The 71,582-nt window shown below is 50.0% G+C and overlaps 1 protein-coding gene across 1 annotated transcript; it reads left to right on the top strand.

Annotated features, from left to right (window-relative positions):
• Positions 1-28,591: 28,591 nt before the first annotated feature.
• LOC133344250 (uncharacterized) lies at positions 28,592-67,416 on the top strand. Its single transcript, XM_061554325.1, has 7 exons — positions 28,592-29,201; positions 38,488-38,612; positions 54,233-54,336; positions 56,751-57,520; positions 58,899-59,036; positions 60,415-60,546; positions 64,921-67,416. The coding sequence occupies exons 1-7, from the start codon at positions 29,162-29,164 to the stop codon at positions 65,055-65,057; spliced, it is 1,446 nt and encodes a 481-aa protein (XP_061410309.1). The 5' UTR covers positions 28,592-29,161; the 3' UTR covers positions 65,058-67,416.
• Positions 67,417-71,582: the final 4,166 nt, after the last annotated feature.

The following is a 71,582-nucleotide window of genomic DNA, read 5'->3' as shown; positions in this document are numbered from 1 at the left end:
AGTGTGTGTGTGTAGTTCACTACCAGTGTGTGTGTGTAGTTCACTATCAGTGTGTGTGTAGTTCACTACCAGTGTGTGTGTGTAGTTCACTACCATTGTGTGTGTAGTGTCACTATCCAGTGTGTGTGTAGTTCACTACCAGTGTGTGTGTGTAGTTCACTACCAGTGGTGGTGTAGTTCACTACTCAGGTGTGTAGGTTCACTATCATGTGTGTGTAGTTCACTACCAGTGTGTGTGTGTAGTTCACTATCCAGTGTGTGTGTGTAGTTCACTACAGTGTGTGTGTGTAGTTCACTACCAGTGTGTGTGTGTAGTTCACTACCAGTGTGTGTGTGTAGTTCACTATCCAGTGTGTGTGTGTAGTTCACTATCAGTGTGTGTGTGTAGTTCACTACCAGTGTGTGTGTGTAGTTCACTACCAGTGTGTGTGTGTAGTTCACTATCAGTGTGTGGTGTGTAGTTCACTACCAGTGTGTGTGTGTAGTTCACTATCAGTGTGTGTGTGTAGTTCACTATCAGTGTGTGTGTATAGTTCACTACCAGTGTGTGTGTGTAGTTCACTACCAGTGTGTGTGTGTAGTTCACTATCAGTGTGTGTGTGTAGTTCACTACCAGTGTGTGTGTGTAGTTCACTATCAGTGTGTGTGTGTAGTTCACTACCAGTGTGTGTGTGTAGTTCACTACCAGTGTGTGTGTGTAGTTCACTACCAGTGTGTGTGTGTAGTTCACTATCACTATCAGTGTGTGTGTAGTTCACTATCAGTGTTGTGTATAGTTCACTACCAGTGTGTGTGTGTAGTTCACTACCAGTGTGTGTGTGTAGTTCACTACCAGTGTGTGTGTGTAGTTCACTATCAGTGTGTGTGTGTAGTTCACTATCAGTGTGTGTGTGTAGTTCACTACCAGTGTGTGTGTAGTTCACTACCAGTGTGTGTGTGTAGTTCACTACCAGTGTGTGTGTGTAGTTCACTACCAGTGTGTGTGTGTAGTTCACTATCAGTGTGTGTGTAGTTCACTACCAGTGTGTGTGTGTAGTTCACTATCAGTGTGTGTGTGTAGTTCACTATCAGTGTGTGTGTGTAGTTCACTACCAGTGTGTGTGTAGTTCACTATCAGTGTGTGTGTAGTTCACTACCAGTGTGTGTGTGTAGTTCACTACCAGTGTGTGTGTGTAGTTCACTACCAGTGTGTGTGTGTAGTTCACTATCAGTGTGTGTGTAGTTCACTACCAGTGTGTGTGTGTAGTTCACTACCAGTGTGTGTGTGTAGTTCACTATCAGTGTGTGTGTGTAGTTCACTACCAGTGTGTGTGTGTAGTTCACTACCAGTGTGTGTGTGTAGTTCACTACCAGTGTGTGTGTAGTTCACTATCAGTGTGTGTGTAGTTCACTACCAGTGTGTGTGTATAGTTCACTATCAGTGTGTGTGTGTAGTTCACTATCAGTGTGTGTGTGTAGTTCACTACCAGTGTGTGTGTGTAGTTCACTACCAGTGTGTGTGTGTAGTTCACTACCAGTGTGTGTAGTTCACTATCAGTGTGTGTGTGTAGTTCACTACCAGTGTGTGTGTGTAGTTCACTACCAGTGTGTGTGTGTAGTTCACTATCAGTGTGTGTGTGTAGTTCACTACCAGTGTGTGTGTGTAGTTCACTATCAGTGTGTGTGTGTAGTTCACTACCAGTGTGTGTGTGTAGTTCACTATCAGTGTGTGTGTATAGTTCACTACCAGTGTGTGTGTGTAGTTCACTACCAGTGTGTGTGTGTGTAGTTCACTATCAGTGTGTGTGTATAGTTCACTACCAGTGTGTGTGTGTAGTTCACTACCAGTGTGTGTGTGTAGTTCACTATCAGTGTGTGTGTATAGTTCACTACCAGTGTGTGTGTGTAGTTCACTACCAGTGTGTGTGTGTAGTTCACTATCAGTGTGTGTGTGTAGTTCACTACCAGTGTGTGTGTGTAGTTCACTACCAGTGTGTGTGTGTAGTTCACTATCAGTGTGTGTGTGTAGTTCACTATCAGTGTGTGTGTGTAGTTCACTATCAGTGTGTGTGTGTAGTTCACTACCAGTGTGTGTGTGTAGTTCACTACCAGTGTGTGTGTGTGTAGTTCACTATCAGTGTGTGTGTGTTCACTACCAGTGTGTGTGTGTGTTCACTATCAGTGTGTGTGTGTGTTCACTACCAGTGTGTGTGTGTGTTCACTACCAGTGTGTGTGTGTAGTTCACTACCAGTGTGTGTGTGTAGTTCACTATCAGTGTGTGTGTATAGTTCACTATCAGTGTGTGTGTGTAGTTCACTATCAGTGTGTGTGTATAGTTCACTACCAGTGTGTGTGTGTAGTTCACTATCAGTGTGTGTGTGTAGTTCACTATCAGTGTGTGTGTGTAGTTCACTACCAGTGTGTGTGTGTAGTTCACTATCAGTGTGTGTGTATAGTTCACTACCAGTGTGTGTGTGTAGTTCACTATCAGTGTGTGTGTATAGTTCACTACCAGTGTGTGTGTATAGTTCACTACCAGTGTGTGTGTGTAGTTCACTACCAGTGTGTGTGTGTAGTTCACTACCAGTGTGTGTGTGTCGTTCACTATCAGTGTGTGTGTATAGTTCACTATCAGTGTGTGTGTGTAGTTCACTATCAGTGTGTGTGTATAGTTCACTATCAGTGTGTGTGTGTAGTTCACTATCAGTGTGTGTGTATAGTTCACTACCAGTGTGTGTGTATAGTTCACTACCAGTGTGTGTGTGTAGTTCACTACCAGTGTGTGTGTGTAGTTCACTACCAGTGTGTGTGTGTAGTTCACTATCAGTGTGTGTGTATAGTTCACTACCAGTGTGTGTGTGTAGTTCACTATCAGTGTGTGTGTATAGTTCACTACCAGTGTGTGTGTATAGTTCACTACCAGTGTGTGTGTGTAGTTCACTATCAGTGTGTGTGTATAGTTCACTACCAGTGTGTGTGTATAGTTCACTACCAGTGTGTGTGTGTAGTTCACTACCAGTGTGTGTGTGTAGTTCACTACCAGTGTGTGTGTGTAGTTCACTACCAGTGTGTGTGTGTAGTTCACTATCAGTGTGTGTGTGTAGTTCACTACCAGTGTGTGTGTGTAGTTCACTACCAGTGTGTTTGTGTAGTTCACTATCAGTGTGTGTGTGTAGTTCACTACCAGTGTGTGTGTGTAGTTCACTACCAGTGTGTGTGTGTAGTTCACTACCAGTGTGTGTGTGTAGTTCACTATCAGTGTGTGTGTGTAGTTCACTACCAGTGTGTTTGTGTAGTTCACTACCAGTGTGTGTGTGTAGTTCACTATCAGTGTGTGTGTGTAGTTCACTACCAGTGTGTGTGTGTAGTTCACTACCAGTGTGTTTGTGTAGTTTACTACCAGTGTGTGTGTATAGTTCACTACCAGTGTGTGTGTGTAGTTCACTACCAGTGTGTGTGTGTAGTTCACTATCAGTGTGTGTGTAGTTCACTATCAGTGTGTGTGTAGTTCACTATCAGTGTGTGTGTGTAGTTCACTACCAGTGTGTGTGTGTAGTTCACTATCAGTGTGTGTGTATAGTTCACTACCAGTGTTTGTGTGTGTTCACTACCAGTGTGTGTGTGTAGTTCACTATCAGTGTGTGTGTAGTTCACTATCAGTGTGTGTGTAGTTTACTATCAGTGTGTGTGTGTAGTTCACTATCAGTGTGTGTGTGTAGTTCACTACCAGTGTGTGTGTATAGTTCACTACCAGTGTGTGTGTAGTTCACTATCAGTGTGTGTGTAGTTCACTATCAGTGTGTGTGTAGTTCACTACCAGTGTGTGTGTGTAGTTCACTACCAGTGTGTGTGTGTAGTTCACTATCAGTGTGTGTGTATAGTTCACTACCAGTGTTTGTGTGTGTTCACTACCAGTGTGTGTGTGTAGTTCACTATCAGTGTGTGTGTAGTTCACTATCAGTGTGTGTGTAGTTCACTATCAGTGTGTGTGTGTAGTTCACTACCAGTGTGTGTGTGTAGTTCACTATCAGTGTGTGTGTATAGTTCACTATCAGTGTGTGTGTGTAGTTCACTACCAGTGTGTGTGTATAGTTCACTACCAGTGTGTGTGTAGTTCACTATCAGTGTGTGTGTGTAGTTCACTACCAGTGTGTGTGTAGTTCACTATCAGTGTGTGTGTGTAGTTCACTATCAGTGTGTGTGTGTGTTCACTATCAGTGTGTGTGTGTGTTCACTATCAGTGTGTGTGTATAGTTCACTACCAGTGTGTGTGTGTAGTTCACTACCAGTGTGTGTGTATAGTTCACTACCAGTGTGTGTGTAGTTCACTATCAGTGTGTGTGTGTAGTTCACTATCAGTGTGTGTGTGTGTTCACTATCAGTGTGTGTGTGTGTTCACTATCAGTGTGTGTGTATAGTTCACTACCAGTGTGTGTGTGTAGTTCACTACCAGTGTGTGTGTATAGTTCACTACCAGTGTGTGTGTAGTTCACTATCAGTGTGTGTGTGTAGTTCACTATCAGTGTGTGTGTGTGTTCACTATCAGTGTGTGTGTTCACTACCAGTGTGTGTGTAGTTCACTATCAGTGTGTGTGTGTAGTTCACTACCAGTGTGTGTGTAGTTCACTATCAGTGTGTGTGTATAGTTCACTACCAGTGTGTGTGTGTAGTTCACTATCAGTGTGTGTGTGTAGTACACTATCAGTGTGTGTGTATAGTTCACTACCAGTGTGTGTGTAGTTCACTATCAGTGTGTGTGTGTAGTTCACTATCAGTGTGTGTGTGTGTTCACTATCAGTGTGTGTGTGTGTTCACTATCAGTGTGTGTGTATAGTTCACTACCAGTGTGTGTGTGTGTTCACTACCAGTGTGTGTGTATAGTTCACTACCAGTGTGTGTGTGTAGTTCACTATCAGTGTGTGTGTAGTTCACTACCAGTGTGTGTGTAGTTCACTACCAGTGTGTGTGTATAGTTCACTACCAGTGTGTGTGTAGTTCACTACCAGTGTGTGTGTGTAGTTCACTACCAGTGTGTGTGTGTGTTCACTACCAGTGTGTGTGTAGTTCACTACCAGTGTGTGTGTATAGTTCACTACCAGTGTGTGTGTGTAGTTCACTACCAGTGTGTGTGTGTAGTTCACTACCAGTGTGTGTGTGTAGTTCACTATCAGTGTGTATGTGTGTTCACTACCAGTGTGTGTGTAGTTCACTACCAGTGTGTGTGTGTAGTTCACTACCAGTGTGTGTGTGTAGTTCACTATCAGTGTGTGTGTGTAGTTCACTATCAGTGTGTGTGTATAGTTCACTACCAGTGTGTGTGTGTAGTTCACTACCAGTGTGTGTGTGTAGTTCACTATCAGTGTGTGTGTATAGTTCACTATCAGTGTGTGTGTGTAGTTCACTACCAGTGTGTGTGTATAGTTCACTACCAGTGTGTGTGTATAGTTCACTACCAGTGTGTGTGTATAGTTCACTACCAGTGTGTGTGTGTAGTTCACTATCAGTGTGTGTGTGTCGTTCACTATCAGTGTGTGTGTGTAGTTCACTATCAGTGTGTGTGTATAGTTCACTATCAGTGTGTGTGTGTAGTTCACTACCAGTGTGTGTGTATAGTTCACTATCAGTGTGTGTGTGTCGTTCACTATCAGTGTGTGTGTGTAGTTCACTATCAGTGTGTGTGTATAGTTCACTATCAGTGTGTGTGTGTAGTTCACTATCAGTGTGTGTGTGTCGTTCACTATCAGTGTGTGTGTGTAGTTCACTATCAGTGTGTGTGTATAGTTCACTATCAGTGTGTGTGTATAGTTCACTACCAGTGTGTGTGTATAGTTCACTACCAGTGTGTGTGTATAGTTCACTACCAGTGTGTGTGTGTCGTTCACTATCAGTGTGTGTGTGTAGTTCACTATCAGTGTGTGTGTATAGTTCACTATCAGTGTGTGTGTGTAGTTCACTACCAGTGTGTGTGTATAGTTCACTATCAGTGTGTGTGTATAGTTCACTACCAGTGTGTGTGTATAGTTCACTACCAGTGTGTGTGTGTAGTTCACTACCAGTGTGTGTGTGTAGTTCACTACCAGTGTGTGTGTGTAGTTCACTATCAGTGTGTGTGTGTAGTTCACTACCAGTGTGTGTGTATAGTTCACTACCAGTGTGTGTGTATAGTTCACTACCAGTGTGTGTGTGTAGTTCACTACCAGTGTGTGTGTGTTCACTACCAGTGTGTGTGTGTAGTTCACTATCAGTGTGTGTGTATAGTTCACTACCAGTGTGTGTGTATAGTTCACTATCAGTGTGTGTATAGTTCACTACCAGTGTGTGTGTGTAGTTCACTACCAGTGTGTGTGTGTAGTTCACTACCAGTGTGTGTGTGTAGTTCACTATCAGTGTGTGTGTGTAGTTCACTACCAGTGTGTGTGTGTAGTTCACTACCAGTGTGTGTGTGTAGTTCACTACCAGTGTGTGTGTAGTTCACTACCAGTGTGTGTGTGTAGTTCACTACAAGTGTGTGTGTGTAGTTCACTACCAGTGTGTGTGTGTAGTTCACTATCAGTGTGTGTGTATAGTTCACTATCAGTGTGTGTGTGTAGTTCACTATCAGTGTGTGTGTGTAGTTCACTACCAGTGTGTGTGTGTAGTTCACTACCAGTGTGTGTGTGTAGTTCACTATCAGTGTGTGTGTATAGTTCACTATCAGTGTGTGTGTGTAGTTCACTATCAGTGTGTGTGTGTAGTTCACTACCAGTGTGTGTGTGTAGTTCACTACCAGTGTGTGTGTAGTTCACTACCAGTGTGTGTGTGTAGTTCACTACCAGTGTTTGTGTGTAGTTCACTATCAGTGTGTGTGTATAGTTCACTATCAGTGTGTGTGTGTAGTTCACTACCAGTGTGTGTGTGTAGTTCACTACCAGTGTGTGTGTGTAGTTCACTACCAGTGTGTGTGTGTAGTTCACTATCAGTGTGTGTGTGTAGTTCACTATCAGTGTGTGTGTATAGTTCACTACCAGTGTGTGTGTGTAGTTCACTATCAGTGTGTGTGTGTAGTTCACTACCAGTGTGTGTGTGTAGTTCACTACCAGTGTGTGTGTGTAGTTCACTACCAGTGTGTGTGTGTAGTTCACTACCAGTGTGTGTGTGTAGTTCACTACCAGTGTGTGTGTGTAGTTCACTACCAGTGTGTGTGTGTAGTTCACTACCAGTGTGTGTGTGTAGTTCACTACCAGTGTGTGTGTGTAGTTCACTATCAGTGTGTGTGTATAGTTCACTACCAGTGTGTGTGTGTAGTTCACTATCAGTGTGTGTGTGTAGTTCACTATCAGTGTGTGTGTATAGTTCACTACCAGTGTGTGTGTGTAGTTCACTACCAGTGTGTGTGTGTAGTTCACTATCAGTGTGTGTGTGTAGTTCACTATCAGTGTGTGTATAGTTCACTACCAGTGTGTGTGTGTAGTTCACTACCAGTGTGTGTGTGTAGTTCACTATCAGTGTGTGTGTGTAGTTCACTACCAGTGTGTGTGTGTAGTTCACTACCAGTGTGTGTGTGTAGTTCACTACCAGTGTGTGTGTGTAGTTCACTACCAGTGTGTGTGTGTAGTTCACTACCAGTGTGTGTGTGTAGTTCACTACCAGTGTGTGTGTGTAGTTCACTATCAGTGTGTGTGTGTAGTTCACTACCAGTGTGTTTGTGTAGTTCACTACCAGTGTGTGTGTGTGTTCACTACCAGTGTGTGTGTGTAGTTCACTATCAGTGTGTGTGTGTAGTTCACTATCAGTGTGTGTGTGTAGTTCACTACCAGTGTGTGTGTGTAGTTCACTACCAGTGTGTGTGTGTAGTTCACTATCAGTGTGTGTGTATAGTTCACTATCAGTGTGTGTGTGTAGTTCACTATCAGTGTGTGTGTGTAGTTCACTACCAGTGTGTGTGTGTAGTTCACTACCAGTGTGTGTGTAGTTCACTACCAGTGTGTGTGTGTAGTTCACTATCAGTGTGTGTGTATAGTTCACTACCAGTGTGTGTGTATAGTTCACTATCAGTGTGTGTATAGTTCACTACCAGTGTGTGTGTGTAGTTCACTACCAGTGTGTGTGTGTAGTTCACTATCAGTGTGTGTGTGTAGTTCACTACCAGTGTGTGTGTGTAGTTCACTACCAGTGTGTGTGTGTAGTTCACTACCAGTGTGTGTGTGTAGTTCACTACCAGTGTGTGTGTGTAGTTCACTACCAGTGTGTGTGTGTAGTTCACTATCAGTGTGTGTGTGTAGTTCACTATCAGTGTGTGTGTGTAGTTCACTACCAGTGTGTGTGTGTAGTTCACTACCAGTGTGTGTGTGTAGTTCACTATCAGTGTGTGTGTATAGTTCACTATCAGTGTGTGTGTGTAGTTCACTATCAGTGTGTGTGTGTAGTTCACTACCAGTGTGTGTGTGTAGTTCACTACCAGTGTGTGTGTAGTTCACTACCAGTGTGTGTGTGTAGTTCACTACCAGTGTTTGTGTGTAGTTCACTATCAGTGTGTGTGTATAGTTCACTATCAGTGTGTGTGTGTAGTTTACTATCAGTGTGTGTGTGTAGTTCACTACCAGTGTGTGTGTGTAGTTCACTATCAGTGTGTGTGTGTAGTTCACTATCAGTGTGTGTGTGTAGTTCACTATCAGTGTGTGTGTGTAGTTCACTATCAGTGTGTGTGTGTAGTTCACTACCAGTGTGTGTGTGTAGTTCACTACCAGTGTGTAGTTCACTATCAGTGTGTGTGTGTAGTTCACTATCAGTGTGTGTGTGTAGTTCACTATCAGTGTGTGTGTGTAGTTCACTATCAGTGTGTGTGTGTAGTTCACTATCAGTGTGTGTGTATAGTTCACTATCAGTGTGTGTGTGTAGTTCACTACCAGTGTGTGTGTGTAGTTAACTACCAGTGTGTGTGTGTGTTCACTACCAGTGTGTGTGTGTAGTTCACTACCAGTGTGTGTGTATAGTTCACTACCAGTGTGTGTGTGTAGTTCACTACCAGTGTGTGTGTGTGTTCACTACCAGTGTGTGTGTGTAGTTCACTATCAGTGTGTGTGTGTGTTCACTATCAGTGTGTGTGTGTGTTCACTACCAGTGTGTGTGTTCACTATCAGTGTGTGTGTGTTCACTACCAGTGTGTGTGTTCACTATCAGTGTGTGTGTGTTCACTACCAGTGTGTGTGTGTGTTCACTACCAGTGTGTGTGTGTGTAGTTCACTATCAGTGTGTGTGTGTTCACTATCAGTGTGTGTGTGTAGTTCAATATCAGTGTGTGTGTGTGTTCACTACCAGTGTGTGTGTGTAGTTCACTACCAGTGTGTGTGTGTGTTCACTACCAGTGTGTGTGTGTAGTTCACTATCAGTGTGTGTGTGTGTTCACTACCAGTGTGTGTGTGTGTTCACTACCAGTGTGTGTGTGTAGTTCACTATCAGTGTGTGTGTGTGTGTTCTCTATCAGTGTGTGTGTGTGTGTTCACTACCAGTGTGTGTGTTCACTATCAGTGTGTGTGTGTTCACTACCAGTGTGTGTGTGTGTAGTTCACTATCAGTGTGTGTGTGTGTGTGTTCACTATCAGTGTGTGTGTGTTCACTACCAGTGTGTGTGTTCACTATCAGTGTGTGTGTGTTCACTACCAGTGTGTGTGTTCACTATCAGTGTGTGTGTGTGTTCACTATCAGTGTGTGTGTGTAGTTCACTACCAGTGTGTGTGTGTTCACTATCAGTGTGTGTGTGTTCACTACCAGTGTGTGTGTGTGTGTTCACTATCAGTGTGTGTGTGTAGTTCACTACCAGTGTGTGAGTGTGTTCACTATCAGTGTGTGTGTGTGTTCACTACCAGTGTGTGTGTGTGTGTTCACTATCAGTGTGTGTGTGTTCACTACCAGTGTGTGTGTGTGTTCACTACCAGTGTGTGTTCACTATCAGTGTGTGTGTGTTCACTATCAGTGTGTGTGTGTTAACTACCAGTGTGTGTGTGTGTTCACTACCAGTGTGTGTGTGTGTTTACTATCAGTGTGTGTGTGTGTGTTTACTATCAGTGTGTGTGTGTGTGTTCACTATCAGTGTGTGTTCACTATCAGTGTGTGTGAGTAGTTCACTACCAGTGTGTGTGTGTTCACTATCAGTGTGTGTGTGTTCACTACCAGTGTGTGTGTGTTCACTACCAGTGTGTGTGTGTGTTGTTCCTGTCAGTGTGTGTTGTCACAAGACAGTGTGTGTGTGTGTATGGTGCGTAATCGCGTGCGTGTGTCCATGCGTGTGTGTGGTCACGAGTTCGCACTAAGTGTATTTGAGCACGGGTTGTGTGTGTGTGTGTATTTTTACCCCGTGTGTGTTATTGCGTGCCAGTGTTTGGGTAGGTCCATGGGCACACACGCGTGTCTGTGTGCGTGTGTGTATGTGTGTCTGTGTGTGTGTCTGTGTGCGTGTGTGTCTGTGTGTGTGTCATAGTGGGGGAGCGGTGGTGTAGCGGTCAGCGCTGTGCTGCGCTATGAACCCGGCGACCCGGGTTCGATTCCCGCTCACGGCCAACACCAGTGACGATCATCTGAACCGGTCCCGGGCATCGCCTAGGTTGACTCAGCCTCAAATGAGGAAGTGGTGCGGTGTGTAAACATCGCCACTGGGGAGACAAAGGCGGTCGGGCATGGGGCTGGCCACCCACCCCCTCGTGTACCGTTCCGGCCTTCATAGGTGCTCGCTAACAGCACTTGCCCCAAGTGTCTGCTAAGGCTATACGTGCCATCTCTGTCTTTGTGTGTGTGTGTTTTTAATGTATATGTGTGTGTGTAATGTGTGTGTGTTGCCAATACAGTAGTGAGTGATTCGGTAAGGGTGTGTAAATTGTGTGTGTGCGCGTGTGTGCGCGTGTGTGCGTGGCAGTGTTTGTACGTAACGCATCCGTGCGCTTCGCTGTGTTCATAGGTGCTCGCTAACAGCACTTTGCCCCGACATCCTGTCACGTCTTTGTTGTGCCGGGGGCTTCATTTCTCACTCAATATTCTCCGGCTCGCTGGGAGACTGGGAGCTGGGGTGGGGGGGACGTGATTCTTGTTCGTAGCCATAGCGAGAGGTCGGGGGGGGGGGTCAGGTCGACTGGATGTGGTGTGCCGGGTGCGTAATTTATTTTTCAAGTCTTCAATCCGGTGGGGGAAAATATACACGCGCAAATTTAAAAAAAAATCCTGGGTTACTGTATGTGTGCGTGTGCTTTTTGGTGTCTCAGCGGGTCCTGTAACCTCCCCCCATGGGTCGACATCGCGTTAAATGATTACCTGGGGGTGGAGGCTTTTGTACATCAGCACTGGGGAGACAAAGGCGGCTGAGCGGTGGCGGCTAACAGCGCCTTGCCCCAACAGTCGTGTGCTTGTGGCTACACGGGTCAACCCCGAGTCGCCTGTCACGAGAGTAGTATGCACAAGCGCGTGTTTTGTTAGGTGTGTGTTGTTGAGTGTGTATGTCGGTGAGTGTGTGTTGGAGTGTGTGTGTTGTAGAGTGTGTATGTCGGTGAGTGTGTATGTCTGTGAGTGTGTGTGTGTCGGTGAGTGTGTTGGTGTGTATGTGTTGGTGTGTGTGTTGTGTTGTAGAGTGTGTATGTCGGTGAGTGTGTTGTAGAGTGTGTATGTCGGTGAGTGTGTGTGTTGGTGTGTGTGTGTGTTGGTGTGTGTGTATATCGGTGAGGGTGTGTATGTCGGTGAGTGTGTGTGTTGTAGAGTGTGTATGTCGGTGTGTGTGTTGTAGAGTGTGTATGTCGGTGAGTGTGTTGTAGAGTGTGTATGTCGGTGTGTGTGTGTTGGTGTGTGTATGTGTTGTAGAGTGTGTGTGTCGGTGTGTGTGTTGTAGAGTGTGTATGTTGGTGAGTGTGTGTGTTGGTGTGTGTGTTGGTGTGTATGTGTTGGTGTGTGTGTATGTCGGTGAGTGTGTATGCATGTGAGTGTGTGTTGTGTCGGTGAGTGTGTTGGTGTGTGTGTGTTGTAGAGTGTGTATGTCGGTGAGTGTGTGTGTTGGTGTGTGTTGGTGTGTGTGTGTTGTAGAGTGTATATGTCGGTGGGTGAGAGTGTGTCGGTGAGTGTGTGTGTGTCGGTGAGTGTGTGTTGGTGTGTGTGTTGTAGTGTGTGTATGTCGGTGAGTGTGTGTGAGTCGGTGAGTGTGTGTGTGTCGGTGAGTGTGTGTTGTAGTGTGTGTATGTCGGTGAGTGTGTGTGAGTCGGTGAGTGTGTGTGTGTCGGTGAGTGTGTGTTGGTGTGTGTGTTGTAGTGTGTGTATGTCGATGAGTGTGTGTGTGCGTCGCGAGCGGTGGTGTAGTGGTTAGCGCGCTGCGCAACGAACCTGGCAACCCGGGTTCGATTCCCGCTCACGGCTAACTCCCAGTAACGATTTTTTGAACCGGTCCTGGGCCTCCCCTAGGTCGACTCAGCCTCAAATGAGTACTTGGTGCGATGTGTAAACATTGCCACTGGGGAGACAAAGGCGGCCGGGCGTGGTGCTGCCCCCTCCCCCCCACCGTGTGCCGTGTCGACCTTCATAGGTGCTCGCTAACAGCACTTGCCCCAGCAGTCTGTTGAGGCTACACGGGGGGGTAGCGTCTTTGTCTTGTTGTGTGTTCTACCCAGACAGCGTGTGTTTGGATAGGTGTGTGTGTGTGTAGTGTGTGTGTGTGTAGTGTGTGTGTGTGTAGTATGTGTGTGTGTGGTGTGTGTGGTGTGTAGTGTGTGTGTGTAGTGTGTGTGTGTAGTACTAGTGTGTGTGTGGTGTGTGTGTGTGTAGTGTGTGTGTGTAGTATGTGTGTGTGTGTAGTATGTGTGTGTGTGTAGTATGTGTGTGTGTGTAGTATGTGTGTGTGTAGTATTAGTGTGTGTGTAGTGTGTGTGTAGTGTGTGTAGGTGTAGTGTGTGTGTGGTGTGTGTGTGACGAGGGCGCGCTTTGTGCGTGTAACGTCAACGTGGGTGTGAAAAAAACCCCATAAGAACTGGGGAGACAAAGGCGGCCGGGTGTGGTGCTGGTCACCCACCCCTAGGCGCTCGCTAACAGCACTCGCCCCAACAGTCTATTAAAGGCGATACTGGGGGGTAGGGGAAGAGGGGGGGGGGATCTTTATCTTGTGTGTGTGAAGTGTGTGTGCACGTGTGTGCGCACAGGGTGTTTGGGGCAGCAGTGTGCGTGCGTGCGTGGCTGCGCGTGGGCGTTCGCACGCACGCGCGCGTGTGTGTGCGTGCGTGTCAGCGCGCGCGTGTGTGTGTCCGCGTGTGTATGTGTGTGTGTCCGCGCGTGTGTGTATGTGTGTGTGTGTCCGCGTGTGTGTGTATGTATGTGTCCGCGTGTGTGTGTATGTGTGTGTGTCCGCGTGTGTGTATGTGTCCGTGTGTGTGTGTGTCCGCGTGTGTGTCCGTGTGTGTGTGTGTTCGCGTGTGTGTCCGCGTGTGTGTGTCTGCGTGTGTGTCTGTGTATGTGTCCGCGTGTGTGTGTATGTGTGTACATGTATGTGTGTCCGCGTGTGTCCACGTGTGTCCGCGTGTGTGTCAGCGCTACGCGCGTGCGTGCGCGTGCGTCCGCGCGTGCGTATGTGCGTGTCCGCGTGTGTGTCCGCGTGCGTGCGCGTGCGTCCGCGCGTGCGTGTTTCCGCGCGTCCGCGCGTGCGTGATGTCTACGTGCGTGCGAGCGCGTCCGTGACTTCGCGTTGCACTTGTGCGGCACGTACTTAGTTCGTGTTACAAAGACAAAGAGACCGCCCCCACCGCCCCGCCCTGCAGACTGGGCACAGCGACGTTTCAGCAGCCACTGCACGCGAGGCCCGGGGTTGGTAGCCGACAACCACGCCCGGCCGCCTTTGTCTTTCTCTACCCATTTGGCGTTTTTGTTTTTTTACCGCACCGCGCAAAGTGCTCATTTAAGGCTGTGTCGACCTAGGGGAGGCCCAGGACCGGCTTACATTGTCGCTAGTTATTGTTCGTGACAAAGACCCCCCCCCCCCCCCCATAGCCTTATCGTACAAGTGTTGTTGTTAGCATGCACCTATGACGGCTGGCATGGCACACACGAGGGGGTCGGTGTGGCCAGAACCACCCCCCGACCGCCTTTGTCTCACCCTTGTACTCGCTTGAGGCTGAGTTGACCTAGGAGAGGCGTAGGACCGGTTCATCAGATAATTATGCGTACACACCAATTGTGTCCGTGCATTCACGATTACGGCAGTAGCAATTGTTTACAACTTGTGGCGCGTGTGAGCTCCGAGTTAAACAACAACAACAACACACCCATCTCGATGTGATCTCACGTGGTTAAATAAAGGATAATGGCCAACACGTGTTCACAGTGTGTTTGTGTTGACGCTTTTCCACGAGGTGCACTCGCCATTAGTCGATCGCCCTGTGCAGCGTGCAAAGAGAGACAAAGGCGGCCGGACGTGGGGGGGTACCCCCCCCCCCCACGCCCATTCATGCGCTGCTCCAGCCTTCATAGGTGGCTCGGTGCCATAGCACTTGTCCCAGGAGTGTGCTGTAGGCTACACGGGGGATCTTTGTCTTTGTTCACGCTTTACGAATGCGTAAATTCACGCAGACACACACGCGTGTGTGCGCGCACATCTGTCCGCATGGGTGGACGTGCAATGCACAGCGATCATCATTGCGTGCGTGTACACAGAAAACAAAGACCCCTCCGCCTCCCATATAGTATTTAACAGACTGTTGGGGCAAGTGCTGTTAGCGAGCTCCTACGAAGGCACACGCCAGGGTGGGTGGGTGGCCAGCACCACGCCCGACCGCCTTTGTCTCGCCGGTGCCGATGTTTTACACACCGCACCAGGTACTCATTTGAGAGGCTGAGTCGACCTAGGGGAGGCCCAGAACCGGTTCGAATAATCGTCCGGGAACGGTTCGGATTCGAAGCGCGCCGCTCTAACCGCTACGCTACCGCTCCCCCACACGTGTGCACACACACACACGCACATTCGTGTGTGTGTGTGTGTGTGCACACGCGTCAGTTTAAATGCATTGTTTGCACAACGTGTATGTGTGTGTGTGTTGACGGCTGGGTTGCTCATGCGTGCGTGTGAGCCGCATGCATGTGCCCGCGCGTGTGCGCACTATTGACCACACTGGGGGTGTGCGTGCATGCGTGCCTCAATAACTCAGCCACACAGTGGAAGGCCGATCGCCCCCCCCACACACACACCATCCCCTCCCATTTCCCTTCCCCGGTATAACCCACACACACTGCTCCCTCTCTCAGCCACCACCACCACCACCTCCTCCTCCCACTCTCACCCCCTTCCACCCCCCACCGCTCTCTCTCTCTCCATCCCTCTCGCTAAACCCCGCCACTCGAACCCCTTCCCCCCCATCACGCGCTGACGCACGCACACACGCCTCGACACACACACGCCTCGACACACACACGTAGACACACACACGTAGACACACAACAACAACCGCCGTTCACCACTTAAGAGGTGGTGACGTCACCACGGCGCTTGTGCCATGCTAGGTGCACTTTGAGGCTACGTGAAGTGTCGAAGGCCCGCTGGCAGGAGGCTACGGAACAAACCCAGGTTGACTGACTGAGATGACAGGCAGATGCACCAACTGTGCTCCCCACTGCCAACTTTCTGCGTTTTATCCGCCCGGCGCTCTACTCGTTGTTGTGAGCGTCGCTCCTCTGCCCACCGTAGTTGCTGGAGGGCGACTGCCTTCCAACTGCCCAGCAGCGTCCTTCACGAACCTCCACCACAGAGACCAATCTTGACAACTGCTGGTACCAGTTCATCGACAAGTCCACTCAGCTCCACATACTTCTGTACCACATCAGTCCAATTCTTCTCTAGCCCGTGCCGCGCCCATTTAGCCCCATCTATCCGACCAAACGGAAGCTGATTGGGCATGCGGTGGCTTGACATTCAGGCTACATAACCCAGCCAACGCAACCTCGCTTGTCGGAAGGAGCTCTCTGATGGTACTGGGTCAAGATCTTTTAAGGATCTGTGAACTCCTCACACAATCCAGTCTGGGTATACCCCGGATGGATCGTGGGCAGGCTTGCCTGAATGTTTCAAACCGGCTTAGATGTTCATTCAGAGAGTATCCACGTTTCGCAAGCATCGAAAGGGGAGGGCCTAACTGTGGCCTAGAAGACTTGGAGCTTTGTATGGAGGGACAGGCCAGGTAGCTTCCACAGAGGGTCACGCAGCTGATGAAAAGATAATGCCGCTCGACTGAATCAGAGTGAGACTTCGGCTGCCAAATTGAAGCTGGTCATAAACAGACTGCCCAGATACAGAAACTTCTCCATGTCGATGGTCAGTAGGAAAATCAGCTCCACGGTAGGTCCTGGTGTCAAGAACGTGGGCCCTATTTTCTGTTCCGTAAATATGTAGTCCATCAGATATTCTTGCTTGGACCCGGCGTGCATCCACGATGTTGTATGAATGTGCCAATGTCGGAACAGCATGCTGGTGATTACACGCCCATGGGCTGCTCAGAAATCTCGTAGCCTTCTATCTTTGTTATTGAGCTGATCGGGCCCATGCCTTCTAATCTATGACCGACTCGGGCATTAAGGTCACCCAAGCATATGCTATCTCGAGGGGCCACTTCGGCCAGCACCTGGAACATGAGGTCATGGAAAGCATCTGACTAATCAGCCATGCCTGCATCCCTCCACTGATGTTCATCTCCTGTGGGAGCATAAACCACCACCATCATGGTGATGGAGGCCCACAATAGTCTTGGACACACAGCTTCCCACACCTCACCTCCACGCTCCCATAGCCCCCTTCGTTCTGTTGTCCGAACGAAGTGCCACTCCCTGTTGTTTGCCAGTTTCTTGCCCCGAGTGGAGAACTGTCATGGTAACTGGAGAGAGAACCCGTCCACCGGACCTCCTGTATACCACAGAGGTTCACGTGGTACGGGTCCAGCTCCCGACAAAGGAGCGGAAGCCTCTCCTCCACAGTGAGTGTTCGGACATTCCACGTGGCCAACCTCAGTGGGCGGTAGAGTCTGGCTCCGCCCAAATGGGGTTTTGCCATGAGGCGTCTATGACGCCTCCCCACGGTAGCGTAGTGACCAATCACCGGTGACAATGATTTAAATCGATCCTGCACCTCCCCCTAGGGCGACTCAGCCTCAAATGAGTACCTGCTGCAGTGTGTTAAAATCGGTAGACAGAGGCGACCGGGCGTGGCGCTTGCCCACAAACTGCCTTCGTGTACCGTGCCGGCCTTCATAGGTGCTCGCTTACAGCACGTGCCCCAACAGTATGTTAATGCTCTACGGGGATCTGTGTCTTTGTACTGAGCGTGTGTGCTATGTGTGACACTTTTAGCAAGCATATGATTATGGTGACAAACCCGGTCAGCGGTCTTGTTGCGGTCGTGTTCAATCGTACTAATGGAGAGACAAAAGCGGCCGTATGTGGTGCTGGTCACACCACATATCCGTCGTAATAGGTGCTTGCTAACAGCACTTGCCCAAAAAGGTCTGTTGAGCCTACACTGGGACTCGTATCTTTGTTCACCATCTGCGTGTGTGTAGATGTGGACGTGCATTTGTATGCGTCAGTGCCTCGGAGGTTGAACGCGTGAGTGCAGTGTGAGTACAGAATTTGAGTAGGTATATGTACGAGTGTGTGTCTGTGTAATTGTGAGTTCACAATTGTAACTACCAGTTATGAGGAGGTCACGGTGGCGATATGTTAACTACCTCGCCTGGTATACAGGAGGTCGCGATGGGTTCGATCCCGACCCTGAAGCCTGCTGTATATTTGCTGTATATTTGGAGTTTGCGTGTCTCTCTCTTCCCGTGGTCGCGTGGATTTTTCTCCGGGTCCTCCGGGTTTTTCCATACATATTTGTAAACGTGCGTTTAGAGTATTTTACTATAAATTTTCACACGTGACAAGCCACTTCGTTGAGCTATCATTTGTGAGGCCAGGTCGCTTCTGAAAGAGAGTTACATAACTCAGTGGGCATTACCTGGTAAAATAAAAGTGTTTTTCTTCATTATATGTTAATACCCTGCTTGTGTGCTGTGTCTCAGTTACGAACAAACAGATCTCGATATGACCTCACATGGTTAAATAAAGGATAGTCTAATCGGTGTGTTGTGGTGGGCTGTAGTAACGCTTTCCCCTAGGGTCGACTCAGCCTTAGGGGCCGTCCATAAATGACGTCAGGCACCTGGGGGGGGGGGGGGTCAGACATTTGTGACGATGTGTGACGAGGGGGGGGGGGGGTGAGAAATGTGACCTCACATCAAAATGCGCAACTTTAAATAAACAATTAAAATTATTAAATAGACTTTTTAATAAATGTGTTGTCCTACAACATCAGAGTGCAGCGGCACATTAAATACGCACTACAATGACAATAATTTAAAGCGATTTGAAGCATATTTTATATTTTTTTTGGGGGGGGGGGGCAGAGCTTTGTGACGTCATATTTGAGGGGGTGGGTCTGAGGTGTGACGAGGAGGGGGGGGGGTAAAAAATCGTCCAAAATCGCGTGACGTCATTTATGGACGGCCCCTTAAACGCGTACCTCGTGTGGGGTGTATAAGGCGGATGGACAATGGAGCCGTCCGCCCTTACCACCACCACCACCACCATCATCACCACCACCCCGTGCTGTTGTATCGTTCTTAATAGATGCTCGCTAAAAGCACTTGCCCCCCCCGCCCCCCAACAGCCTGTTAAAGATTATACAGAAGATCTTTGTCTTGTGCACGTGTCTCATTAGAGTGTGTGTGCATGCGTCACGGGGTGAGTGTGAGCGAGCGAGAGAGGGTGTATGTTAGCGGAGCGGTGGCGCAGTGGTTAGCGGATGGCCTACGAACCTGGTGAACTCGAGTTCGATTCCCGCTCACGAACATTGCCAGTGGCGAATATTTGAACCGATCTTGGGCTTCCCCTAGGTTGACTCAACCTTGAATGACCATGTTTGTTTTTTGTAGTACGGAGTTAGACTGATGGCCTTAATCGAAGTTGTCGTGTGGTTGTTGTTGTTGTTACTCTTAGGTTTTTTTTCCGGTAAAGTCACGTAGGTAAAAAAGAAAAAGAAATAATAAAATTATATTAATATTAATAGAAATAATAAATAATCGATTATTTATATTATTTTTATTTATTTTTACCTACGTGACTTTACCGGACAAAAAACCTAAGCGTATGAATCTTTGCAGTCACAAAAGCTTCAAATTTAGAAGTTATTGTTGTTGTTTGACTTGCATCCCACTGGGATTTTTGCGCACAGCGTTGGTGTACGGTGCTTTTTCTGCAATATGTTGCTGTCTTTTCCTGGATTTTCTGTTTGAACTTAGTCACATAGTCACTTTAAGATGTTTTCTTGTTCATGTTTTTGTCTTTTGTTTGTTGCGGTTGCACCCGATTCAAGAGCCGAATGGCTCACAGGGCTACACCTAGTAAATGAAACTGAAAAACTGAAAACTGGCTACCGAGTGCGGTGTGTGCATATCAGCACTGATATGACAAAGGCGACCGAGGGTGGCGTTGGCCGTGCCCAACCTTAATAGGTGCTCGACAACAGCACTTGCTCCAACAGTCTGTTATGGGGCCGTCCATAAATGACGTCACGCACCTGGGGGGGGGGGGGTTAGACATTTGTGACGATGTGTGACGAGGGGAGGGGCGAGTCAAAAATCGTCCAAAATCGCGTGACGTCATTTATGGTCGACCCCTATGATCTGTACGTTTGTTTGTGTGTCAGGAGCGGTGGTGCAGTGGTTAGCGCTGTGCTGCTGCGCTACGAACCTGGAGTCCCGAGTTCGAATCCCGCTCACGTCCAACACCACGGTGACGATTATCTGAACCGGTCCTGGGCCTCCCCTAGGTCGACTTAGCCTCAAATAAGTACCTGGTTCGGGGTGTAAACATCGCCACTTAGGGAGACAAAGGCGGCCGGTCGTGGCGCTGGCCACTCCACCCCCTCGTGTACCGTGCCGACCTTCATAGGTGCTCGCGAACAGCACTTGCCCCAAAGAGTATGTTAAGGCTATAAGGGGCATCTTTGTCTTGGTGTACGTATGCGTGCGAGATGGAGTGCGTGTCTGTGGGTGTACGCGTGATAGACGATTTATCTGAGAACGATGCTGGGCCTCCCTTAGGTCAACTCAGATAAATGAGTACCAGGTGCGGTGTGTAAACATCGCCACTTGGGGAGACAAAGGTGGTCGGGCGTGGCGCTGGCCACCCACCCCCTCGCGTACCGCGCCGGCCTTCATAGGTGCTCGCTAACAGCACTTGCCCCAGCAGTCTGCTAAGGCTATGACGAGGGATATTTGTCTTTGTGTGCGATCGAGTGTGTCTGCGTTTATGTTCGAGAGGGTTGTGTTTGTGCGCATTAAACTGCATGCCAGTATTAAAGCGTACCTGAGAGATGGCGTCTATATGTTGTAAGTGTCCGTATGGATGAGTGATTAGCGCATACGTGTTCCTACCTGAGTATGCATGCGTGGAGTGTACGATCGTGTGCACTTGCAAACCTGAGTTCGATTCCAGGCCAGGGCTAGCATAGGTGGCGAGTAGTATCAGAATGTGTGCAGGGCCCTCCTCTAGGTTTACTCAGCCCGATGTCGTGCGTAAAAAAAAAGTTGGCACAGAGGAGGAAAAGTTGGCCGGGCGTGGTGCTGGCCACAGCATTTCGTGGCGCCGTGCCAGATTTAATATGTGCTCGCTAACAGCACTTGCCCCTTCTGTTAAGGCTATACGGGGGGTCTTTGTCTCTGTGTCTGTGTGCGCGCATGAGAGTTTGCGGATGATGAAGTATGCGTGTGTGCGTAAGAGTGTGTGCGTCTGTGTGCTGCGTGCGTGCTGGAATGTATGCGCATGTGTGTATGTATGTATGTGAAAGAGTGTGTATGTATGTATGTGAAAGAGTGTGTGTGTGTATGTATGTGGGGAGTGGTGGTGTCGCGGTTAGCACGCTGCGCTATGAACCCGGTGACCCGGGTTCGTGACGATTATCTGAACCGGTCCCCGGCCTCCCCTAGGTCGACTCAGCCTCAAATGAGTACCTGGTGCGGTGTGTGCATATCAGCACTGATATGACAAAGGCGACCGAGGGTGGCGTTGGCCACCCACCCCTTCGTGTGCCGTTCCGGCCTTCATAGGTGCTCGCTAACAGCACTTGCCCCTACAGTCTGTTAGGGCTACACGAGGGATCTTTGTCTTTGTTTATGTGTGCGTGGGCTTGCATCTGTGCGGGGAGCCGTGGTGCTCCGACCCCCGACCACCCGAGTTCGATTCCCGCTCACGGCCAACAGCAGTGAGGGGCCCCACCTAGATCTACTCAGCCTCAAACGAGTACCTGGGTGCGCTGTTTAAACATCGCCACTGGGGAGACAAAGGCGGCCGGGCGTGGTTGTGGCCACCCACCCGTGTGCCGTTCCAGCCTTCATATGTTCTCGCAACAGCACTTGCCCCAACCGCATGTTAAGCCTCGATAGGAATTTGTCTACTTTGGCCTTCAAATGAGTTCGATAGTCCGGCGTTAATATTATTCATCCTTGATCGTTTCTGCGTGAATTAAATATCGGCCGTTCTATAGGACGTACGCAGGAGTGGGGGGGGGGGGGTGTAAAACGTCCATACAGGGAGGGCGGGCGGGGTCAAGTTTTGACAGATTTTTGCGTACCTACTAAATGGATGGCCCCGCTTATGGGTTTGATCCTGACCCTGACGTCTGTATTGTTCCGTCGATTTTTCTCCGGTTCCTCCGGGGTTTCTCTCCACATGTAGAAACGTGCGTTTAGAGTATTTGGTTGCGATGCATGTCCACATGATGGGCCACTTTGTAGAGCTGTCATGTGTGGCCAAGTGGATTCTGAAAAAAAAAAGCTCAGTGGGCCTGACTTAGTAAAATAAAAACTAGTTTATGTATTGTGTGGATCGGTAGTGTGTCGATGTGTGTGTCTCTCTCTGTGTGTCTCTGTGTGTCTCTGTGTTGTCTCTCTCTCTGCCTGTGTGTCTGTCTGTGTATCTCCGTGTCTGCGTTTGGTCTCTTTCTCAAATTTAGCAATCTTTGGAAGAACGTAATCAACCAGGTAGGGTGTTGACTGTTGTGTTAGCCGACTCTGTGTTGTATTGCATTGTATTTCTAAGTTTACTAGGTTTAATTTAACACATAGGCTCGAATCACTGCACCAGATTGAAATAAATGATGACGTCACCCTGATGCTGCTCTATTTAAGACCGGAAGCAACAGGAGAGCTTCACCATTCTTGCCCGAGGAAGCTGATTGTAATTATCAGCGAAACGTCGTACTCAAATTTTTAAATGCTGTTGATTCTCTTTTCAACACACCTGTGGGCTAAATAAGTGAATTATTTTGTCCTTTGAAAAACGTGACACATGTTTTACTGTTTGGCCGTGTCGGGTGGTGGAGGGTTACGACACATTTATAAATAACGCGATCTGACCCAAAAACCTATATTATGAATTTACTAGGTTTGTTTTCTACCTGATGACTATTGATTCTGTTGCAATCGAAACGTCGTATTCTATTATTTAATTTATTTTCATTCTACGTGACTTTACCGAAAGAACCAAAGAGCGGTAGTGTAATGGTTAGCACGCTGTGCTATAAACTAGGCTAGCCGAGTTCGATTCTTGCTCTCAACCAATAACAGGGACACATTTTGAAATGGTTCTGGGTCTCTCCTAGGTCGGCTCAACCTCAACGGTGTAGTTTGCCGCTGCAGTGTGTGAACCTCAGCATTGACGAGACAAAGGCGGCTGGGCGTGGTATTGGTCACCCACCCCCTCGTGCCCTTTTCGCACCTTAGTAGGTGCTTACTAACCGCATCTGCCCCAAAGTTTGTTAAACAGCTTTAAGGGGCTATCTCTGTATGTACGTGTGTTGATGGTGTATGAATACATGTGTATGCATATACGTGTGCGTGTGTACAAGGTTGGACGAAGTAGCCACCCCTCCCCCAGTGAGTGGGCTGTCTGAAGTGGCATCTGCTGCAGAGGCGCGACAATTGAATCAGAACTTGAAAAACAGATCAAGTACAAGGCAAGGATGACCTCCCAAACAAGTTTCAGAGGTCGCAAGAGTATGCCGACTTACACCGCTTGGCCCACTGGATGGGCCCTTGCGTGATTGGAAAGATGCCCCAATGGTCCCCATTTTAAGAAGGGGGACCCGCAGTGATTGTGACAGCTACCAAGGCGTCTCCCTCCTCAACACTCCCAGAAAGGTCTTGCCAGCCACACGGAGAAGCTTGCAAAGCTGCAATTAGATGTAGACCAAGGGGCGTCTTGCACAAAATTTTGTCTGCTGCAACAGAGGTGTGTAGGCAATTTCAAGCCCACGTTTAATGCCCGAGTGAAGACTAAGATGCATAGGTTTGCATTGCTTTTTATGCTTTCTAGGTCCCTCACCCTAACTGCCCATTGATCACAAAAGGACCTTTATGATGGTGTCAGGCCTGGGTAAAGCTTCATTGCCAGTAGCCGGGGTCATTTCTTGCTCACCTTGGCGTGCGACGGGGATGTCTTATGGCCCCGACACTCTCGACCATATTTTTGAACGCGTACTTTAAGGGGGTCCTCTCCGAATGTACCAGTGTAATTTCCATTTGGTACAGATACGATGAGAGGCTGATTGAGGACCATGTGTGGTCCAGGGATTGCTCCCTACTAGTTAAGCATTGTATGTATGCTGATCACTTGCTGATTTCTGCTCACTCTGAGAAGTAGTTGGAGATATCTCTATGGAACCTGGAGTTATTCTGCTAAGATGTGAGGCCTATCAGCCACACCAGAACAAATCAGGGGACAGGTAGAGCCTTTCCATACAATGACGATGCGCTCGTGGCCTGTTGTTGTTTGACAGAGGAGGTCTCATACCTAATCCGCTGTGCAGCATTATCCATGCATCAGTTGTGTAACGATGTTGGGAAACTGCTTGGCCTGCCACTCCACATCACGCTCTGTGGCTTCTCACCATAATCATGTCCTCTCTTATCTGTGCTTGTGAAACGCGGACTCTTGGACAGGAAAATATGCACCAGCTTGAAATATTCACGCTTTCTCTGCCGACAATCCTATCTGGAAGGCTTAACAACATTTGAGTTGAGTGATGGGCTTATAGATTAATTGAAAGATCTGAACATAGTGCCATCAAATTTCGATTTAAAGCTTTCGAGACTGCAGGGAATCATCTTCTTGGTTCTTTCGTTGCGTTGTGGCCGAAACGTCGTGAGAATTATTTTATTATGTTTTATTTTTATTATTTTATTATTCCCCTTCTACGTGACTTTACCGAAAGAACCAAGAAGATAGTGCCATCAGTGAACTCCTCCATCAGCCAAGGCTGCAGCATGCCCAAACAGCTTCTTCTTAGGCCAGATAGATGGAGCTACGCAGGCATGGCATGGGCTCGAGCACAGATGACCCGTTGTGGCACAGGAGGACATGAAGCTGATTGCACTTGGCAATGAAGACGGAGGAGAAATGCTCAAAATAACGAACAGAGAACTGGGTGGCCATAACACACACAGCGAGTTCGCACAGTGGGAAGCGTTAGCAATGCATCTGCCAGTCATCTCGAGCAGTCGACGCATAACATCTGGATCTGTTCCACGACCCGCTGCCAGTGAGCCATCAACATTTCACGTGGCCTCTTCGTGCACCTAGCCTGGCACGAGCATCGTGGCGATATCACCACCACTTAGTGGCGCATGGCTTTGGATGAATAAGAGTGCGTCTGTGTATATACGAGTGTAGGTGTGTATGAGCTTATGTATGAATATGCATGGATACGTAGAAGTGTGTGTATGGGCGAGATTGTGTTTGTGTGCATGCATGAATGTGTCTATATGTATGAGCGTTTACAACTATGCATATGCATGAGTGTGTGTGTTTTTTTTTATCACGAACGTGTGTGTACACGTGAGCCTGTCCGTACGTGTATGGATAAGTCTGCGTATGTTGAGCGGTAGCACAGTGGTTACGAACCCGGCGACCCGAGTTCAACCGCGACTCACGATCAACATTCAGTGGCGAACAACTGATCCACAGTTCCAGGCCTTTCCCCCATGTCGACTCAAGAGTTGACTGTGCCTGGTGCGGAGTGTAAACATCGGCACAGGGGAGACAAAGGCGGCCGGGCGTGGTGTTGGCCACCCACCCCCTCGCAAGTATGTTTAGGCTATGGGGGGGGGATCTTTGTTTTTGTCTTTTGTATGCCTGTGTTCACGAGTCTACGTACGCATGCGTGATGGAATATGCATGATAGTGTGTATGTCTGTATGTATGTCTGTGCGTATGTATGAAAATATTGTGTTCGTATGCGTGAATGTGTATATGTACGGGTGCGTAAATGAATTGGTAATAATGACGTTGTGTGTGTACGTGTGCTTGTATGTATGTTTATATGTGCGTGTCTGTACATGCATGCATGAGCGTGTGCGTTTGAGCGATGTGCATTCATGAGTGTGTGTGTGCGCGTGTGTACTGTGCATATGCATGAGTGTGCGTACTATGCGTGATAGAGTGTGCTCTTCTTCTTTTCCCTCGAGGCCAGAGGTCGCAACCGGGTACCCGATACCCGTATCCTACCCGATACCCGGCTACCCGTACCCGGCCGGGTACGGGTAGCCGTTTGCGACCCTGGTGCGGCCGGGTACGGGTACGGGTAAGGAATCAAAACCCGTTTGCGACCTCTGCTCGAGGCACATGTGTGTGTGTGTGTGCCACCAACTCCGGCCTCTCACCCCTCTCTCACGATCACGCTGTCCCAGACACGAGACCGTCCCAGGCACGACCCTGTCCGTGATGAACCGTCGACTGAGACGAGTCCACTCCCAGAACCGTCATCCCGGAGCTCTCCGCCGCTTCTATTCCCCTCGGCCTCCCTTCTCGAAACTCACCACGGGGTTCCAGGGGGCCCTCCCCACGAGGTCTACCGGGGGCATTGCCCCAGTTCCTCCGCCCTGCCGGCACACACACACACGCAGCGCATGTGCGTGTTTGTGTGTGCCCAGCGGCGTGTGCGCTTCGTGTCCAGTGCAGTTGCTGCTGCTGTACAGCAGTCGGCGCTGTGTCACTACACATGCATCATACTCTTAGGGTTTTTTTCCGGTAAAGTCACGTAGGTAAAAAATAAAAAATAATAATAATAGAAATAATAATAGAAATAAAATAATAAAAATCACGACGTTTCGGAGGCAACACAAGTCTCCGTCATCAGGTGGGACCGTCAAGTGAGGCAAAATTCCAAGAGACAAGCTCTTAAATACAAGTTAAGGGGGAGGGGGGGAGGGGCTTGTCTGAATGTGGTAGCCAGTGAATGGAACGTGTTGGGGGGTGGGCGGGGCTAAAAAAGAACAATCGGTGTATCTCGACTTCGGGTTGTAACCGGTGTTGGCTGACAATCCAAATACAAATAAGTATAACCCGTAAAAACAAAGTTTTTCACTATAAATCCTTTATATGCGTGGCGGCTAGAGTCCTCTCGTCCTCTGGCTTGAGATGGCTGCCACCTATGGGTCAGATGATTGTCTGCCAGTATTAAGCAATTGGTAATTAAATATTTAATTTGTTTTCCCTAAACAGTGTAAAATTTTTGAAAAAATTTTTCACGAACATTAATTGTCATACACAACGAGTCTGTGTGGAAAATGTCAGCTCGATTGGATCACGGGAAGTGGGTTAAAAAACTAGCGAAAGATTTGCACGGTCGTAAGCAAGCAAGCAAGCACGCAAGCACGCAAGCAAGCAAGCGAACTTAATAAAGGATTTAAAAAGGCAGTACACATGCATCAGTTATGCGACTTTGCGTGTGCGGTAGTGTCGCGGTCAGCGCTGTGCTGCGCTATGAACCCGGCTACCCGAGTTAGATTCCCGGCCAACATCAGTGGCGATGATCTGAACCGGTCCTGGGCCTCCCCTAGGTCAACTCAGCCGCAAATGAGTACCTGGTACGATGTGTAAACATCGCCACTGGGGAGACAAAGGCGGCCGGGCGTGGTGTTGGCCACCCACCCCCCTCGTGTGCAGTACCGGCCTTCATAGGTGATCGCTAACAGCACTTGCCCCTACAGTCTGTTAAGGCTATACGGGGGATCTTTATCTTTGTGTGTACTATATTTGTGCACGAGATAGTGCACGTGCGTGCTGGAGTGCTTATTCATGAGTTGTGTGTGTGTGAGCCTCTCTATGTGTGTGTGAGCCTGTGTGTGTGTGTGAGCCTGTGTGTGTCTGTGTGTGAGCCTGTGTGTGAGCCTGTGTGTGTGTGCCTGTGTGTGTGAGCCTCTCTGTGTGTGTGTGTGAGCCTGTGTGTGTGTGAGCCTGTGTGTGTGTGAGCCTGTGTGTGTGGGCGTGTGTGTGAGTCTGTGTGTGTGTAAGCCTGTGTGTGAGTCTATGTGTGTGTGTGAGCCTGTGTGTGTGTGTGAGCGTGTGTGTGTGAGCGTGTGTATGTGTATGTGTGTGTATAGTGGGGAGCGGTAGTGTAGCAGTTAGCAGCGCTACGAACCCGGCTACCCGAGTTCGATTCCCGGCCCAACACCAGTGGCGATTATCTGAACCGGTCCTGGGCCTTCCCTAGGTCGACTCGGCCTCAAATGGATACCTGGTGCGGAGCGTAAACATCGCCACTGGGGAGACAAACGTGGTCGGGCGTGGCGTTGGCAACCCACCCCCTCGTGTGCCGTGCCGGCCTTCATAGGTGCTCGCTAACAGCACTTGCCCCTACAGTCTGTTAAAGGTTATACGGGGGATCTTAGTCTTTGTGTGTGTACGTGATGGAGCGTGTGTGTGTGTTCATGAGTTTGTGTGCGTGTGCGTGGGAGTGTGCGCGTGCACATGCGTGAGAGGGTGTACGTGCGTGATGGAGTGTGTGTTCATGAGTTTGTGTGCGTGTGGGTATGTAGGTGTGTGAGAGGGTGTACATGCGTGATGGAGCGTGTGTGTGTTCATGAGTTTGTGTACATGTGCGTGTGTGTGGGAGTGTGCGTGTGCACATGCGTGAGAGGGTGTACGTGCGTGATGGAGTGTGTGTGTGCTCATGAATTTGTGTATGTGTGCGTGTGTGTGGGAGTGTGCGTGTGTACATGCGTGAGAGGGTGTACGTGCGTGATGGAGTGTGTGTGCTCATGAGTTTGTGTATGTGTGCGTGTGTGTGGGAGTGTGCGTGTGCACATGCGTGAGAGGGTGTACGTGCGTGATGGAGTGTGTGTGCTCATGAGTTTGTGTATGTGTGCGTGTGTGTGGGAGTGTGCGTGTGTACATGCGTGAGAGGGTGTACGTGCGTGATGGAGTGTGTGTGTGCTCATGAGTTTTTGTGTGTGGGAGTGTGCGTGTGCACATGCGTGAGACGGTGTACGTGCGTGATGGAGTGTGTGCGTGCGTGTGTGTGCGTGTGTGTTCATGCGTGCGCGTGCGTGCTGGCACGCCACTCCAAGCCACGCTTGGCCGCATGCCCAGACCCGCAGTCCGCTCACACCGCCCCACTCCTCCCCCTCCTCCTCCACCTCCCTCTCTCCCCCCCGCTCTCTCCTCCCTCTCCCCTTGCCTCTCGTCCATCTCCCCTTGCCTCTCCCTCCCCTCTCCTCCTCCCCTCTCTCTTCTCCCGTCCCCAGTTGTCTCGAGGCTCCGCGTGCAATTGCGGGGAAGGGAAGGCGCGCGGCTGTCTTGAGAGAGATCACTCATCTCAGCCTCCAACATCTCCCCTCTTCCCGTGTGTGTGTGCGTGCGTGTGTGTGCGCGTGTGGGGTGCGTGAGTGCCGTGGGTCTCCGTGTCAGCCCAGACTGCCTCCGCCCCCGTCTGCGTGCGCGTGTTTGTAGGAGGGGAGTGCGTGCGTGCGTGCGAAGCTCATAGCAGCAGCGGTGGCGACGGAGGTAGCTACCCGTTCAGAGTGTTGTCGTTGTTATTGTTCCTGTTTTTGTTGTTGTTGTTCCAAAGCTCACTTGGATAGACATACTTTGCTGGCCTTTATGGAGCGGTGCGAGAGATCTTTTAAGGCTGTGATGAAACTGGTTTCTTTGTGAGTGCGGTTCGTCCGTCCGTCTATACGTGCGTGTGTGTGCGTATACACTTGCACACACACACTTGTGTGTGTGCGTATACACTCGCACGCACACGTACCCACGTGTACACTTGCACACGCACGCACGTGTGTGCGTTGTTTCTTTCCTGGCACGCGCTGTGCCCATCCATCGATGGAGTGCCACGTGAAAAAGACCAAAGACACGACGACTGGTGAGTTTCAAAGCACACACACACACCACATCACATCCCACGCTCGCAATCTGTCACAATGCCGTGTGTGTATACTCACAACGGGAGAGACAAAGGCGGTCGAGCGTGATGCTGGCCACCAAACCAACCTCATGTACCCCGCCGGTCTTCACATGTGCAATGCTCGCTTACAGCACTTGCCCCGAAAGTATGTCATTAAGACTACATATGATAGGGGGGTGAATGATTAATCTTTGTGTTCAAGCCACGTTGTTGGCACACTAAGACAAGCAGCAGCGGCTGGACCTTCTTTGCTGCTGGAGTCGTTCGCCGATGTCGACGGAGGTTGTTTTTGTGTGTGTTTCTGTCCCGGATCTCGTCTGGTTCGCGATGTTGATGATTCACATCGCGACCGTGTGTCCGTGCCGTGTAAGGGGGCCCCGTGGCGTGACAGGGATGCGAATGTGATGGATGGTGCGCGCGTGTGTGTGTGCGCTGCTTTTTTTTGTTTGTTTATTATGATGGCCGCATCATCAAAGGCAGAGAGATCATCCCCCCTCCGTTGTAGCCTTCAGACTGTTGGGGCGAGTGCTGTTAGCGGGCAGCACCTATGAAGGCCGGCCACGACACGGCCGCCTTTGTCTCCCCCGGTGGTGGAAGTTTACACGCCGCGCCAGGTACTCAGTTCAGGCTGAGTCGACCTAGGGGAGGCCCAGGACCGGTTCAGATAATATCATCGCCACTGGTGTTGGCCGTGAGCGTGAATCGAACTCGGGTAAGCGCAGTGCGCTGAACCGCTACGCTACCGCTCCCCCGCTTTTGATGGGCACGGCATCAAAGGCAAAGATCCCCCGTGTAGCCTCAACAGACTGCCGGGGCAAGTGCTGTTAGCGAGCACCTACGATGGGCGCAAGCATCTCACACACACAACGCACACGGAGCGTTCCACTTACACAGGGCCATCTGTGTACATGCCACAGTCCTTTGTGAATCCGACCCCTTGGATTAAAACCTCTTCGCCTCCGTCTGGGGGTTGTTTGACCATACTTCACCACGCTGGTCAGTGTGGCGTGATGAAGTGGGGTGGAAAGTATAGAGGGAGGGCCAAGGCCGGTTCAAATACTCGCCACTCACGCATGTCAGACGGAGGCAGTGTAGATTACTCAGGTCGTAAGGTTCACAGTGCAGTGCGCTAACCACTGCGCCACCGCTCCCCACAACATTGCCTTTTCCACATTGCTATGGCAGGGGGCACGTATTTCCACAAGACAACTGCCGTTATCTGACAGCCCTGCTTGTATTGACTGTTCGACCGAGTTGTGTACTGTAACGTACACAGTATTACTGTACGTATACAGTACCAGTAGCCGGAAGCAGACTTTGCCCGTTTTCTATCGGCTTTAGCGTCACACTTCACGGGAGGCGAATTACTCGGTCCACTGATCGTGGGGTTCTTCATTGCAAGGCCCGCGGGCCACTGACGGCCCCCTGGTGGCCTTTAATGGGGCCCTCGACAATAAATAAAATGTGAAAACAACCCCCATCATCATCATCGTGCTGCTGTTAAACCCCCCCATGGTTTCAAATGTGCGGCGGCCCCTCACACTGATGATGTCTTATCGGCGAAAATGCCCCCCGCCCCCTGAAGATGAGTGAAGAACACTGGTCTACAGACTCACCTGCTCTAGACTCACCTGGTCTACAGTGAAGATGAGTGAAGAACACTGGTCAACATACTCACCTGGGGCCCATAGACTCACCTGGTCTACAGTGAAAATGAGTGAAGAGCACTGGTCTACAGACTCACCTGGGGCCCATAGACTCACCTGGTCTACAGTGAAGATGAGTGAAGAGCACTGGTCTACAGACTCACCTGGGGCCCATAGACTCACCTGGTCTACAGTGAAGATGAGTGAAGAGCACTGGTCTACAGACTCACCTGGAGCCCATAGACTCACCTGATCTACAGTGAAGATGAGTGAAGAACACTGGTCTACAGACTCACCTGGGGCCCATAGACTGACCTGGTCTACTGTGAAGATGAGTGAAGAACACTGGTCTACAGACTCACCTGGGGCCCATAGACTCACCTGGTCTACAGTGAAGATGAGTGAAGAACACTGGTCTACATACTCACCTGGGGCCCATAGACTCACCTGGGCTACAGTGAAGATGAGTGAAGAACACTGGTCTACAGACTCACCTGGAGCCCATAGACTCACCTGATCTACAGTGAAGATGAGTGAAGAGCACTGGTCTACAGACTCACCTGGAGCCCATAGACTCACCTGATCTACAGTGAAGATGAGTGAAGACCACTGGTCTACAGACTCACCTGGAGCCCATAGACTCACCTGATCTACAGTGAAGATGAGTGAAGAGCACTGGTCTACAGACTCACTTGGTGCCCATTGACTCACCTAGGCTACAGTGAAGATGAGTGAAGAGCACTGGTCTACAGACTCACCTGGGGCCCATTGACTCACCTGGGCTACAGTGAAGATGAGTGAAGAGCACTGGTCTACAGACTCACCTGGGGCCCATAGACTCACCTGGTCTACAGACTCACCTGGTGCCTATTGACTCACCTGGTCTACAGTGAACATGAGTGAAGAACACTGGTCTACAGACTCACCTGGGGCTCATAGACTCACCTGGTCTGCAGTGAAGATGAGTGAAGAACACTGGTCTACAGACTCACCTGGGGCCCATAGACTCACCTGGTCTACAGTGAAGATGAGTGAAGAACACTGGTCTACAGACTCACCTGGGGCCCATAGACTCACCTGGTTTACAGTGAAGATGTAAGAACACTGGTCTGTCTATATGATGTTGCAAGTCTTTATCGCCAGACTGAAAGCATTGGAGAACCTTGTAGGCTTGACCCAGCTGCTCTCCGAGTGAAAACGAAGCAACAAGCCCAAATTGAACCATCGTTGATTTTCAGATTTCCCCCAGTTATGTCCACACGGCGCTCGGAATCTGGCCAACTGAGTTCGATTCCTGGCCAAGGCTAAAATCAGCGGTGAGTGATACCTGAACCGGTCATGCCACCCACCGCGTATAAAAAGTGGCCTTATAAATCATGACCGTCACCGTCATGCATACGCCTTTGGCGACATTTGTGCCAAGTTTCAGCTTTATAGCCCTTCAAGAACCATAATTGGAATTGACATTAGTCGGTCGCGGTCGTCTGTGATGGACGTGCCATGCTAAGTCAATCGAGTTTCTTGTTGTTGTTGTTGAGATCGGGATAATGAAGCCCATTGCATTGCCCATCATAGAGGTTTTTTTGTGTGGTTAGTTCGCGTACATCTATAAATGTGTCGTTAAAACCCGTCACCACCCGACACAGCCAACTAGTAAGGGTTGTCACGTAAACAGAACGTGGCCAATTCGTCACGAGCACAGCACACCGGTGTGTTGGAGAGCCATTGCGTTGCGTTAACACATCACGATGGTGGGTGACCGTCGTTCACCACGGGATATTGACTCACGTTAATTGGCTCAGAGGGCTCATTCGTTCGCGTGACCTGAATGAATGTCGCGGGTTCATGTCTCGTCTCTCCTTCAACACAGAAACGGCTCAAAAGGGGGAAATTGGCCATACATCTGAAGCAGCATCTCCTCCTGAGATCACGCATTGAGATTCAGCGATGGAAGCTTTCCTGCATAGGTTAACACAAAAAGCATCGCTTTCTGTATCACAATCGCACATTGCGGTGTTGATGGTACGTGTTTAAAGCAATGCATATGAGGCCTGTCCATGATAAGTCACTTGGTTGCGCCGTGCAACCCAAACTATTGACCATATAGTCTTATGCGAACCCAGAGACCTGAGTTCGACCCCCCCCCCCCAACAACAAGTGATATTTGAACCAATCCTGAGCCTCCCTCCTAGGTCAACTCGGCCTAAAATGAGTACGTGGAGCAGTGTGTAGACACCACCACTGGGCAAGCCAAAGGCGGCTGGACGTAGTCCTGGCCACCCACCCCCTCGTGTGCCATGCTGGCCGACTAGGTGCTTGCTATCAGTGCTTGCCCTCAACACTCTGCTAAGGCTACACGGGGGGTCTTTGCGCATGATTGAACGCTTGAATGATGTGCGTTCGTTTGAGCACATCTGTGTGGCACAGTGGGGAGCACCTGGTGGTGCATCTGCCAGTCAACTCTGTCACTTAAGCCATAGCACCTGGGCCTGTCCCGTGAACGCCTGCTCGCAGCCAGCTTCTCACACTTGGCTGAAAGTGCACCTAGCCCGGCACAAGCCCTGTGGTGACGTCACCGCCACTTCGTGTGCGAATAGCGGCTGCTGTTTTTACACCTTTGTTCGTGCACGTGTTTGTTGTTGTTGTTGTGTGTGTATGTCAGTGTGTGAGCGAGAGCGTGCGTGTACGTGTGCGTGTATAGAAGTATTAACGTGTTATTCAGTTGAGTGTACGTGTTTGTTTATGTACGTGTGCAAGTCTTTATTTATTGTGCTGAATGTGCATGTGTGTGTGCATGTGTGTGTGTGTGCGGTAGTGTGTATGTGTTTGAGAGTGGATGGTGTGAGTGTGTGCGTAAGTGTATATTTTGTGTGTGTTTGTGCGTACGTGTGTATGTCTTTGAGAGTGGATGGTGTGAGGGTGTGTGTGTATATATTGTGTGTGTGTGATTGTGCATGTGAGTGTGCATGTGTGTGTGTGCGTACGTGTGTATGTTTTTGAGAGTGAATGGTGTGAGGGTGTGTGTGTATATTTTGTGTGTGTGTGATTGTGCATGTGTGTCTTTCACAGGCAGAGTGCTACGCGAGGCGTTTGTGTGCACACGTGTGTGGGCGTGTGTTGGCTGAGTCCGTGTGTTGGCTGAGTGTGTGTGTGAGGCTGAGGGAGTGTGTGAGGCTGTGTGTGTGTGAGTCTGAGTGCGTGTGTAAGGCTGTGTGTGTGAGGCTGAGTGTGTGTGTGGCTGAGTGTGTGTGTGAGGCTGAGTGTGTGTGAGGCTGTGTGTGTGAGGCTGTGTGTGTGTGTGAGGCTGAGTGTGTGTGTGTGAGGCTTTGTGTGTGTGTGAGGCTGAGTGTGTGTGTGTGAGGCTGTGTGTGTGTGAGGCTGAGTGTGTGTGCGTGAGGCTGTGTGTGTGTGAGGCTGAGTGTGTGTGTGTGAGGTTGTGTGTGTGTGTGAGGCTGAGTGTGTGTGTGTGAGGCTGAGTGTGTGTGTGAGGCTGTGTGTGTGAGGCTCAGTGTGTGTGTGTGGTAATGGTGTGGGGGTGGGTACGAACCCGGCGACCCGAGTTCTATTTCCGCTCACGGCCAACACCATCAGTAACAATGAATCTGAACCGGTCATGGGCCTCCCCTAGGTCGACTCAGCCTCAAACGGGTACCTGGTTGCAGCATGTACACATCGCCACTAGGGAGACAAAGGCGGCCGGGCGTGGTGCTGGCCACACACTCCCTTCGTGTGCCGTTCCTGCCTTCATAGGTGCTACTCGCTAAGAACACTTGCCTCAATAGTTTGTGAAGGCTACACGATGGATCTTTGTCTTTGTGTGTGGTAATGGTATGTGCCTGTGCGTTCTGCGCGGTAAGGCGCTGTGTGTCCCACGTGTTCATTGTGTGCGTGTGTGTTGGGGTGCCGATGTTGTGTCCCCTAAAGTGGACTCAGCCTAAAAGGAGTACCTTTCCAGCTCATAACAAGTACTCATTGCAAGCACATTGCTGGGATTGTGGTTGGTATGATTGCAACATTTTATTTTAATCTTTGCAGCAGTGCGGTTTGCAGAGCGAAAGCATCCACAAGTAAACACATTCATGTGCGCCTGTGTGTGTGTGTGCTATATCTATCCACTGCTGGATGAGGACCTCTCCATGCTGTCCGTGTTATGGGAGTATTTGACCATACTTCACCAAGCTGGTCATTACGGGTTGGTGAAGGCAGGCAGCATAGCAGTGGGAGCGTAGAGAATGCAGTGCTTTGCAGCAATTGATTTTGGCCGTACTGCCCTCTGCTGCCCAACAAGTAGCCTCCAGTGACTATAACAGATAATTGTATATAATGTATGCACGGTGGTCGCCCATCCAAGGACTTTCCTGGCCCAAGCCCTGCTTAGCCTCCGAGATCCAACCACAGAACCCGCAGGGGCGAGTTCTTATCTCCCTCGGCTGGTATGCAGGAGGTCGTGGGTTTGATCCCGACCATGACTCTTGTATATGTGGAGTTTCCGTGCTCTCCCCGTGGTCGCGTGGATTTTTCTCCAGATTATTTTTGTTTTTCCCTCCACAATTTAGAAGCATCGTGCGTTTAGGGTATTTGTCTGCTCATGAATCCCCACGTGGTGAGCCACTTTGTTGAGCTATCATTTGTGGCCAGGTCGCTTCTGAAAACGAGCCATGCAGCTCAGTGAGCCTCAACTGGTAAATTAAAAATAGTTTTCGTTTTTTTAGTTGAGACGCATTCCGGATGATTTTCTCATAGGCCAACCACACGTACAGCCCCACTGCACACTAAATGTAACTAGGCTTACGTCTCAAAAGTTGGACCCTGCTGAAAAGAGACTATTGAGACTCAGGTTTCATGGATGGATAATCATACCAATAATAATGTAATGCCCTTTGTCAATCCACCATTCGATAAAGGGCCCCCTACATCGCGTTGATGATATGGGGGTTGTTTGACCATTGGACCGGTTCAAAAGTCACTTGCCACAGATGTTACGCGTGGGAAGGAATTGAACCCAGGGTGCTCGGCTTCATAGCGCCAGTGCGTTAACGGCTGCGCCAACACTCTTAAACATGCCATACGGTGCTGTGGTGATAAATGACACGCGCGTTATAATGCAATGTGAACAAGTTTTTAATCCACGTGTAAAAAAATTGGTCTTGTCCGATAGCATGCCAACGATTTTCTGTTGTCGCGTGAACCAAATGGTGAAATTCAAAGCAGTTAACTTTTATTTCACGTAGCTTTCCAAATCGCGGGGGATTATTTAATCCTTTAAACAGTTTGCTGGGAGCCTTGTCATGCAGAAAAGCAAATCCCCACCATCACTTAAGTGACTTTATTTATTTGGAGATAACGACGATGTTGCTGATTGACGTCTTCAGTCGTTATCTCTGTACATCTCCGTATCTGTGATCACGTTTGCCTGCCTCCAACATCGCGTGATTGCACTGCTACCGTTGTAACGTGCTCACGATGACCACCGCGACGTTTTCACACATCATAATTGTGAGCAGCGTGTGAGAGAGGCACATTTTCTTGAGATTATATAGTTGTGGATTATGTAGTTGTAGATTTTTGCAGTTGTGAGATAATTTAGTTGTAGATTATGTAGTTAAATTATCTAGTTGTGGGATTGTGTAGTTGTAGATTTGTGCAGGTGTGAGATGATTTAGTTGTAGATTATGTAGTTAAATTAAAAAGTTGTGAGACTATGTAGTCGTAGATTGTGTAGTTGTGAGATTATGTAGTGGTGAGATTATGCAGTTGTGAGATTATGTAGTAGTGAGATTAGGCAGTTGTAGAAGGCAAGCTGATATTTTAACCCATTTTAACGTAACCAACACATCACGTATTGATCACAAACACGATGGCGTTATCTCTGAATGATCCACTCACCCCACCCATTCAAGTGTCTGGATTACAAGAATATGATTACACAATACCTGGCCGTGCTGTTTGTTATTGGTATTATTGGCGGCGCCGCTGCAAAGGAACCCTCCTCGGGTGACGGTTGTCGTAAATGGCGATTGCCATCATGCCAATGCTTACACGGACCAGAAAGCGTGAAATTAAATGATGTATGGCCTCCAGTTTTTGTTTTATATATAAACCAGTTCCACGTTGAATTTCGGTGGCCGTGCGCGTCACCGTCCGCTCGTGGTGTGCCTGTCCCGACTTCGCTTGGACGGCGGTCCAAGTTGACTCGGCCCAAAAGCGAGCACAACTAGGGTGCGTGGTAGGGCTGAACGATGAATCGATTTAAAATCGAAATCGCAATTTGAAATAATGCGATAAGCAGATCGTAAAGGCTGCGATTTTTGGCGATTTGAAAAGTCCTATTACTTTCGTATTGGAATTGTTTCATATTTTATTATTATAACTTTATGTATTTAACTTAACAGTTGTTCTATGTTTGATTGTTTTAATAAAGACACGTTTGAAGCAATTCATATATTTTAAAGTTCTCATCCTTGCATTAGAATATATAGAGCAGTTCCTGTTTTTATGGTATCGTGTGGTAATGCTCCATCACGTGTTTAAATATATGACACAATAAATATTGAACTGAAGCTTGATTTAAAAAAATTTAATCGCAAATCAAATCGCAATATCTGTCAGAAAAATCACAATTAGATATTTTCCCCAAATCATCCATCCCTAGTGCGTGGGCGATGCACGTGGGTGCGCGGGCCACAGAGGTGAAGGAGTGAGCGACGTGACCCAAGCCGCATTGTCCACTCGGCCTTAATGGGCGCTGACCAACGGCACTGACCGGTCTAAGTGCTGCTCTTTGCTATAACGCATGGCCTATTGTACTGTATATGGGGACGTGGGTGTGGTGTGTGTGCGTGCCACTTACGCCATCACGTTCTATCGTGTGGGGAGTGGTGGTGTAGCGGTTAGCGCGCTGCGCTACGAACCCGGACACCCTGGTTCGATTCCTGCTCATGGCCACCACCAGTAACGATTATCTGAACCGGTCCTGGGCCTCCCCTAGGTCGACTCATCCTCAAATGAGTACCTGGTGCTGTGTGTAAACATCGCCACTAGGGAGATAAAGGTGGCCGGACGTGGTCCTGGCCACCCACCCCCTGGTATGCCGGGCCAGCCGTCATAGGTGCTCGCTAACAGTGCTTGCCCCGATATTCAGTTAAGGCTATATGGGAGATCTTTGTCACTTTTATTGTGTGGGGAGCGGTGGTGCAGTGGTTGGCGCACGGTGCCCTGGAGCTGGTGGTGAGCTTGGGTTCGATTCCCGGCCATGGCAAATATCAGTGGGGAGGAATGTAAGAATTTGTCTGGGCCCTCCCCTAAGCAGACTCGGCATTAAATAAGTACCTGTTAAGGTGTGTACTCCTCAGCACTAGAAGACAAAGGCTGTGGTGCTGGTCACACACAACCTTTGTGCACTGCACCCGCCCGAACAGGAATCTAAAGCCAGTACAGTTCTGAGCAGGTGGGCACGGCCGGTGCGAGGAAAGCGGCAGGGGAGTGGATATTCGTCGTCTGTGCGCGCAGCATTGTGCAAGGTTGTGTTTATTGCGCGTGCTTACTCATCGCGCGCGCGTGTGTGTTCCTCCCACGTGGTTCTGCGTGCGTGCAAGCAGGCCCCCCCACGGTGACCGCCAGCCCTGGGGAAGGAGCCACTTACGCCATCACGTGCGGGGAATGGAACGCGCGGCTCATCTGGTGCAAGTTCGTGTGCCCCGGCATCAACGTGAAATGCGTTCAGGCGAGTACGCGTGTGCGTGCGTGCGTGCGCTCGTGTGCGTGTGCGTGCGTGCTTGCGCGGTGCAACGGTGACGCAATGGCCCATGCGCTGCCTTTGCAATCCCGGCCACCTGGGTCTGATTCCTGGCCATGGATTTAGGAGTGTGTGTGTACGTTGCGCGAGTGAACGTGTGTGTATGTATTCAACCGGTGTGGATATGTGTGGGGAGTGGTCGTGTAGCGGTTAGCGTGCTGCGCTACTAACCCGGTGGACCTGAGTTCGGTCATGGGCCTCCCCTAGGTCGACTCTGCCTCAAATGAGTGCCCAATGCGGTGTGTAAGCATCGTCACTGGGGAGACAAAGGTGGCCAGACGTGGTGCTGGCCACTCGACCCCACCAAGCGTTGATGAACTATCGCTAACAGCACTTACCTCGACGGCAGACAAGAGTTGAAGGGGATATCTATCCTTGTGTGAGCCTGTGTGGGTATATATGGTCGGGAAATTAGTGACATGGTAGAACTACCAATCAGCTGCGTTCAATTCCTAGCTCCTCACCTGTTTCGCTGGCGACACTTGTTATCTAAACCTGGATTATGGGTCTCCCCCAAAGTTGATGCAGCCTTTAAGTAAGCACACGGCACACGGCACACGGCACACGGCACACGGCACACGGCACACGGCACACGGCACACGGCACACGGCACACGGCACAGCGTTGTCAACAGCGTTGTCGTGCGGAGACAAAAGGTGGCGGTTCCGGTGGGCAGCGGGACGGGGTGTGCGTCACAGCAGTGCCTTTGGCATACCGGCCTCAATAGACGTTCGCTCACGGCGCTTTGCCCCAACAATGCAATTGCATTCATGTGTTTTGCCAGGTACAACCCACTGAGCTACGTCGCACTTTTCCAGTAGCAACATGGCCACAAATGATATCTCCAACGAAGTCGCTCATCACGTGGAAATGTATCGCGGCCAAATGCTCTAAACGGATGTTTATAAATGCGGAGGGAAAAACTGGAGGACCCAGAGAAGAATCCACGCAACCAAGGGGAGAGAGACACGCAAACTCCAAATATACAGGCATCGCGAGGGTTTGGGGCTCAAACTCACGACCTCCTGCATACTGCCCCAATTCATACGTCTGGAAGGCGAACCCTCTGTGTGTTTGTCTCTGTGCGCGAGCGTCCATGTGCGCTTGTGAGAGAGGAAGGAACGCCGAATGGTGCTGGGCTGGAGAAACCCATTGAAGTGACTGCAAGAGTCATTGTGTCGTGGGTTGTCACCTGTCCTGGTTGTTTCCCAGGCTCGTCCCACTTGTTGAAGTTGCCGTGCAGGGAAGTCTGTAAGCCTTACCGGGATGTATAAAGTTTAGGGTTTTTTTTTGCATCCGTTGCGTAATGATACGACACTCAAGACCAGACAGTGCATTTATATGTAGTTTTCTCCTCTTTCGGAATTGTGAGATATCCTTCTTCTCATTATATGTCCTGGATTTATTTAGCTCACAGGTAGCAGCAGCCCTACACCTGAATCTCAAAGCAGGAGAATTCTAAGCAACGGATATTTTCTGGTGCACGGAGAGTGGCAGGAATTTGGAAAAAAAAATACCATCGCCATTGTTGCTGTATTATTGCAGTATTCCCTCGTTATTCACGCGGGATATGTCCCTGAGATGCTCATCATTTGTAATGAATTACCTTAAATAAATACATGAATAAATAATGCAACTCATCACTTTCTCTCTTATCACTTTATCTCATCACTTTCTTCTCGCATGGCTTGATCTGCATCACTTTCTCGCATCCCATTCTCTCTCATCACTTTATCTCGACACATTCTACTTCGTTTCTCTCTTTCTCTCTTGGTGCAGTCGTCGTGCGATCCGCAGATAGGCCAAAATCACGAATAGCAACCTATCACACTTAAGCATGGGTTCCGTCATTCGTAAACAATACGTGGAACAAGAGCATGAACAGTCTTCATCTGTTCACACGTGTGCATATGTTCTGTTGTATGTATTACAGTGTGTGCGTGTGTGTGTGGTGGGGTAGCGTGTATGTAGTGATTAACGCGCTGCGCTACGAACCCAGCCTCACCAAGGTTGACTCAGTCTCAAATGAGTACCTGGTGCGGTGTGTAAACATCGCCACTGGGGAGACAAAGGCGGCCGGGCGTGGTACCAGCCACCTTCCCCCTCGTGTGCCGTGCCAGTCTTCAAATGTGCTCACTAACAGCACTTGCCCAAATAGTCTGTTCAGGCTATATGAGGAATCTTTGTCTCTGTGGTGGGCGAGGTGACTAATCATATATCGATTGATGTATTTACCAATTAAAACAGGTAATCGAATAATTAGCAATGCATGCAAATGATGTGTAAATCGGTATGCAAATTCCAAGCTTACGGTACATTTTGCAGCAATTGAAACTGTGCACGTAAGACAATGAGGCAAGAAACAATGCAAATGAAACAATGCAAGTGAAACAATGCAAATGAAACAATGCAAATGAAACAATGGAAATGAAACATTACAAATGAAACAATGCAAATGATCAATACAAATTAAACAATGGAAATGAAACAATACAAATGAAACAATGCAAATGAAACAATGCAAATGAAACAATGCAAATGAAACAATGCAAATGAAACAATACAAATGAAACAATGCAAATGAAACAATGCAAATGAAGCAATGCAAATGATCAATACAAATGAAACAATACAAATTAAACAATGCAAATGAAACAATGCAAATGAAACAATGCAAATGAAACAATACAAATGAGATTTGAAAGAATGAGACGACAAAATATAAATTATTTAACCTTGACCCGGCTCAGTGGGTGGCGGCAATCGGTCAGGTGGGGCCCCAGTGCTTGATTTGTCTCGCACGGCCGCATCTGCGCTATCTTCTATCTATATATAAAAGGGGCATTTGTGAATATGTGTGTCTGTTCGAAATGTTTAGCATACTTCCCGACATGCAACAAACTTGAAATTTGCCATGTGGGTACTTTCCAAACTGTACACCATGCAAAAATTATAAAAATACACTTTTGTATTTTGGGGGATGGGGGGGGGCGCAATAATGGATATATTTTGCACGGCAAGTGAGCGGTGACGTCACATCTGTGATGTCACCCGCATGCGGCAGCGTCACGCAGTGTGCCTGCTGACGTCACGCATACACCCCCCCCCCCCCAACCCTCCGCCGTGTATTAATCCAAGACAAGAATCCAAGTATCGGGTGAAGCCAGGGTAGTAAAGCTCACATCATTACGTAGCTTTTATTCTTTTACACTGCTGTTGAACACAAATCTCACGGTGGTTGTCAAGGGGGCCCCAACTCGTAGCTTTGGCCACCAGGGGGTAGTGGGTGGGGGGGGGCAAGGTACCCCCCCCCTGTCCCCACGTTCGTTACGCTACTGCCTGAACCAGAATCGTGGTGGTGTTGGGGGGGAATTTTGGTCAAGCACGTGATCCCAGTCACCTGCGTTTACTTCCCAGCCACAAGCAATAATTATAGCCTGCCCCTGGCCCGAGCCTCACCTAGGTCGACTCAGCCTCAAATGAGTACCTGGTGCTGCGTCGGTCAACGTCAGCAATAGGGAGCTGAAGACGTCCTGAGCGCGTGTGGTGTCGGCCTCTAAACCACTGTGCCATCCTTAATAGGCGCTCGCTAACGTGCTGGTGTTTCTAGACTACTTGTTGTACAGCATGTTGAGGCCAATACTGGTGCGAAATGCATTGCAAACCGGCTGACCTGGGGCTCCTCCTAGTGGAAATCCCACTCAACCATAACGCTGCATTCTGAACACCCCAGGGTGCACGCGTGGCTTTGAAAAAGGTCGCCCCCTTTGCACGGTTGGCGCGTTTATGACTAGTGGCTCCGTCAAGCTGCACAGTTCTCGAGTTTGAGGTCGCTGTGCGCTCAGCACGCACGTGCTCAGATCAAGGCTCAAAACGCCAAGTAGCCAGCAACAAACAGCACTATCGAGGGCGCCATCGATGAAGAGCTACTGTAGTACGTTGCTTGGATACAGCAAAGGGAGGGAATTCCAAAGTGAGAGCTGTGAGAGGGAAAACGCAGAAAGAAAACATATTTTGGCGTGTAGCGTGGTGAGTGGATGAGTCAGTGAGTGAATGGGTGGGTCACTGAGTGGGTGAGTCAGTGTGTGTGAGTGGGGAGCGGTAGTGTAGTGGTTAGCGCGCTGCACTACAAACCCGGCCACCGAGTTTGATTTCTACGCTCACGGCCAACACCAGGCACGATTATCTGAACTGGTCATGGACCTCACCTAGGTCAACTCAGCCTCAAACGAGTACATGGTGTGCCATGCCGGCCTTCATAGGTTATCGCCAACAGCACTTGCTCCAACAGTCTGTTGAAACAATATGGGGGATCTTTGTATTGGGTGAGTGAGTGGGTGAGTCAGTGAGTGTGTGAGTGAGTGTGTGAGTCAGTGTGTGAGTGAGTGTGTGAGTCAGTGAGTGAGTGTGTGAGTGAGTTTGAGTGAGTGAGTGTGTGAGTGGATGGATGGTTGAGTGTGTTGCTGTAACCCCCAGTGTGGATGACACGAAACAGTCTGCTAGATCGAGTCCTCAATCAGGGTCGAGGAATCAATGAGTGAAGTTTTCATGGGAGCTGTAACCATAACAGCAGGGATAGTCGTGATACATTATTTGTAAGCATGAGGATACATGTCTCAATAACTCAGCAGATAATTTCAAAAGCATCTAGAACCGAGTTTTGTTTTTCTTCTTTTGCACAATTATATAATAACGCTCATACCATTAATCAATTGACATGCCATTCCAGCAGTAATCCCGTGTAATTGTGTGCGCGAGGAATTTAATATGAACATTCCCTGGCGACAGATTCACCTTCTGTGATAGCTCCCCCAGTGCTGTGGCTGTTTAACGCGCGGCATCAGCCGTCGAGTATTGTGCAAGCAGATAAAGCCAGGCACAGAATACGCAAACAAGCCCACAACCTTCTTGGTTCTTTCGGTAAAGTCACGTAGAATGGAAATTATAAAATAATAAAAATAAAACATAATAAAATAATTCTCACGACGTTTCGGCCACAACGCAAGCAGCCGTCCTCAGGTGGAGAACAGGTCTGTCGAGGAGACAGAGTCTGAAACGTCGTGAGAATTATTTTATTATGTTTTATTTTTATCATGTGACTTTACCGAAAGAACCAAGAAGATGGATCCCTGCAGTCACGAAAGCTTTAAATCGAAATTTAAGCCCACAACCGTTTAACTCTTCGAACGGCACGCGTGAAAATTTATAGTTTTCATTTTTCGTCATTTGTTTACCTTTTCTATACTTTGCACTCCTATCGGTTTTTTTTTTCTTACGCATCGTTTGTAGTTGTAGCGTTGCGACCCGCCCCCTACTGGACATCTGCGAGAAAATAGCTTCGCAGCTCATCGGGTTTCTCCAGGACAGCTCAAGATTCTGATCCTGAGTTCTACTTCACTCAACAAGAAACGCCGTGAAAGTTGAGTCGGCGATGGCCAATATTTGTACGATGGCTCCTGTGTCGTGCACTCGTGTATTCTTTGGGTGGGTTTTTGTTTTTGTTGTTGCTTAACGAGTAAAGGAGAAGGCACGCACAAAGTTCGACAAAGATCCCCCGTGTAGCCTTAACAGACTGTAGGGGCAAGTGCTGTTAGTGAGCACCTATGAAGGCCGGAACGGTACACGAGGGGGTGGGCGGCCAGCACCACGCCCGACCGCTTTTGTCTCCCCAGTGGCCATGTTTGCACACTGCACAAGGTACTCATTTGAGGCTGAGTCGACCTAGGGGAGGCCCGGGACCGGTTCAGATAATCGTCACTGGTGTTGGTCGTGAGTGGGAATCGAACCCGTGTCGCCGGGTTCATAGCGCAGCGCTAACCGCTGCACTAACGCACGCACACGCACGCGTTGGGACGATGTAACGCTTCCCAACTTGCGATCGTCCTCTGAAGGATGAATTAGTCGAGTGGGAGTTGATGCGAAGCTGTCGGTGCAAAGCTTTTTTGCACGTTTTGGCGACTGCAACTCCGTGGTTCCCTTTGGAATCAATGTTTTTTTTCGTCTTCCAAGCTCCCGTGCAACCGTCTCGATATATTTTCTAAACAGATGATTTGGTGGTGATGCTGTGACTGCTGCTTGCGTTGGCAGCGGTCCACAAACACAAGGGACACACGTGTGTCAATTATTCCGCGGCCTTGAAAGGAAAAAAAACTGGACATCTGCGAAAGCTTCTAGGAAATGGCCCTTCTTATTAGTTCATGAACAGAGAGGTGGAGTTGCAGAATGCACATTAAACCACGGGGTCTGATGAGAATCAAATAAAAAACAAGTCTCCTCATGAACAGTTATTCAATTTGCGTATGAATAGTTACCTGTTACAGTAGCTATTGAGTAACAGACAAAACCTTCAATGATCACAATTGTATCACGAAATAAATTTAATTTGTATTAAAAGTAAAATTGTAAAGTATTGCTGGCACAGGGCATTATGCGCCACGTTTCAAACGGACATGTCTCTATTAGCAACGCAAATGTGTCCTGAAAGTTTCATTCAAATTGGAATGCCTGTACGGTCCGTTAACAAACGGACTGAAAACTGATGAATATATGCCTTCACTCTTAGTTGAAATAGCATAAAATAATAGCTCACACCTAACACAATTTGATGGCCAGTGTGCATTGCATTTTAACAGATGGCGTTTTACTGGTAGGAACCTCCTGGTTACACCAGCCCACAGGGGATTATCATGTCCGTCCATCCGTCGTGTATCCAAAAATGGGAGGGGTGGGGCTGAGTGGAGAGGGGAGGGTGGGGAGGGGCTGGGTGGGGAGGGTGGGGAGGGGCTGGGTGGGGAGGGTGGGGAGGGGCTGGGTGGGGAGGGAGGGGTGGGGCTGGGTGGGGAGGGGCTGGTCACCCCGTGGTGCCCTTATAAAACTCAACGTTTAACCTACTCACGCCGGCTTGTGCCCGCCCTCACAGTCGGCCATATTTGCGGAATACACCACGCTGCCGTTGACCCTGCAGGCCATTGACCGAGCAACCCAACGTTCCTACCAGCTCCCTCCGCAGGAATGTGTTCCAATCGTTTATCACCCAATGAGCTGTTCATGCAGGGCAGCAATGCAGAGGGTTGACCGTGAATTGCTGTTTACATCAATAGGGTGGACAGCGTGGTGCAGCGGTAAGGTTCATTCCTCACAGCAAGAAGCCATTGGGTTGGACTCCTGATTTGGGCACCTTTCTGCGCGGAGTTTCTATGTTCTTCCCCTCTTAAACTATCGAACTATAAACTATTTTTTTAATTTAACCAGGAAAAGCCCACTGAGCTATGCAGCTCTTTTTCAGAAGTGACCTGGCCACAAATGACAGGCCAACGAAGTGGCTTATCGCGTGGTAATTTATAGCAGCCAAATACTCTGAACGCACGTTGACTTTAAATGTGGAAGGAACAACCGGAGGACCCGGAGAAAGATGACCACAATTCATCAACGTCTGGATCGAACCCACGACCTCCTGTATACCAGGCGAGGTAGTTGACATCTTGAGACCTGCACGGGTCTGCAAATTACTCGATTTGGATTCCACACGGCAGCATCGTTGCCCTCGACTGTGAAAACTTGGCCGGACTCAACTGATAAAAGAGGTTTGAGTCTTCTCTGAGACAAACAAGCGTAATAAAACGAAAGTAATAATTGCAGAAAATGCAATCGTATATGAATGCACTGTGGTGCTGGAACAATTCTAGTATTCGCTTCATCATCATTGCCATAAGCCGTGGTCGATCGACTGCTGGATGAAGGCCTGCCCCGAGCAACTGCTGATTGGGAAGGCCTCACATCGTGACGTATGATGAGGAACACTCTAATCACGTTGGTTGGGCAGCCTTTGCAACCTCGATTGTGAAATCAATAATCCCTTCGACCCGTATTCTTTCATCTACAGCGTCGGTTGTGGGAGAGCAAGCTTGTGTGTCTGTGTGTATGCATGTTAGGCTGTGTGTATACGTGTACGTGTGTGTGGAGCCGTAGTGTCGCGGTTAGCTGCGCTACGAACCCGGCGACTTGAGTTCGATTCCCGTTCACGGCTAACACCGGTGGTGATTATTTGAACCGGTCCTGGACCTCGCCTATGTCGACTCAGCCTCAAACGAGTACCTGGGAAGACAAAAGCGGCCGGGCATGGTGCTGGCCACCCACCCCCTCGTTTGCCGTGCCGGCCTTCATATGTGCGCGCTAACAGCACTTGCCCCAACAGTCTGTTAAGGCTACACGGGGATCTTTGCCTTGTGAGAATGTGTGTATACGTGTACGTGTGTTTACCCCACATATGATCAATTTACACATATTACCTCTCGCTGAAATCACACAAACACAGATTACATCGTGACGGGATTAAAACGCAACTTCAATCGCGCCACCAAAGTGTTTGAATCTTCACGTAAATCCATTGTTCAGAGTGGCAATTTATGCACGTTACTGACGCCTCGGCTGCGAGCACACTGCGCTGTGAACCTGGCGACCGAACATCGCGTCCAGCGTCAGTGGCGAGCGATGTTAGCTCGCACTGGCCAGCACGGTGAAGCGTGGTCACACAACCGCCATGAGCGACCCACTGTGGAGAGGCCTATTCCAGGCAGTGGATTGACAAAGGGCCGTCTTTATATGTCAGTATATATGGCAGTGTATTATACAATATTAACAATGATATTGCTTTGGGCGAATCACCATGAATCTGCCACAATGCAATGTTGCCAATGGTGTGGGAAGGGTTAGCGCAGTGGTTTTAGCGCACAGCACAATGAACCCAGTGACCTCAGAAATTCCTTCTTCTTCTCGGGGAAGCAGCTTGTAGTTTGATGTCGAGGTTAGCGATGCATTCAACGGCTTCTGGTTGAGAGCAGAGTGAATGGGGTCGCGACGCCACCGGGAACGGATCCCTCTCAGTCGCAGGAGTTCGGTGGTTCCTATTGGGGCGATCGTCCGACTTGGGTCGGGGGGCGGGGGGGGGCGGCCACAGTCACATTGAGGGGCCGCTCCCTCTCACGCTCCACTTGTGCAGGAGCGAGTGGCTGCGTCTTCTTCCCGGGCCTTGTCTTCGAGCGGTCGAGGGGTTGTCCCAAGTTTTCCGTGGAAGGTTGGAACCCTGGGGGACTTCAACGCCCCGGGGGGGGGGGGGGGGTGTGGGGGGTCAGTTACCGCCGAATTGCCATCGGTGACGTTTGTAGCCGACCAGGAGTTGCGGCCATCGAGAGGCAGGGCTGACATCGGTGTGTCGTGTTTGAGGTGTATTCCAACAGGGGCTGCGGGAGTTTCAGTTGAACCACCCGCCCCACCCCCCCGTGCCCTCTTCACCAAGCCACACTGACCAGAGTGGTGAAGTACGATCAGACAACTCCTCTCACCGATATGGCCTCAATTAACCCAATATCGGGTGGTGGGTTCATTGAGGCCGCTGCACGCTCTATGGAAGGTGGTCACCGCGATCTTTAATCATGAGGGATGTGCCACTGTAGCAGGTCGTGGAGTACGGGAGTCTGCTGTATGCCATGGGCTCGTTCGATTACCACCCATGGCTGCTACATTTTCGAAAATATTCGATTCTTGAATCACAGCGCATCCCTAAAAAATAATGGTAATTTGTTTAATCACTTTGGGGGCGGGGTAGGGACGGGGTGGGGGGTAAGGTGGCCAAGTATCCCCAGGCAGGACTCTCCTCCTCGAAAAGAGTCTTGAGGCTCAGTCTTTTAGCTCTCCTTGGGTGAGCACCCGGCTGCCGCTGTGTAATGTGTCACTGTACGGTGCGGCACAAGACTTTTCACTGCCATCGCGATCATGACGATCATCATCAGCGCGACGGTAGTTTTCGGTAACTGTTTCATCATTATTGTCGTGCTTCGATGTGAATTGCTGACAAGTCTTTTGACTGCAGTTCACTCAGCGTAACCCCGACATGACGAGTCATCGCCACTTTACAATCTGTACCGCTTGTAGTGCGTACGCCGTCAGAAAATTACGATGCCATAAAACCGCGGTGCCCTCGATTGTATCCGGGAAAACACTTTACAAAGCAAGCACACACATTTTAAGGGTTATACAGTAGCTGTCGCTTTTTTTGTTACTCGAAATGTCATTGTAAAATATAATTATCGTTCTTTCAGAAATATATTTTTCAAGGTAATAAAGTGTTTCATGAATATGAAACCAACAACGATAATCACGGTAATCCATATTTTTTTTTTATCCAGGCCACGTGGTAATTTTTATGCCACATTTCTTGCCGTTAAACCATCCACCACCTGTAAGGATTGTCACATTTTCAAATACATTACCATTATCATTATTGTCTGTGCCAATATATCTGACCAAGAATTTTCAGGATTTCATGAGAATTTCCACGACTGAATCCAACAACATCAACGGATGACGACGTTTCACTCCGACTGCCCGGAGCTTCAGAGCTGTTGCAGCCTTCTGCCCCCCTCCCCCCCCGTCAGGATTGGCACAGAATTGACACTTATGATCAATGCATTTGCACTTATGTATGTACGTACGTACGTTGAACTTATTTCGCACCGTACGTAACCAACCGTGCTCGTTGGAGGTGCGAAATAAATGACAATGATGTTAACATCTTCGTCAAACGTGACAATCTAGTCGAGCGGGGGACAGTTCACGACGACAACTTTGGTTTTGGACTCTCTGCTTGCTCACCCACCGCCGCCCTCAGTCTGCGCAGAGGGCCGCCTCTGTGCTCACAACAAAGGCGCAGGGGAAGGAAGCCGAGGCCGTGTTTCCGGCCATGATGCTGCGGTTGTGGCTGGGAAGAACGGGGAGCTGAACCACGGAGGGGGAAGGAGGGGAGGCATGGCGGGGTTTGGGGGGGGGCACGGGAGGTGTGGTTGTCTGGTGAGTGAGCCACGCACAATGCTAGGCGGGTTTTGCAGCCTGTGTGGAAGCGTCCGTTATTATGTTATGATCGTGAATTCTGATAGCATCGCACCCGCGGACCAGCCGTGCCGCGTGACTTTTTTACGTAGACTCAGCAGAGGGCACGTCGGTTCAAAACGGACCGCATCATCATCATCCCTGCACAGGAAGTCCCCGTTGAACGCGGTAGTAGTAGATGTGTTCCTGAAAAGTGCCGTGTTGAGCGACAAATGCGTTGAATGAAAAAGAAGTCCCCATAAATAATAACGCACCGAACAAGTTTGGCGAGAAACGATGAACGACGCGCACACGTCAAGGCGGCGCGACAGATAGCCGAGGGTATGCTGCCGCGTTTCTGTATCATCCCGCGTACTGTACTCCCTCAACGACCACTCAGAAGCCGCGTTGTATTAACGGGCGCGTTACGCGTTGTAACGGCGGCGCGCATTCCGCATTGTCCGAAAAGCATTCCCCAATGGAGGAACCGCGTTATAGTGTGAACGCCGCGCGATAAGCAAGGACTCACCGTACGGTCAAAGTTTCAAAGGGGGGCTGAGCCTTCAGCAGGGTTGGGGGTGGGGCTCAGATTCCTTCAGCTTGGGGCCCCCACTCCTCAATGCTGCGGAACGGCCACGTTGAGTCGGTGGCGCAGCGGATCGCACACGGCCACTCCGATCCGGGCGGTGTGTGTTCCGTGGACGTGAGTGGACGAGCGCTTTCTGGACCCCTCCCTGGGCCAATGGTTGACTCCAGCCTCCCGATTGAGCATGAAACCTGGCGCAGTTTGTAAAACATCAGCGCTGGTGAGACAGAGTCGGCCAGGCTTGCTCATGGTACACACTCTGGCATGCCGGCTTTAATAGGCACTCTCTAACAGCAATGACAAGAGTGTTTAAGGCTAAATAGGGGACCTTTGGCTATGATTGGGTTCCATGGTTGTGAGATGTTAACTATCTCGCCTGGTATGTTGGAGGGCATGGGTTCGATCCCAACCCTGATGCCTGCATATTAGGAGTTTGCATGTTCTCTCTCTCCCTGTGGTTGTGTGGATTTTTCTCTGGGTCCACTGATTATTCCCTCTAAATTTAGAAATATTCATATTTGGCTACTATAAGTTTTCATGTGATAAGCCACTTCGTTGAGCTATCATTTGTGGCCAAGGCACTTCTGAAAACGAGCTATATAGCTCTATAGCTCAGTGGGCCTTACCTGGTAAAATAAAAATAGTTTATAGTTTTATAGATTGGCGGTATCAAAGCCACTGCTCCTACATAAATGAACAAATACTTACAATTGCAGTTCCATTGGTACCAGGTTGATCGTCATAAAGTTATAGGACAATGAAACGTAATTCAACCTTTGAACTTCAAGGCCCAACATTTAATGTCAATCCACTGGTGGATGAAGGCCTGTCCACGCCATGCCGGTCATGACGGTAGTTTGGCTGACTGTGCTTCACCCCCGCTGATCAGTGCAGGTTAGTGAAGGATTAGCCGTGGCCACGAATTGAACTCAGGTTGCCGAATTGTGCAGAGTAGTGCGCCAATTACCATGCCACCACTACGCAGCAAGGAGCCAATATTATCGTGTTAAACTGTAGAGTTTAACCAACTTCATATGCACGTTGTGACATTCATAGTCACTGTTTTAAGTTAATTAACAGGAAAACATTTCTCGGTTATTAACTAATTGGGTTCCATTAAAGCTGAATTGTTCTTGGGTCGATTCACGCTCCCCACGATGTCAAGACTTTTTTACGGTTTTGAGGTTGGCAATTTGACTCCATAATTCATTATTCTTTTCTCTATTGTGGTGAATATAGTGGTGGCTGGTGTCACATGAACCCATTGCAGACCATGCAACATATCTACGAGCTGAAAATAATTGTTTCCTACACGCACGGTTCGATGCATGCCCTGTGTTCAACCACAGCACTGCCGATCACAACAACACGCTCACTCAACCACTCACTCAACCACTCACTCACTCGGCTACCACACTGCAGATCACAACAACACACCCACTCACTCACTCAACCACTCACCCACTCACTCAACCACTCACTCACTAACTCACTCACTCACCCACTCACTCACTCGGCTACCACACTGCAGGTCACAACAACACACTCACTCATCCACTCACTAACCCACTCCCCCACTCACCCACCCACTCACCACACTGCAGGTCACAACAACACACTCATTCATCCACTCATTAATCCACTCCCCCATTCACCCACTCACTCACCCACTCACCACACTGCAGGTCACAACACACACACTCACTCACCCACTCATCCACTCACTAATTCACTCCCCCACTCACCCACTCACTCAACCACTCACCACACTGCAGGTCACAACACACACACTCACTCATCCACTCATCAATCTACTCACCCACTCACCCACCCACTCACCCACCCACCCACTTACTAACCCACTCACCCACCCACCCACTCACTCACCCACCCACCCACTCACCACACTGCAGGTCACAACGCCTCTCTTTCTGCTTCTTCCCTCGTTCTGCTCCACTTTAAAATTCCCTCTCCCATCCTCTCTTTTCCCGAACCTCTTCTAACAACACTAACCTTGCTCTATTCAAGAAGCACATACCACGCTCTTTATCTATTACAGCTTTGAAAGTTGCTGTTTGCTGCTGGCCACTCGGTGTTGTGGACCTTTGGGCCTTGTGCTCAGCGACTGTGTTTAGAACAGCAAAACCACGCACACATCGCTGACGGCCAACTTAGAACCGACGGCCAACTTAGAACTGCCGCGCTCTCGCGATCATTACACGAACGTTCGTTTTGCCGAATTTTCAGCGTCTGGCGCAAACAATCGTGAAAAGAATGTTGTGCAGTGTTGTCGTTTTTATTTCTTCCAGCGGATTTACAACACCGTCTGATCAAATGCCAGGGCGGATATTTCAGAGGCACGATGCGGAGTGGAGGTGCCATCTGCCGCGTGCCGCGGAGGGTTTGATATTTCAGTGTTTGTGGCACGCAGGAAGATGACACCTGAAACACAAACATCTCCAATCTTCCCATGCGTGCAAAGACAGCAAGCTAAAAGGATAATAAAATGAATCATTTACGTTTTATAGAGAGTCACTCATGCTCATTGCATCTCACAATGCCGCGCGACAATCATATGCATAATTACATTCAGGGCTACATTCTATGTATGGCAATTATTCATTCAATTAAACCCTCAGAAAATAAACATGAATAAACGAGTCAAGAAATGGTAGAATAACAAAAGGTACATACACCAACAAAAATTTACCACATCAGAGATTAACAAAGTACAACATCGCACATCTGACCATCGCAAATCTGGCCATCACCAATCAACCGGCTTCGCCCAGAGCGGTACAGAGCAGTACGTGTGCAGCCGTCGTTTCCTACGAGACGTTCACACGTGTCTGACCTTTTCACATCTCCGCCCTGTACCTCAGTCCCCATCGACTCGGACGCGCGACGTTGTACCGCAACGAGCAGTGCTCGTATGCAATTGCTTTCCTTCGATGGCTTCTGTGGCGACTGAGGCCTGCCGTGCCACGGCGCGGAGATGTATCACAACGGATGGCGCACTGACGATGATGACCACCATCTCATAGACGTTAGCAGCTCCGATCCTCTGGATGTGTGCCTAAGATGCTGTATCATGGGGTGTCCAGCATGAGTTTAGAAAATCAGGAACAATCACTGCAAAGATAGAGCCCTTACTTACCGTGTGGAAATAATATTGATGCTTTCTCAAGGCTGTACGTGAGAACGTGACGAAGATTCAAACTTACGTCAAGACAAGCCCGGGACACACGGCCTGGGTCGTGGGGTTGGCGAGAAGCACCGTTTAATCGATCGAAACTGGATTCTGATGCATCGATTCGTGCAGGTTCAGAACTGCTTAAACACAATCAGAATATGTATGTGTACTGGACCAATCCGATCAGCTATGAAGATCTTTTTCACAGATGTCTGGTAGGGGGCGGGTTCAGAAAGTTACAACCACAAACAATGCAAAAAATACGACAGTGCAGGAAAGGTGATGGATGCAGATTGATATGCAAATCACACGCTGACGTGACACGCTCGCCCAAAACGGTAGACAAGCCTGACCTGTACGGACGAGTCTCAACAAGCCAGGAACGATGCGAATGGGGGCCGTTCAAAAACGATACCGAACAACGCGAGGTCCCCCACAAAGCCAGGGTAGCATGGGGCCCTACACCTCGTCTACCACCCCATCTACCACCCCATCTACCACCCCATCTACCACCCCCCCCCCCTTCTTTTCGCGCGGGTCCCATCACCGAGATCTCTTTCGGCGTGTTGTATGGGGCTCGCGTTTGTTGTTGTGGTAAAAAAAAAAACTATCAGATTCTGAAATCGAATCGCCCCCCCCCCTTTCCCAACCTTCCCAAAATTGTGACGGCTTTTGCCAATCTGTGCGGGGGGCGAGGGAGCATTGGCGTATCGCTACGACGTCACGGCTCGCGCACGGTGGTGGTGGTGGTGATGGTGGTGGGGGGGGGGGGGTGACAGCAAGGAGGCGTCGCGCCGTCTTGCGTCTTCGGTGGCGTCCCTCTTTTTGGAGAGCGACGCGGGTTCACGACGCAGACCCCCCCCACCCCCTAACCCCCCACACTCCAACCGTGTTTTGTCTGCGCAGGTTAAGGAGGAGCTCATCACCCCCAAGGAGTTCGTGTGTCTGGCCGGGCGCGCGAGCCTCAAGGACTGGAAGAGGGCCATCCGCCTCGGAGGGGTCATGCTCAGGTCGGCGAGCCAAGCTCTTCGCTTTGTTGTTGTTGTTTTGCTGCGGGTTTTTTTTGTCGGTCAATTTTTTTTCTGCTCGTGTCCAACTGCTCTCTATTTCTAGATTTGAATATTTCGTGACTGCAAGGATTCATACTCTTAGGTTTGTTCGGTAAAGTCACGTAGGTAAAAAATAATAAAAGTAAAATAATAATAAATGAAAGTAAGTAAATAAAATCACAATAAATCAATTAAATTGATTTATTTTCATTTATTATTATTTTACTTTTATTATTTTTTTACCTACGTGACTTTGCTCTCTATTTGTTAATTTTTTTCACTCGTGCGTTCGTAACTATTAGGACACACTCATAGGTATTTGTTTGCTCTTTTAGCGATGCGTTAATAAATAGGTCCGTGCCCTCCTGGGTGAAAATTGGTGAATCGCCTTTGCCCAATCCTGGCCAGCCTGGCTCAACATTGTATAAATGGATTGAATGAAGACACTCAGCTCAGAAATCAGTCACGCCCTCTCCCAGCAAACGATCCTACGAATCGTTGTAATTCGGGGTTGCGATTCGATTCTCTTTTTAGTTACCGTCCCATTTCCATTCATTCTTGGCTTCTGTGTATGTTTTGTACAGACTTGTTTGCTCCCGTGGTCTAAATGTAATGTTAGCATTGTCGTCATCATCATCAACGTTGGCCATGGTCTATCCACTGCTGGATGAAGGTCGCCCGCGCCTTCACCGTCTCTCTTATTTGTCAATTTTTTTAGTTTTTTTTGCATTCACTTAAATGTAACATTTAGACTCATTCATCCACCTTCATGCAAAACGTGGCAACTCATTGTTTCTCACGCGCAGGGATTTGACAGGTGTACCGCAGGCAATTTAACACGTAGGTTTATTGCGATTAATATTACCCATGAGACCGAAACAGGACGGGGCAATGTCTCCACAACTTTGGCTGCCGCCTGAAGAGAGCTACCGGCGAAACGTCGCGGTACTCGAATTGTAAATGTTGCGGCACCTTCTGTTTGCGCGACAAACCTTACTAATTGGCCGTGTCGGGTGGTGGCGGGTTTAGCGACACATTTATAAATTTACGTGATATAATAAAAAAAAAAAACGCATTACATTTCGTGGGCGTAGAAGTTAACTGGATTGCGTGACTAGACGCCATGACTCGACACCATGGCCCAGCCGATTATGGAGGTTGGCAAGACTCGGTGATCCTCCAGCCCTTGCCTCCATAGTGATGGATCACAGGCACGCGCCACCATGCCAGGCAAACCTGCTGGACATCTGTGAAAAATAAATGTGTCGCTCATCGGATCCCTCCAGTATATAAATATATATTCTGATTCTGGTTCTGAAACCTACAGCGCACCCTGCCACCAGAAACAAACACCAAGAACCTCGCAAGGTGGCACTGGTTACGGCGCCTGCATTTTAACATCGTGGGTTCAACTCCTCTTCAAGAAGGGATTTAGACAAGAGATATAGACGTAGCGAGATGACTTAGATGCAGACACAATATAGATGAGGTGACGTGAGAGACGATAGTTCGGAACAAGATAGCGATCAGAAATATTTGATTATCCAGGGGGTGGTGGCTGTGCATGTGGCCTGTAATCGAGCGGTGTAGACGCAGCGAGGGGTGGTGGATCACACAGACGTTGCGAAACTACCTCCCTGTGGTGGGAGTCGAGGAGATTCCGTGCCCTTACTCACCGGGAGAATGCGACGTGGACTCATATCACCTGTCTGTATGGGATAGAGTGTTGCCCCCTCGCATGTGTACGTTTTATGCAGGCGCTCCGGTTTGCTCTCACAAGTATAATAGACGCTCCCTAATTGGCTGCAGAGCAATTATTGTCACCGGCTCTCTACCCGGCAGCATTCCAGCTTGGTCTGTGTACTCAGCGATTGTGAGATGCAATTTTTATAAACGACACTATATTAAAGCATTAGATGTATTTTATTTGTATTTTTTTTGCTCATTAGCTCGTTACATGAACGCAACGGTAATTTGAGCCGTCATTTGAATCACCCCCTATTTTTATCGATAATCCGGGTGAGTTGCTATAGCTGCTTGCCTGGCACACAGGAGGTCGTGGGTTCGATCCTGACCCTGTCGGCTGAATACTTGGAGTTTGCGTGTTCTCCCCATAGTCTTGCACATTTTTTTCCTCCGGATCCTCCGGTTTTCCACTCCACATTTAGAAAATCAACGCGATGCGCTCAGAGTAGTTGACCTACCATTTGTGGTGGCCGGGTCGCTTCTCAAAAAAGAGCGATATAGCTCAGCGGGCCTTACCTGGTAAACTAAAAATTGTTTTTGTTTAATCTTTATAATAGTTTTGCGCTTTTGCTCGCTCACGCCTGGCTGCCGGCCGCTGGCCCCCCTCGTGCACCCCGCTCGTCCCTCAGGAAGGTGATGGATGCCGGACGGCTGGACTTCTACCAGCACGACACCGCCTGCTCCTCCAGCTGCCGCAGCACCAAGCACGAGCCCCGTGGCCTGGGCGGCCCCGGGGGGGGCGCCGCCACCGCTGCCGCCGCCGCGTCCCTGTGGCCCGGTGGAGGGCGGCCCTCCGGCTGGCCGGGCAGCTTCTTGAAGGGCGACCGCCGCTACGTCGTGAGCGGCTGCGGGCAGCACCAGCGCAGGGGCGTCATCAAGCAGCGCGCGAGCAAAGCGGGCGAGGACGCTACAGCCCTCAACGTCGGTGGCCACAAGCAGCAACAGCAGCAGCAGCAGCAACAGCAGCTGCAGCAGCTGCAGCAGCTGCAGCAGCAGCATCAGGAGCAGCAGCAGGCGGGTGCGGCGCAGCGGCTGGCGTACAGCAACGGGCACGGCAGCCTGAGCGACGCCGTGAAGCGCGAGTGGTCGGAGGAGAGCAGGCGAGCGAACGCGATGGGCGAGGGAGCGGGCCGGGCGGCCGGGCGGCCGGGGCACGACGGCTCGCTGAGGGCGAGGGAGGCCGTCAAACGGAGCGGGGAGGCCTTGGTGGGTGGTGGCGGCAACAAAAGGGGACGCTTCGGCGTGGGTACGGCGACGGCCGCGGCCGCGATGATGAACGGGCAAGCGGCGGGGATGCACGCCGGGGAGGAGCGGGCACAGAAGCTCACGATGGCCACCAGAGCGGACCGGGCCGACCAGAGCTGCTCCCCCGAATCCGAACAGGACAGCGACTTGCCAGGTAGCGGCACCGCACGGTTTGTCGAGCGTTCATCGTCACCTGCTACCGCGTCGACTTTTGCTTGCGGCCTGGTCGAGGCGTTTGCCGGGTGAAAAGATAGCACGGCAAGTCGCTGCTGTGCTGTGTCTCATGGTGTCGCAACGGCCCCTGTGCTGTGTCGGCGTGATGCAATTCAGGAATCTGAATATGGCTACGTCTCGAGACTCTTTGTGCAAACATGGGAGACATTACATGTCTCGTGTTTGTGTCCAGAGGAGGGGGGGGGGCGCTTTTATGAGAGCGGAGAAAGAGGGATAGAGACTGTTGGTGGTGTTGACGTCAGTGTGCTTTTGACCTCTTTGAATATTTGTATTGTTTTAAAATGTTACAATCATCTATATCTCGAGTGTCCTGGCTGGCTGTTGACTGTGCTCCTCTCCACCCCAACAGTTGTTAGCAGCTGCGGGCCGTTGCCACCGAAACTAACTGGGTAACTGGCTAAACGGGATTTTCCATGTAACGTATAAACATTGAATTGAAAGTTCTAAAGTCAATGGATAGCGACACTGAAGAGGTGGTAGTAATGAATACAGAAGACTCACACGGTTCATTTAAAATTGTTGTTGTTTTACCCTTTTATCTGACAACAAAACTGACACCTTTTACGTGTGCCTTTTGGCGTCATCTGGTCCAACACCATGTGAGACTATTCTCGAAGAAAAGCTGTCTCGTGTGTGGACCAATCAATTTCAAGGACAGTGCATACATTATCAGAGTTGTGTTTTTTGTTTGCATTCCGACCGCAGGTATTGTGGTCAATGCAAACATGACTCCTTGTAAAAAAGGTGTCAGTTTTGTTGCCAGATAAAAGGGTAAAAAACCAATTATCATTGTTGTTGTTGTTCGTGGCTGCAGGCCTATTGTCACCGAACTAGCTGGGTTGCTGGCTAAATGGTATTTTCTGTGTAACAAATACACACCGAATTGAATTGAAATGGCAGAAGAGAAAGTCCCGAAGACGCTTAATAATAACGCTAATAGCTAGCGACAGAGGGAGCTATGAAGAGCCACTGTGGGGGATATTTGGCCTACTCTTCTACACTGACACACATCTTCCGCCCAGCCGTGGCATGAGCAAGCAGTCTCAGCGCTGCGCCTGAACATTTTGAAAGGTCTGACTAGGCCTCGGCAAGGAAAGGTAATTTACCCTTTTTACCGGGTAAAAGGGTAAAGGTGAAGGGTAAAGATGTCGACATGCCAAGGGGTAAGGTAAAGGGTAGGGTAAAAATAGGCTCGTTGTTTTTACCTTTTAACTTTTACCTTGCCTTGCCGAGGCCTAGGCCTGCCGATGGCGTGCGTTGCCTAACGGAGGCGTCCCCCCGCGTGCCGCTGCCCCTAGACCACGTGCTGCGGTTCTGGCGAGGCGTGGCGAGGGCCGGGCTGCTCGGCGAGGTGGTGGGCGCCGTCCAGAGGGAGCTGCAGGCCCGGCTCACCGGACTGTGCCGACTCGCTCAGACACCCGCCCTGCAGATGGCTGGTGAGCAGGGCCACACAGAGAGACAGCGAGGGGACACCGGACAACACCACAGAGACAACGACACAGAGACAACGCCACAGAGACTGCAACACAGAGACAACGAGGGGACACAAACAGACGTGAGACATCATCTGCGAGGCAAACAGAGCGCATGGGCGGTGAAGAGGCCGTCTTAGCGGTTGTGGCTGTTGTTTTTGAGCCATTCCGCGCATGTCCGACGTTTCACCCCACGTGCTGGGAGCTTCTCCAGGAACCGAACTGAGCAGCTCATTGTACAGCAGCGGCGGCCGCCACTGGCCTCGACGGTTCTTGACGCCAACCAGCTCAGACGTCTGACGTAGGCCGGTCGATGTTTATTCGCTTCATCCCGGAAGCCGCCAGGCACGACTAAGTGGAGAGCGAACAGAACTGAGCATGACTAACCGGACGTCGGCGGCAAGCGACGTCCGAGCTCGCTTCCCTCGCCCACACGGACCGGTGCGGTGACGTGTGGCCAAACAAATCCCGACGGCAGACCGGGCTTCATCTAGCAGTGGTTACACTTCAGAGGTGTCTACCGCTGGTTAGCAGGCACGTGTAGTCGATGATGCTCGGGAATTTCATGGAGGGATATAGTGAGCTCGGTTGTCACCACTTTTTTTTTATATTCACACCTTTTGGCCAAGAACGATTTAACATATATAGAGGATCGCAGAGCTTGGGAAAATATTGGTGCCGGCTTATCCAGCAGCTGCTGCCTTCCCGCGTGTCTGTGGTTGCTCGTGCCTCTGGGTCATTCTCTCTCTACGAGAGTGAGCGGATGTTGTCTCGCGGTGCATTAAAACTTGAAAAGATTATTTTTGCATTATTGCTGCTATTGTTTCTGCTGTTCCTACTGTTCTGCTGCTGTTGACACTGCTGTTACTGCTGGCATTGCTGCTACTGCTGCTGACATTGCTGCTACTGCTGCTGACATTGCTGATACTGCTGCAACTACTGCTGTTACTGCACTGCTACTGCTGACACTGCTGCTGCTGCTGCTGACACTGCTGCTGCTGCTACTACTGCTGCTGACACTGCTGCTGCTGACACTGCTGTTCTGATGCTGACACTGCTGCTACTGCTGCTGACACTGCTGTTCTGTTCCTGACACTGCTGCTACTGCTGACACTGCTACTGCTGCTGACACTGCTACTACTGCTGCTGACACCGCTGTTCTGTTCCTGACACTGCTGCTACTACCCCTGCTGCTACTGCTGCTACTGCTGCTGACACTGCTGCTACTGCTGCTGACACTGCTGCTGCTGCTCACACTGCTGCTACTGCTGCTGACACTGCTGCTGCTGCTGCTCACACTGCTGCTGACACTGCTGTTACTGACACTGCTGTTGTGCCGCAGACGCCGCCCTCCTGCACGGCACGGTCCAGAGCCTCGGCCTCTCGGGCCAGGTGGACCGGATGCTGGCGATCAACACGCACGGGGCGACCACGGCTCGCCGCGCGGACGTCACGACGCACGGACACGGCGCGGGTGAGCCGCTGTGGCGACGCCGGTTAGCGCAGTGAGCCCGGCCCGCCTGAGTTCGATTCAGCTGCTGCCACCTCATCCCACACACACACATTGACCTGCTCGGTGAAGTACGGTCAATCGGCCAGTCGCGGGGAGGCCTTCACCGGGCAGCGGTTTGACGACGATCGTCAAACCAAGCAAATCGTTGGGCTCAAGGAATCAGCGACGGCCCTCGTTGCTTTTGAGCCGCGCGCGTCGCGGCCTCGATCCGGTGTGGCTGGGAAAGCGAGGCACCGTACCCCCCCTCCACCCCGCCGCACGACAGACGCCCCCAGAGTCTCCCTGAACGCGTCGAGAGCCGAGCGAAGCGGCACGAAAGCTCGCGCACTCCTGGCGAGGGGAGGACGGCTCCCGAGGAACCGAGGAATGCGCCACGGTGGGATGGGGGGTGCGGCGGCGGACGTGGCGGTGGTGGTGGGAGGGGGACTCTCCGGTGACGTTTTGAAAGCCGAGCCGTCGTCGCACGCAGGCACCAGCGGCGTAGTCACGGCATCGTCAGCTCGGTCAAATCAAACACCGAGGCCCCAGTGTTTGATTTGTCTCCCAAGGTGGTGATCGTGGGGCTGGGGGGGGGGTGGCCCAACTCGGAACTTTGGTCACCAGGCGGGGGGGGGGGCTAGGTACCCCCTGTCCCCATGCTAGTTACGCTACTGGCAAAAGACAAAGATCCCCCGTATAGCTTTCACAGACTGTAGGGGCAAGTGCTGTTAGCGAGCACCTATTAAGGTCGGCAAGGCGAACGAGGGGGTGGGTGGCCAACACCACGCCTGGCCGCCTTTGTCTCCACAGTGGCGATGTTTACACATCGCAGTCGACCTAGGGGAGGCCCGGGACCGGTTCAGATACCCGTCACCGGTGTTGGCCGTGAGCGGGAATTGAACCCGGGTCGCTGAGTTCGTAACGCAGCACAGCGCTAACCGTTACACCACCGCTCCCCATGCGAGTTACGCTACTGGCAAGTGTTCAGTTAGCGAGCACCTATTAAGGCCGGCAAGGTGAACGAGGTGGTGGGTGGCCAGCGCCACTCTGTTTGTCTCCCCAGTGCTGAAGTCCGCTGCTCCGCTCGTTGCTCATTGAAGGCCGAGTTGATGATCACCATTTAATGTTGAGTCGACTTTATTTTGTTTACACGAACGCAGTTGCTGAGTCATCGACCCAGAGGCACGAAACGCCAAACGGCCAGCAACGTGCAGCACTATCGAAGGTGTAATGGACAAGGGTGAATACATTTGAGCAAGGTTGTAAGGACTTAGGTGATGGGAAGGAATTTTTAAGTGGATCAGTGCAAGGGAAGAAGCCGTAGAGAAGTGTATTGACCTGCAGTAGAGTGAGTGGGTGAGTGGGAGAGTGGGTGAGTGGGTGGGTGAGTGAGTGAGTGTATGTATGCACGAGTGAGTGTGTGAGTGAGTGTGTGAGTGAGTGGGTGAGTGAGTGGGTGAGTGTGTGTGTGAGTGAGTGTGTTGGTGAGTGAGTGAGTGGGTGGGTGAGTGAGTGGGTGAGTGTGTGTGTGAGTGTGTTGGTGAGTGAGTGGGTGAGTGAGTGGGTGAGTGTGTGGGTGAGTGAGTGAGTGGGTGAGTGTGTGGGTGAGTGAGTGTGTGGGTGAGTGGGAGAGTGACTGTGTGTATGTAGGAGTGAGTGAGTGTGTGAGTGTGTGAGTGGGAGAGTGGGAGAGTGACTGTGTGTATGTAGGAGTGAGTGGGTGTGACTAGTTGAGCAGTAGTGCAGTGGTTAGTGCACTGTGCTACAAACCCGATTATCTGAACCGGTCTTGGGCCTCCCCTAGGTCGACTCAGCTTCAAATGAGTCCTTGGCGAGGTGTCTAAACATCGCCATAAGGAAGGGAAGACAAAGGCAGCCGGGCGTGTTGCTGGCCACCCACCCCCTCGTGTGCCGTGCCAGCCTTCATGAGTGTTCCCTAACAGCACTTGCCCTAAAACAAGTCGGTCCAAGGCTATAGGGGGTGATCTTTGCGTGTGTGGGTGGTTGAGTGTGCAGGACGGGACGAAACAGGTCAGCGTCCAGTCGAGCGTCACCGCTGGTTGAGGAATCAACGAGTGAAGCTCATGGGGCGAGCAAACCGTGGCGGTCGCGTTAGAAAAGTAATCGGGGAAGGGTCCCCAGCCGCATTCGGCTCTTTAAGGACTGCTTCGTGACGTTAGTTATTAAGGTCCACCGTCTCGTATTCACGCGCAATGGCGGCTCTTGAAATATCGAGGGGCTTTTTTGTTTGTTTCCTACCGAATTCGAACCCCTGGGCACGTGGGAGTTCACCCGTAGCGTCAGTGTCCACCGCCACGCAGTGCGCAGCGCCGACCCGAACAGGCATTGCTCAAGTTGGCTGTCGTGACACCCAACCCCGGTGCAAACTGTCGTCTTCACGCGTGTCTGCATAGGTGTGTGCGCGTGTGGGAGTGTGCGCGCGCGTGAGTGCTAACGCTGTGTTTGTGCGGCTGCCCGCGGGTGAAAATGAGAAACGTAATTGGTGCTAAACCAACTCTGCGAAAGTAGCAGCGGCGTGCCGCCCGACGCCCAACCTGCTCGAGTTGGCGTTTTGGAATTATCACACGGTGGGAGGGGAGGTGGTGAGGGATGGGGTTTGTGAGACAGCGGGCGGGGGGGGGGGGGTACCTTGCCGAGGTTTGCACGAAGCGGAGGGGAGCGGAGACGGATTTAAACGTGACACTCCGCGCGCCAATCGCGTACTCGCGACCGTGGCCCCGTACGGTCATCGCGACGTGCGCTGACCCACGCCGCGCTCGCAGTGACGTCATCACCGCCACCAGCCGTGTTCAGTCCACTGCGGGATGAAAGCCTCCCCAAGCTGCCACCTCTCACGGTCCTGTGACGACGTAACGAGTCATCGAGCACCTGCACAGGAACTCATCTCATCGCTCTGCCGCTTGCCCAAGCGCCATTACGTTTTCGTTTCATTTCGTCGTGTTGGGAGATTATTTTTAATTAATATTACTTATTTTACGATAACAATCATTATTGTGCTTGTTAACACCCAAGATGTTTTTGTTCTGAGTTGTCCTGCCATTTCACAGTAGGGAGGGGAGGCGATGTGGCAATTCGTAATCCCAATTGAGTCGTTTGCAGGCAATTTTTGGGGGACGTTTGGCCAATACCAGTTACCATGGAGGAAACTCCATGCAGAACAGGTGGCTAACATACAAACTCCACTCACTCACTCTCTAACTCACAATCGCACTTTACATAACAGGTGGGGGGGGGGGGGGGAGACACACATACTCCACGTAGAAAGGTGCTCAAGTCGGTCATCGAACCCAGGGCCCTTCGGGCTGCGAGACAAGAGTGTCACCACCGCGCCGCTGCCCTGTGCAACGTGCCCAACGTTGCCGTGGTAACGATGCTCATGCCCAACGTTGCCGTGGTAGGGATGCTCATGTCCAACGTTGCCGTGGTAGCGATGCTCATGCCCAACGTTGCCGTGGTAGCGATGCTCATGCCCAACGTTGCCGTGGTAGCGATGCTTATGCCCAACGTTGCCGTGGTAACGATGCTCATGTCCAACATTGCCGTGGTAGCGATGCTCATGCCCAACGTTGCCGTGGTAGCGATGCTCATGTCCAACGTTGTCGTGGTAACGATGCTCATGCCCAACGTTGCCGTGGTAGCGATGCTCATGCCCAACGTTGCCGTGGTAGCGATGCTCATGCCCAACGCTGCCGTGGTAACGATGCTCATGTCCAACATTGCCGTGGTAGCGATGCTCATGCCCAACGTTGCCGTGGTAGCGATGCTCATGCCCAACGCTGCCGTGGTAGCGATGCTCACGCCCAACGTTGCCGTGGTAACGATGCTCATGCCCAACGTTGCCGTGGTAGCGATGCTCATGCCCAACGTTGCCGTGGTAACGATGCTCATGTCCAACATTGCCGTGGTAGCGATGCTCACGCCCAACGTTGCCGTGGTAGCGATGCTCATGCCCAACGCTGCCGTGGTAGCGATGCTCACGCCCAACGTTGCCGTGGTAACGATGCTCACGCCCAACGTTGCCGTGGTAGCGATGCTCATGCCCAACGCTGCCGTGGTAGCGATGCTCACGCCCAATGTTGCCATGGTAGCGATGCTCATGTCCAACGTTGTCATGGTAACGATGCTCATGCCCAACGTTGCCGTGGTAGCGATGCTCACGCCCAACGTTTCCGTGGTAGCGATGCTCACGCCCAACGTTGCCGTGGTAGCGATGCTCACGCCCAACGTTGCCATGGTAGCGATGCTCACGCCCAACGTTGCCATGGTAGCGATGCTCACGCCCAACGTTGCCGTGGTAGCGATGCTCATGTCGTGCCGCTGTTGCTTTGCCCTCAGCCGACGGTGTGACGTCGTGCGAGAAGCTGGAGGGGGCGGTGGCCGACACCAACGCCGCCGCGTCGGCAACCGCCGGGCGGCACGGAGCGGCAGCGAACGCGGCGCTCGCGACGCGACTCTTCACTCAGCCAGTGTGACTCCCCCACCACTCCCATCACTCTGTGATCCACCGACCCTCCGCCGCCGGGTGGCACGGAGCGGCAGCGAACACGGCGCTCGCGACGCGACTCTTCACTCGGCCAGTGTGACTCCCCCACCACTCCCAACCATCAATCCGTGCTCCACCAACGTTGGTGAATCGTGAACCCCACACAACAGGGCGTCTCGCTCGCGTTCGCTCGCCCACTGACCCATCCACCTATCGGCTCCTCCAGCTGCCTCCACCAGTCCAGCTGTCAGAGCACGGGACGAGCATCTGACTCCACAATGAGTAAAAGCAAAAACAGTCGAAGTGGTTTGCTGATTAAATTAGAAGCGGATATAACGATTCACGGATCTTTACGCTCACAATACTGGCATCAAATAGCGTGGGTAATAAGCGATTTTTTTCCAATTCATCATACACGTTCATTGTGTCCATCAGGATCAGAATCTTTATTTATCCTGGAGGAATCCGATGAGCTATGAAGCTATTTTTCACATGTCCAGTCTATTCCGCGACAGAGGAAATAGATTCACGCACCTTCACATTTACACTGTGAACTCGAATCGCGTCGTGATCCTGAATCGGAACAATCAATTTCATTGTGGAAAGGGTTTATCGCTACATCCGTATCATCTCCCCTTCACAACACTGCGGCAGTTGCGGAAATTCCACCCTCCTATGGCAGGCACTCGGTGGACCTTTACGACAACCGCTTTGCGACGGCTCACATAGTCGCACTTCGTTCGCTCACCTTGGTCGGTCGCATCGGACCGAGTTCATCTCCAACCAAGATTGTGAGTTGCGCGCTCTAAACCACCATGGGAGGAGCCGCGTGAGCCAGAACGGGTGAGAGAGTGCACGCCCCTGGGGGAATTAACCTGGGTTCGCATTCCGGGTTTGCCAGCCCAGGTTGAACTTGTTTTGCCGAACTCGAGTGTATGGCCTCAGCTGCGCCGTGGGACTCTTTTCTTGAGTGTGAATATATTTTTTGGTTTTTAAACAATCTCAAATGTAGTCTAACCCCAGCTCTGAGAGCTACGTTTGTAAAACACGTATGTACATAGCGAGACGGAGCGTTCGAAAAACCCCCTCGAATCTTTCGTGGATAGCGGTTGTGCGATGGCGGTGTAGAGATGTCCGCAAGAGATGTTACCGGGAGTGTGGGAGAGTGTGCGCGCGCGTGTTCACGTGCGTGCGTGCGTGTCTACGTGCATGTAGACTGGTACAAATACACTGTGTACAAAATGACAAAATATATATACGTATTTACTTTGGCGCACGTATCCTCTCAAAAGAACGCCCCTCTTTTCAAGATATGCAATTTACCTGTTGACCAAACCGCTGCAGCGCAATAATCGCCCTTAACGCACCTGTCGGAAGGACATGAGGTGGGGCGAGGCAATGGGAAGTGTCAAGAGGAGAATGGGCAAGACAGAGCTACATCCGTGCTGATAATTGCTTTTTTACCCGTTTATCTGGCAACAAAACTGACACCTTTTTTACAAGGAGTCATGTTTGCATTGACCACAATACCTGCGGTCGGAATGCAAACAAAAAACAGAACTCTGATAATGTATGCACTGTCTTTGATTGGTCCACACCAGAGACAGCTTTTCTTAGAGCCTAGTCTCACGTGGTGTTGGACCAGATGAAAGCACATCCGTGCTTTCACTTGATTTGGCGTCATCCACCTGCGAAACGCTGCAAAGTCGGTTTGCCGTGCCGCGGACGCCAATTGCAGGACATACGTAAGGTGCGCTAGCAGGCCTCTGTGTCGAGGCCCTTCTCAACACTATGAGGGTTCTAAACGAGAATGGTTGCCTCGTGATGTGATTCCAGTAACACGAGGGAAAGCTCAATAGACATTAAACAAATCATATTGGATGTTCTTTGTGTAAGGGTTCCGCAGAAATCACGCCCAGGTATGAGTCAATTCGTGCCGAATAAGCGTGACAATGCAGTGATTCGTGGATCGTTATGGATTCTTATGCTCGCATTAATTCGTCAACTCTGTGCTCGCGAGACCTGAACATTTACAATGAATTCAAATCGTATGCCAATGTCACGCTTGAGCCTATGGGCCCGACCAAGCGCCGTTAAAAATGGGTAACAAAGGGAGAAACGTTACAAAGGAGGCAGTAAAAGTAAGAAAACAATATATCACATCGTTGAATTGCATCGTGATCCCGCATCATTTACAGTCACTTTGCTTCGGGAAGTCACCTGTTACACGCCTAGTGATAGATCGTAATTATGTTGAATAACTCTTCTTGGTTCTTTCGGTAAAGTCACGTAGAAGGGAAATAATAAAATAATAAAAATAAAACATAATAAAATAATTCTCACGACGTTTCGGCCACAACGCAAGCAGCCGTCCTCAGGTGAAGAACAGGTCTGTCGAAAAGACAGCGTCATTCAGACGCTATTTTTCCGACAGACCTGTTCTTCAGACCTTCACATCTGAAGAAGAACAGGTCTGAAGAAGAACAGGTCTGTCGGAAAGACAGCGTCTGAATGATGCTGTCTTTCCGACAGACCTGTTCTTTACCTGAGGACGGCTGCTTGCGTTGTTATTTTATTATTTCCCTTCTACGTGACTTTACCGAAAGAACCAAGAAGATGAATCCCTGCAGTCACGAAAGCTTTAAATCGAAATGTGTTGAATACATTAACACGTAACAAAGACGTGTGTGTATCTTGACTTGAAGCTTTCGTCACTGCAGGAGTCTAAACTCTTTGGTTCTTTCGGTAAAGTCACGTGGGTAGAAATAAGATAAAATAAATCACGTTTCGATTCATCAGGTGTGACAATCAATTGTCTTGCTGTGGTCACACCTGATGAAGATTGCTTGTGTTGCAATCGAAACGTCGTGATTTATTTCATTTTATTTCCAACTACGTGACTTTACCGAAAGAACCAAAGAGTACGTGTGTGTGCATGTGCATCAAAATATGAGCACACGTTTGTGTGCCCGTGTACATTCGAGGGTGGCCATGCGATCGTGGTTTGTGGACTGCGCTACAATCCTGGCAACCCGAGTTCAATTCCTGGCGACGATGCAGCAAAGCAAGTGGCGTTTGGTTTACTTTACCTTGGTCCGGGCCTCCCCTAGGTTGACTCAGCCTGCGAGGAACCAGTTGCAATGTCATTACGATATTCACAACTTCGCGAGGTGCTGGTCACACCACCTTTTCACACGTGCGCCATGCTCGCCTTAATAGGTGCTCGCTAACATAGAACATGCCCCGACAGTTGTGGGCAGACAAGCGGGCGTGACAGGGTAGCGTGTTTCTTTGGGTATGGCATCTCGATATGCAATTCTCAAAACGTTCTGATCTTCCCACATATCTTACGAGGGCTAAACACTATTTTGGTTAAGTTATCATTCATTGTTCCAACCCAATCGCATTGGAGCGCTGGCAAAAAATGGTTACCGGCTATAGGCTTTGTATATAAACCACTCCCTGTGTTATATAATTTCGTTACATCCTGTGTATATGTGTAGAGAGAGGCAAGGATACGTTTTGCACATAGGATATAGAGAACTTTGGCGTCAAGAGCATTTGTATAGACCGATCTCTTCCCATTGGCGCGACCTGTTATATCAAGGCGTGTGTATGTCAGTCCTACATAAGCAGAGCACAATCAGTGTACAGAATCTGAAAGGTTACAACCGCCGTAGCTTGACCTCATCATCCAATTAATATGAATTGTAAGTAATATTAACGATAGTGAAAGTTTAACAACAACACAATTTAGTCGTCGAATGTTTATTTTATGACGCGCGCGTGTGTGTCCGTGTACATATTTGTAGACGCCTGTTAAACGTGCCGTTAGTTGTTGATTTCTTTTTTTTTACCGTGAGTTGAAAATAAACGAGAGCGATGCGTCGATTTCCTCTCTTTGCTCAAAGCCGACGTCTCTGGTTGCTTCGTCGAAAGAAAAACAACAACAAATACATGGTGTTGATGTGTACAAAAATACACACACGAGAGGTTGCGGTTAAACAAAAAATGACTCCAGCAAAGCCTTACTGAGCCGATTGTATGCACGGTACGTTGAACTTCTTTCGCACCGCACGGAGCCAACCGCACTCATCGGAGGTGCGGGGGGAAAGGTGGCAACAAACGAAACACAAAAAACAATCCCAAAGAAATGAGTTTCCAACGTAGGTGATTTAAACGTGCAAAGCTCCCAGTTGCTGCCTAACATCGGAAGAACGTTCCAGACGGCCGCGGAAGCGCATCTGAAAGGTGACCGCCGTTTTTGTTCGATGGCCAGCAGAGCAACATCCGCGAGGATGAGCGGAGTTGTTCGCGTGGCGGTGCATGGCGAGGCAACGTGGGTTCATTTGTTGAGACCAGCGGTCGGGAACCTATGGCTCGCGAGCCATATATGGCTCTTCCAGTGACGGCATATGGCTCCCAGACAATTTTGAGTTGAAAAAAATAATAAAAAAAAATCAGTTTGGAACTGATTTTAAAATACTTGTAATATTGCTTAATAATACTGTGTCATTTTAAAGTAAACAGAAATTAGTTTTGAAGATAAATTTCACGGGTCACGCCTGCATGAAGCTCAATCTCACCACGTATGAACCAGACTACAAGGCCATCAGCAAAACCATGCAGCACCAGAAGTCGCATTAAAAGTAAGACATATTTAATTTATTATACGTTAAAAATACTATATGGCTCTCAATGAAATATATTTAGAAATATTAGGCTTTTATGGCACTCTCAGTCAAAAAGGTTCCCGACCCCTGGTTTAGACGCTGCGCTGTCGAAACCGTTCCGGCGTTTTTCGCCCGTCGTGAAACAATGCTGCTGAAATGATGATGCGCTCCCGAATCGGAAGGCTGTGGCGGCTGATGGATTGTGCAATACAAAAACATATGTATATGTGCTCTTACGTGAAGGGACAGACTTGTGAAGGCGACACGTCGCCTATTTATTTAGTTAAACGCCTTCAAGTCAGTTCAGTGGGGGTAGCAGTGGGTGGCATGGGAGCAGTGGTACAACGAATTAAATGGGGGGGGGGGGATATACCAGAGCAGCACTGGTGTTGGCCAGCCGTGAGCCAGTGGTGGGGGATTCATCATCACCATGGCATGGACGGGTTTGGTTGCTTCAAAGAGAATTGGGTTGTGTTTGTTTTTTTTCTTGCAGTTTTTTTCTTCTGTGCAGAAAGGCACGCGCGTTTAAATTATCTCATTGTTTCAGGGCTCGCCTCTGTTTGGCTCGTGTTTGAAGCCTTCGACGGGCCGGTGTTTGTTTTTCAGACTAGTCAGGTACTACGACAGACAGGGCGCCTGCCGTAGTCAGGACAAACTGGTTTGACGGGAGACCACGGGGACAGTGTGGAGATGTGGACCCCTCCCAAGATCGGCCCCTGTGGAGGAGGCTCGTGAAGGATGCTGCTGCTGCTGGGCAATTGGAGGCAGTCGCCCTCCAGCAACAACGGAGGGCAGTGGAGCGACGCTCACAACAACGAGCGGAGCGCCCCGGGGGGGTTAAAATACAGCAAGTTGGCACAGTAGGGGCGACAGCTGGTGGTGCATCTACCGTTCATCTCAGCCAACCCATGGCACCTGCTGGGTCTGTCCCGAGACCTCCTGCCAGCAGCGAGCCTTCGACACGTCACGTGGCCTCAAAGTGCACCTGGCCTGGCACGGGCGCCGTGGGGACGTCACCGTAACTTCGCGGCGAATTTGCGAGGTATTGGCATTGGACCCACCTGGTTCAGTAATTGTAATTATTAATTGGAACCTAGGCATGGTGGGGGGGTCCTTAAAAAATATGTGTCCGAGATTCAAGCAAACCTGACTGCTGATGAAACAGCCAGTTCAGAGTTTGCACTCTGCTGAATCAATGCGGCTGAAGTTAGAAAATTGCTGGGAGGCATTTGGGCCGATGGGTTGTTTTTTAAGAATACTCTTTAGTCCTCACGGTAAAGTCACCTGAAGACGGTCGAAACGTCGTGATCTATTCATAATTTGTCTACCTACGTGACTTTACCGAAAGAACCAAAGAGTATGGATTCCGTGCAGTCACGAAAGCTTCAAATCAAGATTGTGTCAAGAATACTTCGACCTATTTTTCCCATTTTTACGTCGAGGGACGCCGCGTGTATATATAAAGGAGACGTATTGTCTGCTTTATCTGGCAATTTATGGGCCGTATGCGATTGGGCAAATGCCAGAGAAGGGCGGTTTATATAAAGGCGGCGACACCCAGTCGAGACCACCGGTCTTCTGCGAGCCAGCCAGGATGGAGTCGACCGAGGAGAGCAGAGAGCCGACGGCTACGGGAGGCAGATATTTGTGCTGTAAATACTCCCTCTCTCTGTCACTGTAAACAACATTCCACGTGGAGAGTTATGGTGGCAATCGTGAGATAAGGATGATATGGAAGCGCCTCCTCTCCCCGCGGGGATTCCCAAACCCCCATTCTCATCGGCGTGTGCTGTGAAGCTCATCACTAGGAATGCACCCGATCCCAACAGATCCCATCAGAT

This window comes from Lethenteron reissneri, chromosome 19 (genome assembly GCF_015708825.2).
Source record: "Lethenteron reissneri isolate LAM-NWPU_2019-01 chromosome 19, ASM1570882v1, whole genome shotgun sequence".
Classification (NCBI taxonomy): Eukaryota; Metazoa; Chordata; class Hyperoartia; order Petromyzontiformes; family Petromyzontidae; genus Lethenteron; species Lethenteron reissneri.
This window is presented reverse-complemented; position numbering and strand designations above follow the sequence as displayed.

What these genes read in the sequence shown, in the direction of transcription:
- LOC133344250 (XM_061554325.1), top strand. Translation starts at nt 29,162, where the DNA reads ATGGAGTGCCACGTGAAAAAGACCAAAGACACGACGACTG. An exon ending in CTCGGAGGGGTCATGCTCAG is followed by an intron (nt 54,337 to 56,750) that starts GTCGGCGAGCCA and finishes CTCGTCCCTCAG; the next exon opens with GAAGGTGATGGATGCCGGAC. An exon ending in GACGCACGGACACGGCGCGG is followed by an intron (nt 60,547 to 64,920) that starts GTGAGCCGCTGT and finishes CTTTGCCCTCAG; the next exon opens with CCGACGGTGTGACGTCGTGC.